This window comes from Arvicanthis niloticus, unplaced genomic scaffold (assembly GCF_011762505.2).
Source record: "Arvicanthis niloticus isolate mArvNil1 unplaced genomic scaffold, mArvNil1.pat.X pat_scaffold_480_arrow_ctg1, whole genome shotgun sequence".
NCBI lineage: Eukaryota > Metazoa > Chordata > Mammalia > Rodentia > Muridae > Arvicanthis > Arvicanthis niloticus.
Window position 1 is genome coordinate 1 of NW_023046114.1, and position 68,661 is coordinate 68,661.

Sequence of the window (68,661 nt, forward strand, 5' to 3'; positions counted from 1 at the left end):
CCCTCCTTGTCCGAGCTCACTGTTATGGACTCCTGGGTCACAAGAAGACGGCCATGTTCGATTTCACTCCATACTTCGGGAGGAACCGGGAATGTGAGAGCTCTGTGTGGGCGAGCTCTCGTGCACCTGGCCCTGGACCAGCTGCAGGTGACAGCCCATCCTCCCCACCTGGGGCTGAGCAAGCAGGAGTGAGGGAGACCATGTGCTGCTTTCCTCCTCCCCTGAAGGAGGGTGAGCGAGATCAGGCCTTCCAGCCCTCGGGTGCACATCGGAACTCCATATTCTCCTCCCCACAAGCACTAGCGGGGATGGAGAGCCACATTCCCACAGATCCACCTTTCAGTAATCCTCTTTCATGCTTTGACACCTCAGTCTGCGTGGATAGGTATGCAAGCCCTAGGGCCACTAGTGGATCTTAAATGATTTCACAGTGAATGCGGGTGGTAGGTAGGCCATGGATAGTCGGAGCCGGGAAGGTAGAAAGCTGGATGGGACAGACCTTCTGAGTCTCCAGGGAGAGAAAATGGAGACATGGGAATGATCCCTCCCACCCTGACACTCATGGGCTCTCCTTCCTTGCAGGAAGCTGTGGATGACATGGTCTCCGCCCTGAAGCTTGACCCAGGCACTGTTATCCTGAGATCCTCTCCCTGAAGACAGAAGTTCAGTTGCTCCTTACCCGGGCCTGTATACCCGCTGCCGGGTCCTCCTGAACCAGTGTCTGGACACTGGGGTGCCCCTTAGGGAAGAGGACACCCAAGGCCTCCTTGCCATGGGGGAGGCACTGGTTAGAATCAATGCTGCACAGCCCAGTTGGCACCTGCTTCTCACAGACATCCTCACAGGGCTGGGTATGTGTAAGAGCAGGGGACATGGGCCTCTGTCCCACATTCCCTGTCCTCTGTGTTATTCTCTGTGGGAGAAAGCCCTGGCTTCTCAGGCTCCAAATCCTGTGACCTCCGACCACTGAGGGGCCTGTAGAGTGCAATTTCTGGATTTTTGTTTGGTTGGTTGGTTTGGGTTTTTGAGACAAGGTTTCTCTGTGTAGCTTTGGCTAGCTAACCTAAAACTTGTCCTGTAGAGAAGTCTGACCTCAAACTTAGAAATTCACCTGTTCCTTCCTCCTGAGTGCTGGGATTAAAGGTGTGTCCCACCACCACCTGGCTTTACCCTCTGGTTCTCCAACTCACATACTTCTGCTGGCAGAGGGAAGACCCCAAGAAGGATTTGTACACCCACATGCGCCATATGGGTCTCTGTCACCCTTATTTGAAGGGAAGCTCTCTGTAACCTGCTTTTGCCCTCCAAAGACTTCAGGGGGCTGCCCCACAGCTATGCTCTTACCGGGGCTAAGTCTGCACTCATCAACTGGACTCCACCCAAGACAGAGTAGAGGACATCAAAGTAGTTCCCTAGGGCTAGATGCCCGGCTTCCTGGGCATGCCTCCATCCAAGCCATACCACATTCACTGAACATCTTTCCCTTATCCCCACAGGCAATTATCAGGAGGCTGGCACCCACTTGCAAGAAGCGCTGCACCTCACCCCATCATCAGAGGCCGCCCAGGCCCGGAGAGGCTTGCTCCAGCTTAAAGGGGGAGATGTGTCAGCTGCTGCCCGTGACTTGCAGTACCTGGCAGAGACAGATACTCAGGACCTCGGCTTCCTGTTACGTCTCCTTGAATCCCCAGAGCGGCAGAGTCTCACGAAGGTATGTAGCACCTCATAAACCCTGTGCTGACCTTGTCCCAGGACCACGAGCTTCAGAACTCCATACTCACCCCAGCCAGCCCTTCCCTTCTTGCTGCTAGCTGCCTTCCTTGGGTTTGGGGTGAGGTGGAATAAGAAGCCCCAGAAACTGGCCAGGGAAGATCTCTGGAAATACAAACTCTGTTTCTTTGCTTGTACATGCAAGCCATGGGTAACTGGGGCTAAGAAACCTCGTCCTGGTACAAGGACCACTCCAGGACCCAGTGCAGGGCATACAGATCCTGTTGTGTTTTATAAAAAGAAAGAAAGAACCGGGATATGTTTGGTAGAGGTGCAGTATGGTGAGAGGTGGAAGGGGGTGCCTCTGTGGACCCATGCTGAGACATCCCTTCCCCCTGAGGTACCAGCCATAGATGGACATAGTATAGAATAGAGTTTATTTAGAGCATGGGGAGGGGAGTTGAGGAGGGAGCAGAGACAGAGAAAGGCGAGGGTGGGACAAGAGAGTAGTAGAGGCTGGCCATAAAGACATGGAGAGAGAGGGGGAGGGGAATAGAGAGAAAAGGGACAGAGGGGGAAGAGAGTAAGAGAGTGAGGAGGGGGCAAACAGCCTCTTTTATACTGAGTCAGGCATTCCTGTATGTTGCCAGGTGTCTTAGTTAGGGCTTTACTGCTGTGAACAGACACCACGACCAAGGCAACTCTGTCTTAGTTAGGGTTTACTGCTATGAACAGACACCATGACCAAGGCAAACTCTTACAAGGACAACATTTAATGGGGCTGGCTTACAGGTTCAGAGGTTCAGTTCATTATCATCAAGGTGGGAGCATGGCAGCATCCAGGCAGGCATGGTGCAGGAGGAGCTGAGTTCTACATCTTCATCTGAAGGCTGCTAGCAGAAGACTGGTTTCCAGGCAGCTAGGATGAGGGTCTTAAAGCCCATACCCACAGTGACACACCTACTCCGACACACACCTTCTAATAGTGCCACTCCCTGGGCTGAGCATATACAAACTATCACAGCCTAGAAGGAAAGCTAACAGGTCCAGGCTTTAGGCCTTGGGGTCAGAGGGACCCAGGTCAAGAGTTGACATGGGGCAAGACAAGTGTCCTTCCGAATGCCTCCCTCTGTCAGTTGCTCTGAATTCTGCCAGTCAGGTGACATGGAAAAGGGCCTATCAGAGAGTGGCTGAAACAGGAGAGTTGGCTGAGCCCTGATGAAGGCTTCCTAAAGCAAAGGACCTGCTGCCTGAGAAAGGGGGCCAGGGCTGTGATGGTGCTGGTTGGAGTTGAACTGAGAGGAACGTCTAGGCTGAAGTTTATAGACTCTATAGCAGTGTATACAGTTCTAAGAGATTAAAGCCTCTGAGCATGGAGGGCCAAGGATATGACTTGTGAACTAAGAAAAAGGGGTAAGATAAAGTGTCTGAGCATTCAAGGAAGGTGGGCAAGAGTCCCTAAGCTTACAGGCTCAGGGCCTGGGGAGTCCTGAGTAGAACCAGAGATGTTTCTGAGGTTCTGGTGCCAGAGAGGAATTCCAGAACTGGAGCAGGTTGGGTACTGGGTTCCTGAAAGTCTTAAAAGAGTCGAGAGGGGAATCCTGATCCCCAAGCTCTAGGACTGGAGAAGCTCCTTGGGTGGGGGAGGGGGCGGTCCTGGAGCTAAAGCAGGGAATGGGGACTTGGGGTGGAGGGCTGAGGAGGTTCCTGAGCTTCAAGGGGAAAATCGGGAAAACACTGCCGAAATTCCAAGGTCTAGGGATCTTAGACTCCAGGGTCTAGGTTTAGTAAGGCAGCTTTCTGTTGCCTAGCAACAGGGGCCAACCCGGAAGTGGCCTTTCTGGCTTCCTGCCTTGTGTCAGTCTCGCTACCCCCCAAAGCGTGGTCCTTATGGACTGCGCCTGCGCTTGCGCCTGCACGGCTGTTGCCCCTCCCAGAGCTGGGCGGAGCGGGGCGCAGAGCTTGTGAGGCTGTCTGTATTTAAGCTTTTTTGAATGCCTTCTATCTGTACCCGGCAGCCGCGTGGACCATGCAGCCGGGAGGGCGAGAGGCTCTTGCAGTCACACTGCAGGGAACAAGAAAAGCGGGTGCCCTTGTGCCTCAGCGCCAAGTCCTTCCCGGGAGCCTTCAATCTAGTGCTGGGAGATGGCACTGCACCCCATGCTGGAAAGCAGGTCCTCGGGTCCCTATAGGCCCCCGGAAACCTTCAGCCCCTAGCAAAAACATCTGGCCTAACCAACTGGTGGTGTTTGCCCCCTGTAGGAGTGACTGCTCAGCCCGGGATGCTCTGAGCTTTACCCCCAACGGAAGGATTTAGAGTTTAGGGTGTTGTATGCTGTGAGGCAGGATGCATTTAAAAGGGGGAGGGAGGGACCCCAGTGGCCCATCTTAGGTTCTGTGGAACCGTTGTAGGTTATTAAGCAAGGGAGGAATCGTGTGAGTTTAAGGAAGAAGTTGCCTGCCTTCGCAGTGGCCTAGAGAAACAGGATCCGGGAAGAGGAGATAAAGACGCTTAGCAGCTTCAGGTGCAGACCTGCCTCTGCTCAGGAAACAATGTTGCCTAAGAACTAAGGGGGAGGCAGACATACTGAGCCGGCCGAAGCCATCAGTCAAAGGAGGGAACCCTCACCCCTACCCATGACCAGACCTCCAGAAGTGTGGCTACCTTCTGCACAGCGAGGAGACCAGACACCAGCAGAGGCTGTCTGTGCCCAGACACTAACTCTGAGCTCTTGCCCTGTGCCCCCTTTGCAGGCCGCTGCCAAGGAAGCAAGCAACCTCTTGGATTTAGGGAATCCGAGGCAGGCACTAAGCTACTGTTCTTTGGCCATCCTGGCCGGAGACAGCAATCCTTACCATCTGCGTCTCCGAGTGGCCTGCTTGACTCAGCTGCAGGAGTATGACCGGGCGCTCAGGGACCTGGACCGGGTGCTGCAGCCGCCTGTAGAGCACAGTGACCTGCCAAGGAGGACAGAAGATTTCTGCACCCGGGGTCGCCTGCTTCTGAGTCTGGGGGATAAGGATGGAGCCGCAGAGGCCTTTACCCAGGCTTTGGCCCTGGCACCAGCCCAGGCTCAAAGCAGCCTGCTGGAGCAACCAGGCCAGGCCACAACAGCCAGTGTGTTTCTGATCCGTGGGCAGCGCTGTCTAGAGGAACAACACCTGGAGGAGGCCTGGACAGCGGTCCAGAATGGACTCCTGGTGGACCCCAGCCACAGTGGGCTAAAGAAGCTGAAACTGAGGACTCGCAAGGTGGCTGCCTCTGGCTGCAGGCTGCACTAACCAGTAGCTAACCTGCCTGACTCCTCCATCAGCACCTAACTTCTCATCTAGGGTGTACCTGGCTCCCCAGATCCAAGAGTGGCACTCTCCGCTGGCCACCTTTGCCTGTCCTTTGCTGTGGGATTAGAGGACAAAGTTCCTGCTTATGCAGAGCAGCTGGCCTGGGTAGCTCACAGCCCCACTGCAGCAGGCAGCCTCAGCACTCTGCTCACACCTGGGAAATGAGCAAGATCAGGGTTAGCACCTCAGGGCCTATCAGGAGAGTTGCTGGCCCAGGAAGCCCTCCCTGGGGAGGAGGCTGCTTAGAACAGGCTCCCGCATTAATCAAGGTCCAGATTCCTGGCTGCCTCTGTGCATCGACTGACCTCGGGAGCCCGTTCTCCAGGGACTCGGTGTCCATGCCAGCAGGCACGGCCCAGGCAATCCCTTCCCTCCACAGAACCCTGAATCCTCGTAAGGTTGAGAGACCCCAGGCTTCCACTTGGCCTGAGCCTGACCAAGGTGTCAGCCTGTGATTTGGTACATCTGAGCTGAGACAGTTACGTGGGCAACCGTGCCATCCAGTCTCGATCCCTGCCAGTGGGGCTCCAGTCTGTCACCTTCACTACCACCATCACCAAAGCTGTCACGGCCTGGGCTGGAGTACTTCATGCACCCACCGCATTGGACAGGACTGCTTGAAGTGACATGACAAACCCCTTCCTGGCTTCTCCTGTGAGGGTGAGGGCAGGGTCTGAATTCTAAGACTTCCCTTTGCCCTGGGCTACCTTCTCCTGCAGTTCTTTTAGCAACGTGGAAACCTACTGTCTCACCTCCTACACAGACCAACCCCCAGGCTCAGATACAGGATTCCTGATCCTGCCCATCCCCAGGGCAGGGATGAAGTAACTGGGTAGGATTAGCAGTGTCCTTCCTATGAAGCCTTTTTATCTGCCTGACAACATCCCTCTGTGGTGTGGGAGCCCTCCTCCCTGCTGCTATAATACCTGAGACCTGCCAAGCTAAGCCTCCGTGTATTCCACAAGATGACCAGGAAGAACAGAGAGCCCAGAAATGCTCTTCTGTGAGGCATACCCTGGTTCCTGCTGTCCTTCCCAACCATGATCTCTAGGATAGCCTGGTGCACATCTCCACCAGGTTACCCTTTCACCCATCTCACATCTGTCTCTCCACCTGTGCATGCCTTGGCACCACAGACATTTGCCGACACCCAGCAGCACCATGGTCAAGCAGTTGTCACCTGGTGTGCCCTCTGTGCCTTTGCTGCCTTTCAGCCTAAGGTGTCCTGTCATGCTCATCCACTCCAGGATAGTTCAGCCCTTGTCATTCTAAACATGAAGGCACTCAAATCTGGCAGAGCTCCTCCTGGCCACCAGGGGCATCACCCAGCACCTTGAGGTTCATCTCTCAAGGACTTAGCACAGGCTCGTTCTCTCTCTCTCTCTCTCTCTCTCTCTCTCTCTCTCTCTCTCTCTCTCTCTGCTCATCTGTCACTTTGCTGTGGTCTAAATGTGTTCCCAGAAATCCGTGCGATGAGATCCCACTACCAATGGGATGTTGCCAGAATGTGTGGGTCTTGTGGGTGGGAAGGAGTTAGGCTGTACTGATGCTGATGCAGCCCTAAAGAACGGTGTCCGTGGCTTTGAAGGCACTTCAGCCCACCCACATATGAGAATGGAGTGGGGAGGTACCACCTACAAACCAGGATGCAGGCCTGTCCCCACATACCTACCAGGGCTCCACCTTGGACTTCTACCTCCACAGCCATGAGAAAGAAATCTCACTTGATAAGGTTCCCAGCCTGCTGGATTTTGTCTCAGTGAACTGAAGTGCAGTGTCTCCTTACCACCACCTCTGCCCTGACCACAGACCTCTGGTCCCTGAAGATGGAGGTGTGTCTTAGCTAGCCAAGCCCCTCAGCCTACACACTGTCTCATGGAAGAGTCCCAGGCTAGACCAGGCACCCCAGCAGCCTGGAGATTGTGGTGGAGGGTTCTAGAGGCTGTGCATTCACCCTAGCTAGGGTATAGGCTTACAGGACAAGTCTAGGGTTGCTGGCCTCACCATTCTAGAGCTCACACTCTGAAGATCCACCTACCTCCTCGCAGTCCCCAAAAGCCTACCCACAGCTTCCCAGCTCCTTCCATGTTTGGCTGGAGTGGAAAGAACCCAACCAGGTGTCCAGCCCTTGCATGATTTCAGTGTCTATTGTGGACCATGGAGTCCAACTTTCACCAAGCAAATCATGGGTCACTTCCAGCAGAGTGTGATCAGATACAGCAGAGTCCTCATCGGGGGATCTGTGTGCCCAGTTGGCTATGACCCTAGTCTCTGCCCCCACCTTCCTTCCCAGAACTCCTCGAGGTGTCACAGTGTGTAATCCACAGCCTCAAGGGCCCAACTTGATCTTCGTTCACACTCAGGGGTCCTCAAAACCTGACCTACTAGGGGCCTAAAAGCCAGGTCTTTTAGCACTGACAGACCACGGTGTTTTCAAGTGAGAAAGGCTAGTGTCCCTAAATGTTTCTGGTGGAGGGGCCCTTGAAGGACTAGGGGCCCCTTACCTCAGCACCACGGCCAGATGCGCCCATTCCAAATTTCAGAATCCAGATCTTGTTCAGTGCCCTAGTTTCCCTTATAAGAACTCAGAAAGGGGGCGGGGAGTGGGCAACACCTCAGTCAGTAAAGTGCTTCTTGTACAAGCACAGGACCTGTGCTTAATCCTTGAACTGGAATGCAAAGCAAAACAAAACAAACACCAAACCAGAGTATCCCACACCTACAATCTCCATGCTGAGGAAGCCAGGGACAAGAGCATCCCTGAGGCTAACTGACCTGCCAGCCTTCCTACTCATGTGGGCAGGAAGAGACTTCCACCAAGGTGACAGTGGAAGCCATACCATAGCATCAGTTCAAACAGAGAGCTATTGACTGTTAGGGGTTAGTGTGACTGCCGCAGTGCTAACTCATACATCACAGACTGCAAAGTTCTGAGACGTCCATCAGTCAGCTGCCCCTCTCTGCACAGGAGACTAGCTCCCTACTCAGTCTGCCCAGCCCCTCTCAGGTGAAGCTTAACCACCCCTCATGCCTGGCATTGGGCTAGCAGAGTTTTCATGACAAATCCCTCTGTTGGTTAATAGGTATCAACTTGCCTGGATTTGGAATCACCCTGGACGGAGATATATCTCTGGGTGTGTTGGTAAGAGTATTTCCAGAAAGGTTCAACTAAAGAGGGAGAAAAACACCCTGGACATGGGTGACACCATCCCATGGGCTGGTGTCGTAGACTGAATAAAAAGGAGCAAGGGAACTGGGCATCAGCGTCCGTCATTCTGACTGCAGATGTAGTGAGGTCACATGCCAGCCGCCCCGCCTTCCCCACTGTGATGCACCCAACCTTCAAACTCAATTAAATTCTTCATTAAATTGATTTTGTTAGGCATTCGGTCATACCTAAAGAAAAGTAACTCCTAATACTACTCCAAACCCCAGGTAATAGGCCTAAGGTCTGAACCCAACTCTGAGCTGCAACTGGAGACTGCCCTTCTCCAGGACCATGGGCCACCCTCAGAAGCCATCAGAGCATGGTCTCAATGTTTCTAACAGCCCCATTTGGAGATCGTTCTCATGGGATCCAGGCTTTGTGCTCCAGCCCTTCCTGCTTCCCCTGGAGGCCAGGAGAGCTGTTCAAAGCTCACCGGGGCCTAATGCGCTCTTGCTTAGAGCCCTATTACTTTCTCTGAGCATATCCCCGGCTCACATTTGAAAATCTGGAATACAGCCCCTGAGCCCAAAGCGCCTAGCCAGCTCCCTAGCCAGGCTCCAGCTCCCTAGCCCCTGGCTCTAGAGGCTTCCTGGTTACGTTCAGAACTGGCAAGCAGTCCAATATCCCACCATCAGCCCCAGTGAGGACCATTTCTACTGATGTGCCTGTCCATCACGATGTGCAGATCATCTTTTACACTGGCAAGCCCCATAACCACCCTTACCCCACCCAGAGACTGCAGGGAAGAACACCCAGGGAGAGGCCACTCATATCAGCTCATAGCAGAAAACCTACCAGGGTCACACCGGCAAACCCTAGGTCCCCTTGGGCTAGAGTCAAGAGACAGAAATGAGTCAGAGATGGGGTTTGGGGGGTCAGAACACCCAGACAGCAGGGTCCCTATACTAGAAAGCACACCTGCCCCTCCCCCACACGAAAGCCCATAGAGTGCCCCGGTATGTCATCATCTCCAAGGAGTTCATATCATCACAAAGGTGGGCTGGAAGCCAGCACCATGTGACCTCACAGCCAGCTCGGCCTGACCACTGCTCTACTCCACCCAGAGCCCACCTTGGCCAGCTCACCCTAGCTCTGAGACGTCCCAACCTAGCCTTTAAGGACTTGCCTTGTGGCGGCTGACAGCACTAGGTAAGGTTCACTGAGAGGGACCTGCCCGGCCGCTTCACAGGGTGGTATTTTGGTTTTTTTGTTTTTGTTTTTTTTTTATGTTGCTTTGTTTTGTTTGAGACAGTCTCACTCTGTAATCCACACGTTGGCCTTGAGTTCACAGCAATCCTCCTGCTTCAGCCTCCCAAATGCTGGTTCCAGGCATGTGCCATCATACTTGACACCTAAGCTTTGTCATGACCCCTCTAAGATCCAAGCATTTCACTCAGAGCCTATGGAGCATTTCAGCATTTCATCACCTACCCCTTGTTGGGTAGCCCCTTTGATACAACTTACTGCCTGGAATGCCCCTGCCTCATCCTCATGACAACCCAGAGAGTCCCTTCTCTAGAGAGATGAAGACCTACCTGGGGGTTGTGTGTGTCACACTGACTCCTTTCCTCCTTACCCAGCACAATCACCCCACACCTGTCCCAGGTAACTTAGCTGTGGGGTGTGTGTGTGTGTGTGTGTGTGTGTGTGAGAGAGAGAGAGAGAGAGAGAGAGAGAGAGAGAGAGAGAGAGAGAGAGACTTGTCAGCCGGAAGTGAAGTTTTCAGGCCAGGATGTGAACCAGCAAATTGCAGAAGAGAATTAGCTAATGCATTCAGAGTCAGAACATGCTGGAACTTGAGTTGCAAAGGCCAAGCCAGGCCCAGGCTTGTCCTGCAAGGCTGACATACACACGCACTCACCCACTCAACTGATGTTGTGGGAGCCCCAGCCCTGGGGGAGCTGATATTCTCCTAGGGATGACATAAATACAAACACTCAGGGTTACAGAACTCTATGTTAGGGTAACACAGACCAGGAGCAGACTAAGGCTTGCTCAGTTGAACTTGAAAGCCAGGTAGGGGAAGGACCCTGAAAAATGGAGCCTTCTTCGTTTTCTCCTTAGTTAGGGACCTGGAAAATGGGTCTCCTGACAAAGGGGCTTGAGGAATCAGGGAAATATAAGGAAGGCTAGAGAGAGACATCTTTGACTCTCCGCTGAGGGATCCTCTCTGGATGGAAAAGAAGACACATCTTCAGGTCTGGCTGCAACTCAAGGTGATGGTAGCCTGGAGTAAACAGGGTGTGGGAAGGAGGCAAGGTCAGACTCCAGCAGAACTCAAAGTGTGATTCCAAAGCTTGGCTTTAGTAACTCGAGAATGGGACTGTCTGGAGGAAAGCAGAGGCCCTGTGAGGATGCAAAAGACCAGACAGTCACCGTCTGACATCCAGAGGAAGTGCTGGGCGTGTGAACACCAAGAGACAGGCAACAGCTGACTGACAGGGAGAGAGGGCCAGGGCCCCACCTACTCTGCACCTTAACAGAAACAGCCATGCCAACTTGATGAGGATTGAGTCAGGAGCATCTAAACCCATCCCCAGGCTGGGCCATTTGGAAGATGATGTACAGACAGTAACACCTAAGCCTGATGGATCATGGGGCCCTGCTTTAAGCTGCTAACCCTAACCCTCTCGTTCTGTATGGTTTCCACACACATTATCCTTCTAACCCCCACCATCCCCTGAAACTCCTGGATTCCCACAAGAACAGAGACAGGACAAGCAAGAAGCTCAGAGCTTGAGTAACCTCCCCAACAGAATTCCTGATCCAGTTTCCAAGCCCAAAACTCCAGGAGCCTCCAGGCAAGGCAACCCAAGCAGGCTCCACCGTAGAGGACAGTGGACACCTAGGCTGAGCTTCCTGCATTTACTGGGGAAGATAACCTCAGCCCTAGCTAGTCCCTGCCATGCCAGACAATGGAACAAGACAGAAACTGACTTTGAGAACAATGGACACCAGGACTAGTTGGCCAGGTTTCCCTTCTACACAGGGTCCCCTGGGCACTCTGGGTACAGCTTACTGCGCCGAGAGCAGAGACCAGGACAGAGCATCCCCAAAGCACCAGCTCCCGTGTGTTTTAGGCATCCAGGCTCCAGCTGCATCTCCTGGCCCTGGCCTGGGGTGCTTAGCTGTGTGCCTTCCACCCAGAACCGGCTGATAGGGAAGTCGGAGAGCCCAGTGGGGATGGTGGAGAGAGCGTACCAGTGTAGGAAGAAGCACTCAAGCTTCCTGGAGTATGGACTGCTGGTGCTGCTGATACTGATGTTGCTGGGAGCCATAGTGACTCTGGGTGTCTTCTACAGCATAGGTGAGCAAGGATACCCTGCCCCCTTACCTCCCCCCAACCCATTCCTGCCCAGGGCTTCCCATGTCCCTGAGAGAAGCCAGCCTTGTAGAGTGGGTCAAAGGGTGGGGGTCTGCCAGGGCTCCCCGCCCCCGCCTGCTCCTAGGGCCATGCTGCTGACTCCAGAGGTGCCAAGAAGGGACACTGACCTGTACGGGGCCCAGCGACCCCATCCAGAAAAGCTCTGTCTGTCCGGGCTTGCTGGCGCAGCAGCTTCTGCAGGCTCTGCCTCCGCCCCCTCTGCCTCAGCAGGACTCTGGGATGCTGCTGACAGCGGCACGGTCCGGACAGCGGCACGGTCCCCCGCCCCACCGATCCAGCCCCCTTCTAGTCCGCAGCCCAGCCCAGCAGAGTGGCTGCTGCAGTTCCCAGGTGGCCCAGCAGCAGGAGCCCAAAGCCCCTGAGCTAAGGGGGTTCTGCCAGCTGTCTTACCTGGCGCTAGTCAGGATGACTGGTGGCTTCTGAGACAGGCTCTTGCTTAATGCAAGTTGGAAGGAAGGGGCTAGCCTGAGGACCCATGAAAGTGGAGGTGTGGCTAAGACTGCCCTTTGGGTAGATCTCAGGTATCTTAGAAACTGCTTCACACACTGACCCCTTCCTAAAGGACCACATGTAGGACTAGGGTGCTCCCCTTTGCGTGGGGCTCCCAGCAGCCCTGCACCCTACACCTTCCGATCCCCTCATCCCCTTTGAGCCAGAAGTGGGAAGAAAGGGAGGAGGAACAGAAGAAGATCCACATACAGTATATAGACAGTCTACTACACCACGCTACTCCTGCCGTGTCTCTTCAGTGATGGGCTAACCTGGCTCTGGCTCTCACACCAGGGCACCAGAGCCTGGAAGTTCTCTCGGGGAACTATGGATGAGGGACAGCTAGAAAACACAAGTGGGTTCTGCCTAAGGAGGAGGTGGGTATCCCCTACCCAGGGCTGCCTTCAAGGGCCCATGTAGTGTGGCTTCTGCCCAGTGGCCACTGTGGTCTCTGTCCACGTGGTTTGCAGGCAAGTGTTGACAGGTGCAACCAACCCCATGGGAGAAACAGAAATGACAGGGTCCACTCCCCTAGTGGAGCCTAGGGTTCCACGGACCTTTGTTTGAAGGCCACTGGTCTCAAAACATTTGGTTTTGAGGCCTCCGGAGACCAGACCTGGTAGCCCCACAGTCACCTACGAGATACATGACTGGGGAATGGGAATGGGGTTCTCCTGTTCTGTCCCCCTGTCTGTCTTCTCCATGCCTGTCTCTCCCTTTATCCTTTGAGCAGTATGACCTCAGGCACACCCAGGATCTCCTTGACTCTGCCAGGGCCCCACAATCTCTGCTTCCTCCTCCTCCTCCTCCTCCAGGGCTCCTGGGACTCTGGAATGACCCTACATTTAACTTCAGCTTCAGTCCATGACTTCAGTCAGGACTGAAAAGATGGGAAATTTTGTATTACCCATAAGTACTTTCTCCTTTCTGTTCTGATGCTTTCTTATTGTTTCTGATTTGTGAGCTATCGTTTACTTTTTAGTTTCTGGGTCGTGCGGTTAGTTTCTGGGTTATGCCACCGTTTTAAATTTTACTGACTTCTGGGTCAGCTGTACCATCGTCAGAAGCTCAGTTGGAGCTGGTCGGTGAGCCCTCTGGTGCTTGACTGAGGTTAACCTTGGGTGCATTCCTGTTGCTGTGATAAAAACACCCTGACATGGCAACTTAAGAGAGAAAGCATTTTTCAGAAGTCAAGACAGCAGGGACTTGTAGCCATTGGGAGAGCAATGGACTCTGTCTATGTTCAGCTCTGTACAATCCTGGGATCCCTCGAACAGTAGGCAGCTCTCACACTCAGTTCAGTCAGGGTGACTCCCCTCTTGCATGCACGAGAGGCCTTTGTCCCGGGTGACTCTATCTAGTTAATAATGCTGTCCATCTCACTAGCCTAGGCCAAGTAAGTCTTAGTCAATTAAAAAAAAAAAAAAAAAAGTGTAAAATAGGCCAGACGTACTTGTGGGCCATGCCAGACCCAACCTGCTGAGAGTCTATAGGTTCCTGTGAACTCAAAGTTAGGCCCAGGTTCTGCCTCTCAGCCCCAGGCTCCCAGAAATAAGACCCAGACTCAAATTATTTTTACAAATACCTTGGCCATAGAGCTAGGCTCTACTCTGACTAGATCATAGCTAGAGATAACCCGTTTATTTTAACCTACATTTTGTCACGTGGCTAGCTACCTGTGCTCAGGTACCATGTGTCCCTCTCCTTACATCTTTTTGGGCTCCTCTCCCTGCTTCCTCTCTCCCGGAATTTTTTCTCTTCCCAATGTCCCACCTCTATTTCCCGCCTAAGCCATAGGCCATACTTTGTAATTGACAGGTGATGCATCATACAATACACAAGATGATCTCTCCACAATTCCCCTTTTCAGTCCAATAAGAGGCTTTTTTAAAAAAAAAAATAAGTCGAATGCAATTATAATAATTATAAAAACTATAAGGTAGGATTATACATTTATAATGTACAATCCACTGATATTTGGCAACTCAGATAAAGTATTTTTTAAAGAAAGCTGACTCTCTCTCTCTCTCTCTCCTAAATATTTATTTATTCTTTTTTTTTTTTAAATGTATTTGAGTACATTGTCACCGTCTTCAGACACACCAGAAGAGGGCCTTGGATCCCATTACAGATGGTTGTGAGCCACCATGTGGCTGCTGGGAATTGAACTCATGGCTCAGTGCTCCTAACGGCTGAGCCATCTCTCCAGCCCCAGATTTTACCACTTGGTTTTCCAGTTGTTCAAAGGAGTGTCTCTGGAAACCTTGCAGCAGAGATTTGTCAGTTTCCTGGAGTGGGATCAAGAACTAATTTGTCAACAGTTTTAAGACTAGTGAATGAACGTAAATTCAGCCATAAGGGGTTGGAGAGGTGACTCAGTAGTTAAGAGCACTGGCTGCTCTTCCAGAAGACCTAGGTTTGATTCCCAGCACCCACATAGCAGCTCACAACTGTGTGCAAGTCTGATTCTAGGGGATCTGAAACCCTCTTTTGGCCTACATCCACAGGCCAGAAGTGCAAATGATGCACAGATAAACACAACTACAACACACGTGCACACACACACACACACACACACACACACACACGAGCATGTCATGACAGACAGACACACACACACACATGAAGGTCAGAGGACAATTTGTAGGGTCAGTTTTTTCTGCTACCACATGAGGCCAGAGAATTGTTGTTGTTGTTATTGTGTTTATTGTTTTTGGTTTGGTTTGACTTGGTTTTTCGAGACAGGGTTTCTCTGTATACCCCTGGCTGTCCTGGAACTCTGTAGACCAGGCTGGCCTCTAACTCAGAGATCTACCTGCCTCTGCCTACTAAGTGCTGGGATTAAAGGCGTGTGCACTACCCTCTGCCCGGGTCCAGAGAATTAAATATGAGTACTTCAGCTCTTTTATCTGAAGTGGTCTGTGTACTGCTCCAACGTTTCTCCTGCAGCCATGCAAGGCTGGGATTTGAGTTTGTCTCTTACTGGGAGGAATTTCTTTATTTTGCATTCCCTGGATCTCCAGAATCTGCCTTTTGTCTACCATAATTGTCTCTGATGCATCTTCAGTCTTTTCTTGCCTTTGTTCAATCTGAGCTATTTCCCCCCTCAATTTGCTTGAAATTTGTTCTTTATCCTTTTGGTAGTTGCTGATTTTTTCTTTTAATTATTTGCTAGGTTAGAATTATAAGCAAATTGTACCCCCCCCCCAAATCCTATTTTATTTTGTGTGCTTTGTGGTATGGTATGCAGTGGCATGATATGGAGGTCAGAGACTACCTTTTGGAGTTGCTTGAATCCTTCCACCTTTATGAGGATTCTGAGGATCAGTCTCTGTTGAAGGAGATATTTTTAAAACGGCCACTGGTCAAGCCGACTATCTAAGCTGTGGCAGTCTGCCTAGCTCAGCTGCCATGTTCCATGGCCAAAGGCCACGTGCGCGTGCTGCAGCTAGAAACAGCCAGCCAGAAACACCAGCTCTTCCACCTAAGAGATGCCAGCATGGGAAATGGCTCTGCCAATCTTCCACGCTGTCTCTGCAAGGCTTGGCATTGCCCAGACCATCCTGCCATCCATGTGGGCCTGGTAGGAAAATGAGACTCTAATGCTTAAAGATTAATCAAAGGCTTTATATATTAGTAATGCTCAATAACAATATGCCCATACAATTAGAGTTGTTTCTTAGTTATCTAACCTAAATATAAGTTGCTACCCGCGACTGCTCTCCATACCTGCATGGTTCTCCATCCTCCTACATCTCTGCCCTCTCTCACTCCTCCTCTTCCTTTTCCTCTTCCTCCCCTTACTCCTCCCACCTTAGCTCCTCCTAAAAGTCTCAGATCCCAGTCTTTCTGAGCAAGTGTCTTTGTCCTTGAGCCATCTGGCAGGCTCTGAACATCAAGTATTTTCATAAATAGCTGGATACTGTGCCTACACTCATGGTCATCCGGAATTTTGTTCACAAGCAACCATATTCATTGTCCAGGTTGGCTGACCACAGCCTCTGCTTGTTTTTGTAAATAAAGTTTTAGTGGCACGCTGCCTCGCCCAGCTGTTTGTCCCTATGCTTCTTTCCTGGCCAGGCAGCAAAGCTGTGTAGGTGAGGTTGAGCGTGCCAGCAGCCCTCTTTGCAGGAAGATGTCACCAGCCTGGGCCTGAGCTGTGTCATTGAAGTCTGCAGCTCATCTCTGGACTTTTCGCCCTGTTACTCAGTGAGGACAGGAAGGGCCTGAGGTGGTATGTACACCAGTGCCCAGCTATTCCAGCTCCTGTCTCTGCTGTGTGACCTCCGACAACCTCCATGATATCTCTGTGCTTCAGTTTCCTGGCCTGCAAAACAGAATTGACAGGAGTGCATGCATTAGAGGCTTGCACGAGGGTTTGAAAACTTAATGCAACAGGAATGCTTAGAAAAATGGACACCGCGCTGGTCGTTATCACATTTAGTAACAAGAAGTCAGTCTTGCCACTGGCCCTGATCGTTGGCATTCCGTCCTGTATGAAGGTAAAGTGCTTTGTGAGACACCAAGCTTACACATCCCAATACAGATGTCTCCAAAGCTTTTGCTTACACCCACCCTTGTCGTTTATATATTTTATGCTGTATTTAAAAATACTTAGAGGATCTCATGTAGCCCAGGCTAGCCTCCAACTTACTATATAGTCAAGGATGACCCTGAACTTCTGATCTTTTTGTCCCTACCTAGCACTGCACATATATAGAGGGATGTGTGTGCATGTGAGTGTAAGTACCCTCAGGGGTCAACTCTGGAAACTAGAGTTGCAAGTGACTGAACAGTCATGTGGGTGCTGGGACCTGGACTCAGGTCCTCTGCAAAAGCAGAGAGTGCTTTCAGCCATTGAGCCATCTCTCCAGCCCCTGGTCTCTCCATTTTTTTTAAAAAAAAACTCCTGAATTATGAAAAGCTCCGAGTTAGATTTTCTTTCTTTGCTATTGTCTGGATTTCATCATTTCATAACGCGCTTGACAGGTCCTTTTTCTGTCTAGTGATTGTTATGCAAAGCTCGTCTTTAGCATTTTTAAAAAGCAGTCTATGCCTTTTGTGTATTTGATGTGTGTGCCCGTGCCTCGCGCCTACACATGACGTGTGTGTGTGTGTGTGTGACAGAGAGAGAGAGAGAGAGAGAGAGAGAGAGAGAGAGAGAGAGAGAGAGAGAGAGAGAGAAAGGAGGGAGGATCTCATGTAGCCCAGGCTAGCCTCCAACTTACTGTATAGTCAAGGATGACCCTGAACTTCTGATCTTTTTGTCCCTACCTAACAAGCGCCGGGATTACAGGGGTACGCCTCCACATCAGTTTTCAACCAGTACCTCTAAAACAGTTTATTAGTTATGGGGCAGCTTGAATATCAGGTTGGTCATTGTGGGGCTTTCTTTGAACATAAAATGCCTGGTGTGGGATCCCGTGTTCGATCACTTGGTCTCCGCCTGGTGGCGCTGTTGAAAAGGTTATGGAATCTGTAGGAGGTGGAGCCTTGCTGACGGAAGCACGTCACTGGGGGGTGGGCTTTATAGCTCGGCTCCACTTCCGGCTCTCTTTCCATGCTAGGTGCAGATGAAGTGTGATCAAGCTGCTTCCCGAGTGGCAGGTCAGCGTTTTACACACACACACACACACTCACACACACACACACACACACACACACACAGATCCTGTTCACACAGTATTGCTGTCATGTATTTGGTTTCTACCGCGTTTCTTTTAATTATACCATGTTATAATAACTTCCTCACCTTATAACAACTCTAACACACACTCGCGCGCGCACACACACACAAACGCACACATGCACACACAAACATGCTGGGGGTTAGCGCTTCAGCACTTAAACAGGGTCGGTAGGGCTAGGGAATCTTCCAGAACAGGAATTCCAAATCTACAGTGCTACAAGCACTTCAGGCCTTTCTGGTGATCAGACACCTCTCAGTGCCCACCCAGAAGCAATCTGTTGTAAATCGCCAGCATGTGCGGATGTGAAAATAACTTTACTGCTTGTATTGAATCACACACATGCACACATACATACACACACAGAATTCTGCTAACAGGGCTGTGGAGAGAGCTCAGTCAGTAAAGTGTTTGCTGTGCAAGCAAAGGCCTGAGTTCACTCCCCAGAATCCATAGAGGAAAGCCAGGCATGGCGGTGCATTCATTAAAAAGCCCAGCATTAAGGAGGGAGAGGGGTCCCTGTAGCCAGCCTAACATATCTGCTGAGCAGCCTGCCAGTGAGAAATCCCATCTCAAAAGATAAGGTGGGAGCCGGGCAGTGGTGGCACACACCTTGAATCCCAGCACTTGGGAGGCAGAGGCAGGTGGATTTCTGAGTTCGAGGCCAGCCTGGTCTACAGAGTGAGTTCCAGGACAGCCAGGGCTACACAGAGAAACCCTGTCTCGAAAAACCAAAAAAAAAAAAAAAAAAAAAAAAGATAAGGTAGATCGTGCCTGAGAAGGCTGACCTCTGACCTCCACATGCTGAGAAGCAATACCAAGAACCAAGACTGACCTCAGTCCGACCCCCACACACATGTGCATGTATCGGTTCCCCATACACAAACAAGAAATATATACATTAGTGAAAGAAAATTCTAGTTGCTTATACACTCACCTTTTCTCTGTCTTGCCCTTTCTGGTGTTCATTTTTTCTGTGATCGTTTCTGTCCCTGGCTTTGGCCTGCGTTCCTGGTAAATTCCCATAGAGTATCATTCTAGCACTAAGTCTGTCTTCAGACGCCTCGCTGATGCCCACCTGGAATTGATCTGCTGTAAATCCTTAGTTGACTCCATCCATTCTGGGTCTACAATTGTTTATAAAGTTCAACAACTACATGCTTTTCTTAAAAAAAAAAATGTCTGAGTGCACTTGTTATTTGTATGTGGGTGAAAATGTATGGGTGTGTGTGTGCGAAAGAGAGAGACAGGGAGATAGAGGGAGACAGAGACAGAGGGAGAAAGACAGAGAGAGAGAGGGGAAAAAGACAGAGACAGGGGGAGAAAGAAAGAGACAGAAACAGAGGGAGACAGAGAGATGGAGGCACAGAGAGGGAAACAGAGAGAGGGAGACAGAGAGGAGATAGACAGACAGGGACAGAGAGAGACAGGCATATGTGAGTGCAGTTATACACCCACCTAGTGCAAGAACAACTTTTGGGAGTCAATTCTTTTCACAAAAGGTTGCCAGGCTTGCATAGCAAGCCCATTGGACACCTCATGTCCCATATGGTCTCATTTTTAGCATTTACAGCTGATTCTTTTTCAAATTGAGTTTTAACTTGTCACTTTTAGCTATTTCACTTCTTTAAGTAATTCAAATAGTATATTATGTTCTGTGTCATGTAGATACCTATAAAAGAGCCAAGCCGGGCAGTGGTGGCGCACGCCTTTAATCCCAGCACTTGGGAGGCAGAGGCAGGCGGATTTCTGAGTTCGAGGCCAGCCTGGTCTACAGAGTTAGTTCCAGGATAGCCAGGGCTACACAGAGAAACCCTGTCTCGAAAAACCAAACCAAACAAACAAACAAAAAACAAAAAAACAAAAGACCCAAGTGCTCAAAACAACAGTTACCTACTGTCTGTCCTTGGCTGAGGTCAAGCTGATCTGAGCCAGACTCAGGTTGAGCATCTCTGTGTCAGGGGACCCTCATCCAGGCGCAGAGACCTAGCTGGCCATGTTCCTCTCCTGGAGGGAAGAGACACATGAAAGTACTCAGGTACCATGGTGCATAAACATAAATTTGCATCCCCGTGGCCTTTGTCTTTGGCCTCCTGAATGATGTAAGTGGGGAAGGTTTCCCTCTGAGAATGTGTTTGTTTCCATCCGGGGGAGTCTCACAGTCTCCAGATGTGACCATTTGGGAGAGCTTCCTGTTGACTGTCAGGATCCATTCCCTTGGCCACACCACAGCCACTGCCACATCTGCCTCCCAGCCCCGCCCAGGTTACTCAGCCTCAGGGGAGTGTGGGTTATCCCCATCACTGAGCTCTCTCTCTCTGTCTCTCTCTTTCTCATGTATGATGTGTGTGTGTGATGTGTGAGTGTGTGATTTGTATGTGGTATGTGTATAATGCACGCCTGTGTGTTTGTGTGAGATGTGTGTCTGTGTGTGATGTGTATGTGATGTCTGTTGTGTCTGTGTGTGAGATGTCTGTTGTGTGTCTGTGTGATGTGTGTGATGTCTGTTGTGTCTGTGTGTGAAATGTCTGTTGTGTGTCTGTGTGATGTCTGTGTGTGAAATGTCTATTGTGTGTCTGTGTGATGTCTGTGTGTGTGATGTCTGTTGTGTGTCTGTGTCTGTGTGTAATGTGTGTGATGTCTGTTGTGTCTGTATGTGAGATGTCTGTTGTGTGTCTGTGTGAAATGTGTGTGTCTGTGTGATATCTGTGTTTGATGTCTGTTGTGTCTGTATGTGTTACGTGTGTTTGATGTGTGTCTGTGATGTGTGTGTGATATGTATGTGTGTGATGTGTCTGTATGTGTGTGATGTGTGTCTGTGTGATGTGTAATGTGTATGTTATATGTGTCTGTGTGTGATGTGTGTGATGTATATCTGTGTGTGTGTGTGTGATGTGTGTGTGTGATATGTGTTTGATGTGTATGTGATGTGTGTCTGTATGTTGTGTGTGTCATATATGTCTGTGATGTGTGTCTGTGTGGCGTGTGTGAGCTGTGTATGTGATGTTTGTGTGTGATGTGAGTGTGTGATATGTGTCTGTATGGCCTGTGTGAGCTGTGTATGTGATGTTTGTGTGTGATGTGAGTGTGTGATATGTGTCTGTATGGCCTGTGTGAGCTGTGTATGTGATGTTTGTGTGTGATGTGAGTGTGTGATATGTGTCTGTATGGCCTGTGTGAGCTGTGTATGTGATGTTTGTGTGTGATGTGAGTGTGTGATGTGTGTCTGTGTGTGATGTGTGTCTGTGATGTGTGTCTGTGTGTGATGTATGTGATGTCTGTTGTGTGTCTGTGATGTGTGTCTGTGTGTGATGTGTGTCTGTGTGTGATGTGTGTGTGATATGTATCTGTGAGATGTATATTTGTGTGTGGTGTGTCTGTGGTATATGTGTGTATGTGTGTGTGCACACATGCACTGTGTATGCAGGTGTGGAGGCTAGAGATCAATGTGACAGTGTCCTCTATCACTCTCCACTTTGTCTTGTAAAGATGTATTACACATGTTCTTTGCACACACATATGTTTGTGTAGAGACAGACATGTGCACACAGTGCATTTTCCGTCTGAGGCAAGAAAAGAGCATCAAGAATCCCAGAGTTGGGAACTGGACTTTGATCTGCTGTAAGAGCAGTACCTGCTTTTAACCCCCGAGCCATCTCTCTCTCCTGTCACTCCACATTATTTTATGAAAAAGGGTTTGTCACTGAAGCTGGAGTGCACTTGTTCACCAAGGAGCTCTCTGACTGGGCGGTCTTCACAGACTCTCTGTAGTGTTTTTCCTCAGAGAGAGGCTGAGAAAGGAAGACCTTAAGTCATTTAAGTTAAGGTATTATTGGGGGCTGGAGAAGATAGTTCAGTGGTTTAGGGGCACTTGGTCACTCTTCCAGAGGAACCAGGTTCAAACCCCAGCAACTACATAGCAGCTCACAGCTAAATAAATTTTATAAAATTAAGATATTGTCGAGTTGAGGAGTTTTGAATGTTTTGAAGAACAAAATTTTAAGAAAACAAACTTTCAGAGGGATTGCAAAGACTATTATGTGTGTGTGTGTGGCACACGTGTGCATACACACAGATATATATGTTTGCATATGTGTAGGTACACATGTGTACAGGTGTGTATATTGTGTGTGACAGAGAGAGTGTGTGTGTCTGAGAGAGGGAGAGAGTGTGTGTGTGTGAGTGTGTGTGTGAGTGTGTGTGTGTATGTGTGTGTGTGTGAGAGAGAGGGAGAGAGTGTGTGTGTGTGTGTGTGTGTGAGTGTGTGTGTATGTGTGTGTGAGAGAGAGAAAGTGTGTGTGTGTGTGTGTGTGTGTGTGTGTGTGTGTGTGTGTATGTAGGCCCGAGATTGGCACTGAGTGTCTTCGATAATTCTCTATGTTGTGGGTGAGGCAGTCTCTCACTTGAACCCAGAGCTTACCGATTCAGTTAGTCTAAGTGGCCAGCTTGCTCCAGAGACTCCATGTCTCCACTTACAAAGCACTGGGTTTATAGGTGGAGGCCACCATGCCTACTGGCCTTTACTTGGGTACTGGGGATCCAAACTCAGGTCCCCACATTTGCATGGCACATGCTTGACCACTGAGCCTCCTAACCCTCGGGGCTATTTTTGGGAGTTGACGTACTATAGAAGTTATCTGAACAAGCACCAGAGGGTGCCAAAGGAACTTGGCCCTTCCAGGAATCACATCCACTGTAGTCATTCATGTCCTGTGGTTTTAGCTCCAGGGCTGCTTCTTGTCTTGTTTCTTCCTGAGCTCAGGTCTCTCTCGCTGGCCCAGGCCACCCCTGGGCTTCAGTCTTCCATCTTTGCTTCCTGAACACTCGGACCACCATGCTTGGCTCAGTGGCTCAGCGGCTGTTCCCTCTCTTCATTTTCTTCCTTTCCCTTCATATTTTGTAGAGTTTGGAGAGTCTTGCTAACTGGCTTCACTAACTGGTGCTTCTTTTGTGAGGTTCAGTGGCTGCTGTGCCTTTATGTCACAGGTCACACGGCTTCCTCAATTTTTTTTTTTTTTTTTTTTTGAGATGGTGTCTCGTGTATCCTTAAACTGGCTATGTAGAAAAGGCTGACCTTGAACTTCTGATCCTCCCATGTCTATCTCCTGGCCAGTCCTGGGTATCTCTAATGACCTCACTTCCCGTATTTCATCTGCATCCAAGTCTTTCCTGTGGCTTCCACTTGTCCAGTGAAGTCCATGGCATATCTGTGACCTTTCCACCTCTTCTGGAAAACTCTTTAACTTAGTGACCTCAGACGTTACACAGTGCTAGTACTGGACTCACCCCAGTCCACTCCTCTTGACCATTTGGGGTTCCCTCTTGATTTGCTTAAATAAGCAATCAAGATAAAAAAAAATCAATTTGTCTTGGTTAGGGTTTGATAGTTTGATGTTTTGTTGTTTGTTTGTTTATATATGTTTGGTTTGTTTGTTTTTAGATGAGGCCCCACTATGTAGCTCTGGTTGGCCTGAAACTTATAGATCCACCTGCCTCTGCCTCCCAAGTGCTAGAATTAGGGGTATATGTTGCCATTCCTAGCAAGGTTTGGGGTGGGGGGAGTTGAGACACGGTTTCATGTAGCCCAGGTATCTTGCCTCAAATTCACTATATAGCTAAGGGTGGCCTTAAATTCCTAATTCTCCTGCCTCTACATCCTCTGTGCCAGATATGGTTTATGTGATGCTGGGAATGAAACCCAGGGCTTAGTGCACACACTAGGCGAGCAGTCTACCAACCGAGGTACAACCTGACCCCTGAGGTTCTTTCCTGATTGTCAACAATATTTATCCACTTCACGGGGGGTCTAGGAAGGGGGTGCTAGAAGTAGGAGGCTCTCTGTTCTCCTGCTCTCCTGTACCTGTGAGCATCACCACAAACTCCCTGAAGGCTATGTGAGTGAGCATCACAGGACAGAGCATGCGTCCTCTGCATCAGGCTCCCCGGGACCCCGATTCTTCACATGTGCACCCAGAACACTGCAGGTGGAAACATACATGTGACCTGCCTTGCAGCACGGCCTCCCTTCCTGTGCTCTGTCCTGGCTAGTCTTCTGTGGAAAGAGGAGGGTTCTTTTGTGCTTCTGTGTCTACACCTTCTTTGTGTTCTAATCTCTCCAGAGGTAGCTTCAGAGGTCTGTGCACCCTGTTGAGGTGTGGGTGCTGAGTCTGCAGATACTTTTTTCTCCTGGTCACAAATTCTCTCCCTGTGACCGACTCTGTGAGGTCTAAGGTCCAGTGTCTCACCCTCAGGATCTGTTCTTGAAATGGCCACACCCATATAGAGCAACAGGAGCCCAAGGATCCTACCCACCCCCTCTTCCCCCTTGACCCCCCTCCACTTTCACTGCAGATCTAAAGGGTCAACTTTCTTGTCCCTGGAGCTCAGATTTCCCCCTGAAATATTTCCCTCAGTAGCCCCACAAAACTGGAGTGAAGGGGTAGGCTGCTCAAGGGCAGAGTCCACATTGTTATCGTAGCTGAGTCAGGTCTGGTTTGTAACATCCTTGTGTGTGGAGCGAATGGCCTTCCACATTGCCTAGCCCTAAGGAGCAGCCACTGTTGGCAGCACTGTCTACCCTAACTGTACCAGGAGCCCCCCATATTCAACTGTATTCCCTCCTCCCCACAGGTCTGTGTGTCTGACTGTGGGGAATTTCAGTACCACACACCAGGTCTGAAGATGTCCAGGCTCGACTTGCTGTCTTGTGTCACATCCAGCTTAAAGCTGGGAAGGAGAGACAGAGTCCGGATACTTTGATCTCAAGGTTTACTCATTACAGATAAGCAGCAGTTCACAACACACGCATGGGGTACCTAACTCAGAAGCAAATACCAGAGGGGCTCACAGACAAGGCTCCTTCCTCTGGATCCTTTTATCTCAATGCAGCCAGGGCAGCAGTCGGTTGTCCTCTGGTTGGAGAGCCAGACAGCACATTGGTCTTCACTGTCCCAGCATCAAGGTCTCTGCTTGTCTGCTGTGAGCCTCTGCTTTTATTAGCTACGAGGGGGGGAGTCTAGCATTACGTCACTGCCTATTACTTCATTCTTATCTGCTACACACAGAGCTGACATGAGCTGGTGGGAGCTGGCTGCTCCTCCAACTCTCACCTACTCCAGGCAGCTGACATGAGCTGGCTACTCCTTGATGTAACATCCAGCTCAGTCTTGTTCTCATTTCTTATTAGCATGCTTTCTACTCTCGCTCTCTCCCAAACCCCCTTCCAGGTCCTGAAGACTCCCATGCTAATCAGTGTCTCTCCTTACATGTAGTGGCAGGACAGGGTCAGGGGGGGGGGGGTTGGTTAGCCTTGAACCTTCAGCAGGCAGTGAGAATACAGAAGTTAGGGGGTTGCCACTAGGGAAGCCCCCTGCCTGCAAGGACCCAATTTTCCTAAATTAACCTACTTATTCCTGTGGTAGGGCTGCAAGAGCAGCCTTCTGTAGGCACATCCCAGGAAGACAGACAGAGCCTGGGTACTTCAGGAAGGACAGGAAAGTAGGAATGGCAAGCTAGGGGGAACTGTCCCCTCTCCCACTCAAGCCTAGCAGGAAGTGTGAGGAGGGGGAGGACTAGGAGGAAGAGAAGAGGATGAGTAGACACAGTCCCCCTGCCTCTGTTCCCTCCTGTGTGGTGAACACCATAGCCCTGAGCGCTGACATGCAATGATTCCCGAGGCTCTGAGGTGGACTGAGGGGCTGAGCACTGTGTTTCTCCCCAGGGAAACAGCTGCCCTTCTTAACTAACCTGCTGCACTTCTCCCGGAATGACAGGACGTTTGTAAAACGAGGTAGCCTTTACCTTCCCTGCCAGGCAGCCCTGAGGAGGTGGGCTTAGCATCTGGACCTGCCATGGGTGGGTTCATGTGGATGGGCAGGGAGCACAGGAAGGATGGGGAAGAGAGGATACTGACACCAGTCGCCAGTGGTTGCTGTATGTAGGATGTCTGGACAGCTGGGTACCACCCATGAGGCTGGCTTGATACCACCTATGGATGTACTAACCACAGGGTAAGAATAGGATGGGATGGTATAGCACCTTAGAGCTGGTGGGACAGCAAGGTAGCAGGGCAAGAGCAGCCTCAAGCCCTGAGGGTCCTGGGCCACGGTAGGGGTCCACGGAGGCAGAGAATTTAAAGGGGATCCCCGGTCGCGGCAGCAAGGCCATGCTTCAAACCTATCCTGGAGGTGTCGAAGGAGGGTGGGGACAAATAGAGGCCCGCCCCTGCTATACCCTGCCACGCCCACCCAGCGTGTGCCTCACCCAGGCCTGTGCCACGCCCACCCAAGCCTATGTACTTACGTACCCTCCGACTCTGCATACCTCATGCTTCTTCTGTTCCTGCAGCCCTCAGAGAGTCATCACAGAAAAGTGACATCTGCACCACCCCAGGCTGCGTGATAGCAGGTGAGCTCCTTCCCTGGGGTGGCCACAAGGCTATTCAGGGTCTGCCTGAAGCCAAGCTGAGATTTTTTTGTCTTAAAATTGGATGCTATGGACAGCCCTCTGCAGGAGGCAGAAACAGACAAGATTTTGTGGGGAGGTGAAACGGGAAAAAAGCCTACAGAGACAAACAGAATTTGGTTTTATCTGGGTTGGATCCTGGAGTCCCACAGTGACGCTTTCTATGAAATCTCCAGCTGCATGAGGCCGAGATAAACAGCTGGGCAGGATTCTAGGGGTCCCCAGGCAAAGTGCTGTTCACATAAGCGCAGGCCCCTGTCACCAACAGACACCAGATTCTGGGAAACGGCTATCCCATCTGATAAGTAAAAATTCTCAAGGACATGGAATGAGAAGCCACTGAGACTACAAGAGGCAGAAGGGCTATGGAGACATCTGGGAGCCTGGTACCAGTTTAGAGGGCAAGGTCACCAGCTGAGGCCTTTTTTCAAAGCAAGAACCATATTCCAATATCAGGTCCTCAGGTGGGAGACGACAGGAGGGGTCAAGGTCCTGTGGTTTATTAGTGGCAGCCCTGGCCCTTGAAGCCACTTGGGCAGTTCCTCCCATGTTTCTAGACTCCCTGTGGCTCGGGGAAAGTGACTAACTTACTCGAGAGCAGATCAGTAGCTGCCAGTAAACTGATTGCTGGTATAAATCTCAAACAAACCATCCCCAAAGGGGTGCCACTGTCTCTCAGACTCAAAGACAGTGTTGAGGTGTCCACAATTCAGTCTCCCCTCCCCCCACCACCCCCTTGGAATAAACAGCTGCCAGAATCCTCCAGAACATGGACCAATCGAGAAACCCCTGCGAAAACTTCTACCAGTATGCTTGCGGAGGCTGGCTTCGACACCACGTGATCCCCGAGACCAACTCCCGATACAGCGTCTTTGACATCCTTCGGGATGAGCTGGAGGTCATCCTCAAAGGTGAAGAGTGGCCACCACCAGAGGGCAGGGAGGTGGCATTGAGCCTTGGGTGGGTTCCTGCAAAACATCTTGGTTAGCAGGACCAGTGGAGAAATCACTGCTTAGGAGTTGAACTGAGTTGTCACAGTAGTGTCTCTGCTCAGCCTGATGAAGCCCCTTGCCTGTCAGCGGGGACCCTGGGATGCTTACCTAGGGCCAGAAGAGACCAAGGGTTACAGGAGACATGAGTTGTTGACCTGGGCCCTCAACAGTCACCTCAACCTCTGTTCAGCTTTCTCCTCTGCCCACAGGGGTACTGGAGGATTCCAGTGTCCAGCACCGCCCAGCTGTGGAGAAGGCCAAGACACTGTACCGCTCCTGCATGAACCAGAGTGAGTAGAGTCATCCCCCGCCAGGGCCCAGTCAGCTCCAGAATCACAGCATACACTGAACACCATGAGGAGGGAGTGGGCACCATGCAGGGTACACTGTGCCTCGCCCGGCCTGGCTCATTAGGCTTGGAAGCCCCAGCCTGTGCTTACACTGCCCAAGGTCATCATTTCTGAACAGTGGGGTTGGGCCCAGCTGTTTCCCCTGGGCATCTCCTAGAGGTTTGAGGTTGAGTCCAGTGTACTGCCAATGGGAGTCAGTGGGGCCATGATTTTATGAAGTCACCTATATTGAAACCCTTACCTGGGCCTGTCCAGGGCTATCTTATCTTGTCGGGGGCTCCCCAAATTATGTGACCAATACATACCAGACACAGAAAAATCCCTCTGGATTCTTACCTTTACTGGATTTCCAGCTCAAGAGTCTGGGTTCCCAAAGCAGATGGCGGGACCCTGAGCCCGCTCCTCTGCTTCTAGCCCACTAACCGCAGTACTGGTCCATCAGCTACAGAACCCTGCTCCGTTTGGCCAAAGCAGCCAGGACTACCCGTTTCTCTAATTTTGTCCCTACTTCCAAATTAAGCTGAAACAGAAAGCCAGATATGCCATCACCCAGCCCCCGTGGGAGGCCTCACCTCTTGTCTCCCACCCACGGCATCTTGAGGCTAGTACCCTCCATCGGGAGAGCCATGTGGCTCCTCCTTTTCTGTCAAACCTTTGTCCCAACCCTGAGTCCCCTCAGCCTCTGCCACATGCCTTGACATGGACATTAGCCCCTTCTTATTGCCAGCTCTGAAGTGTGGCTTCTGTCATCTGAGAGTCCTCCTCTGCATCTGTGGTGACTTCTGGATGCACCCTATCGGCTTAGTCTTTGCCTGGAGTTCTCCCAAGTTTACTGTCAGAAAAGCACTTCCTTACAGGGACCCTCCTTTAGCCCAAGTCTCTAGACTGCCATTGTGCTTCAGTGGCCCTGTGTAACCTTTTGCCCCTGGGCCTCCCTCCTAGCCACAGCTGGTTTCCTAGCCTTGCTCACCAGCTGCCAGCTACCAAGTACCCAACCTCCTTGACCCCAGGGAAGTGTGTACTTCACCAGCAACATTGGGGTTAAAGCTGAGCCTACAGAGAGGGCATGCTCTTGGCTTGTGTCTGCCTGAGCCAGCAGAGTCTGAGTAAGCACACATGCCTCCCCTTCCCAGGTGTGATAGAGAAGAGAGACTCCGAGCCCCTGCTGAACGTCTTAAACATAGTAGGAGGTTGGCCTGTGGCCATGGACAAGTGGAACGAGACTGTGGGTAAGCAGAGGCCTGTGTGCAGACTTCAGGGAAAGGTCCACTCAACCCCAAGCTACCCACAAGCTAACCACGGGCCCATTTCTTCCAGAGCCAATTTAGGGTCCCAAAAGCTGGCTTAGGATCCACACTGGGGGAAGTGGGGAGGGCAGCTGAGACAGGTGCTTACTGCCGCTGGTTCCCTGAAGCTCTGCAGAGGGGCATCCCTCCTGGTGTTCTAGACACCTGTCTTCATATCCCTCCGTTCATCCCTTAGACGGCATCTCCCACCCGCACATGGTGATTCCCTCAGAACCTATTTCCCTAAGGACCACTTGGAGAACATTCCCTCAGTCCCCAAAGTCCCACAGTGAGTTTAGTATCTGAGCCAGGCAGGGTTCCCTAAACCCCCAGAATGCTTTGTGCTTAGGCGGCAGTTCCCTGTCTGGAGATGGGCCAGCTGGTCTCCAGCATGGGTGCTAACTCCTCAGGCCCCAAGTGGGAGCTGGAGCGGCAGTTGGCTGTGTTGAACTCGCAGTTCAACAAACGGGTCCTCATTGACCTCTTCATCTGGAATGACGACCAGAACTCCAGCCAGCACGTCATCTACGTATGCAGTTCCCTCGGGGAGTCAGGGTGGGGAACAGGGTCAGCAGGCAGGGAGAGACACCAGGATGGTGGCTGGGGAGATAGATCTGTGAGCTCAGTGCATGTGTTCCCTGCCCACAGCCTAGTCTGCAATGTGAGTTGTGCAAGCAGAGACTGGCCCTGTGCTTAGCCATTTGGCCTGTCTCTTACCCATTGTGAGGGTTTTGGCACCTGGGCAGGAAGCCTGCAGGAGCCGTAGAAGGAAGGTCAGAGAAGCATACTTTAGGTAGGCTGAGTGATGTGAGTCCTCCTTGTGGGGGACCTATGCCCCATTCAGCCCCTCTCTGACCTCCTTGCAAGTCCCAACCTTGCAACCCACCTTTCTGTGTGTGAGGGAAAGGCTTGGGTTTGGAAGCATCTGCCTTCCACAGGGAGCCTGTGTTCTACCAGGCACAGTCTTGGGGGTGAAGACTTCTGCCCACCTCAGCCAGGCTGCGGGGATCCCCCCACACTGCCAGGAGTCACACCCTCTGTGTGTTTCCAGATAGACCAGCCCACCTTGGGCATGCCATCTCGGGAGTACTATTTCAAGGAGGACAGCCACAAGGTAAGCAGGGAGCCTTGAGGACTCAGATACAGGTATGCACGTGTCACATGGCTTGGGCCTACCAGGGCTCAGCACTCCCGTTTGTCCACTAGCCTTGCTTCCCAAGCTAGCCTCTGTAAACACTTGTGGGCATGTGGCCAGGCACTGAGTGCTGGGGACAAAAACATGGACACCCAATTTCCACACTTATGTCAGTCCTGAGGTGAGTGAGCTTGTCCAGACAGGCAATCCATTTTTTAAAAGATTTATTTACTTACTACTTATTTATTTATGTGCACATACTGTAGCTGTCTTCAGACACACCAGAAGAGGGCATTGGATCCCATTACAGATGGTTGTGAGCCACCACGTGGTTGCTGGGAATTGAAGTCAGGACCTCTGAAAGAGCAGTCAGTGCTCTTAACCGCTGAGCCATCTCTCAAGCCACGGGCAACCCATTTAACTCGACCCTCCCATGCAGAATGACGTCCAGTGTCTGGGAGGCCCAGAACTCAGCCTAGGGTGGCAGAGGCCACGAGCCTGCTATGTGGAGTCAGCCCCTGCATCTGTGGAGAGAAGTCAACTATTAAGTAGACCATGGTGGAAGAAAGAACTTGGAGGGACAGAAAGAAGGCAGGGACAGCAAGGATATCTGTCCAGGAACACAGCAGGGATGGACAGGAGGCAGGAGTGACCCACACTGCAGGGCTGAAGTGCTGGTGGGCGTCAAGCCACCGGGACCTGACAGGTGGTTGGGACCAAGAGGAAGTGTGGTGTGGTCAAAGAAGGGGGCTGGGAGAAGGTCGCAGGATACAGACAATTGGGACCTGGAACATCTCAAAGGCTTGAGTGTGTGGCCACCAACCTAGCAGCTGGCAGAGCTAAGCCCTAGTGGAGGGGTGGTCTGCAGCTTCAGCTAGAGTGAAGGAAGCCCCTGCAAGAGTGGGCGTGAATGAAGAAGGATGCAGACAACCATCTTAAAGAGGCAGTACCCCCACCCATGGCCGAACCATGACTGGGGCAGCCTCAGAACTCACTGAGCTTCAGCAGAGGCCAGTCTGGCACTGTGCATCTCTGAAAAACTGTCCTCACCCACAGAGGCCTGGGCATGGGTCATCTGGTGAAAATGAACAGGGACCACAGTTTTGATCCTGAGCTGGCTGGCTGGCATAGCCAGGGCATGTGGCTCCATACCAAGTTTGGGAAGTAGGCCCAGACCACAGAACACAAAGGCTATCATGCAGGCTTGTCCCTCGAGGGGGATCAGGTGTGGACAGTCCCCATGCTCCCTTCTGTGCTATCTGTGCTGGAGCCTGTTGGGGAAGCCACAAGAACAAGCTTCCAGGGGCTGCTCCATGTGTCACACCCCGCCCACACCCACACCCCACAGAGTGCTCCATGGTGGCCCAGGTGGCTAAAGCCACCCAGCTGCATCCACTGTCCTTTTTATCCCAGGTACGGGAAGCCTACCTGCAGTTCATGACGTCAGTGGCCACTATGTTACGGAAAGACCTGAACCTGCCCAAGGAGAATGCCATGGTGCGGGAAGAGATGGCACAGGTGCTGAACCTGGAGACACATCTGGCCAACGTGAGGCAGGGCCGTGCTGGGGGGGGGGGGGTCAGGCTAGGTGCTGAGCACCACACTGTGTGACCCCTGATCCCTACACAGGCCACAGTCCCCCAGGAGAAAAGGCATGATGTCACCGCCCTGTACCACCGAATGGATCTGATGGAGCTGCAGGACAGGTTTGGTCTGAAGGTGAGACCCAGGCACCCACTCACTGGCCCAGCCCCACCCATCTGGGTACTCACTCCCTGGAAAGCTGCTCCTGGCTCTAATGGGGTATTATGGCTGGCGCTCAGGTAGAAAGTACCTTTAAATGAGCACAGTGAAAAAAAAAAAAAAATCCCAGTAGGGGGCTGGAGAGATGACTCAGTGGATAAGAGCACTGACTGCTCTTCCAAAGGTCCTGAGTTCAATTCCCAGCAACCACATGGTGGCTCCAGCTCCAGGGATCCAATGTTCTCTTCTTATTTCCACAGACACCCACAGACACTTACAGATACGCAACCACACTATACACACATAGGAAAAATCAAATAAATCTTCAGTTAAGCAATAAATTCAAGCCAGGCATAGTGGTGCAGGCCTTTAATCCCAGCACTCAGGAGGGAAAAGCAGGTGGAGCTCTGAGTTCCAGGACAGCCAGGGACACACAGGAAGTCCTGTCTTGAAAAAACAAACAAACAAACAAACAAACAAACAAACGCACACAGTAAGTTCTCAAGAACAGTTCTAGACCAGCCTGACTAGAGAACATGTCTCAAAACATTTTTTCCAAAGTAGTTAAAGCTACACCATTAAGCTCAGCACTGTGGAATATTTACTAAGAGTAATGGTGACCACAGGACTGGGGGAGTTCAGTAATGGAGCCCTGCCCTCCTGGGTTCAGTTCTCAGCATGAGCACTTAAAAAAATGTTTAAACAAAGATAAATATCCTGCTTACATAGTGTATATGTAAGACTATCATATTTTTACTTGGGTCGTTTTTGCTAAGTCACTCTTGCTCGGCATTTCCCCACCAACTACACTTAACTTTTCAAATTTTTCAAATATTATGCATAGACTCTTGACAGTTTCACAGCCTCTGGAGAAATGTCAGTCACCCTTGGTCCTGATTCCTACTGACAGTCCTTTCTCCCGTTTCCCAGACGTTCTTCAGTGGGACCTGGGTCTCCTAGATGCATGGGCCGCCCGCCCCTTTCTTCCTCCCCTACCTCTCCACAGGGGTTCAACTGGACTCTCTTCATACAAAACGTGCTGTCTTCTGTCCAAGTCGAGCTGCTCCCGGATGAGGAGGTGGTGGTCTATGGCATCCCCTACCTGGAGAATCTTGAGGAGATCATTGATATCTACTCAGCACAGTGAGCGCAGGGGAAGTTCCACAGGGCCCCAGCATCTTTGTCCCTGGCCCACAACACACACACACATACACATACATACACACACATACATACACACGCATACATACACACACTCATGCACACACATGCACATACATACACGCACGCACACATACACACATACATATGTGCACACGCGTGCGCACACACACACATATACGCACACATGCACACATGCACATACATACATACACATACACGTACACACATGCGGACACACACATACACACGCACACATACATGCGTGCACACACACACACATGCACACAAGCACACGCATGCGCGCACACACAAATACACACATACACATACATATATACACATGCACACAAGCACGCACACACACATACAGTTCCTGCTTCCGGGAGAAGAACCCAGACATCAGGCACTTTTCCTCCGGCAGGAGGAACACAGAGGTTCAATTTTGGTGACCACAGTGCCTCACCCTGCTAATGAGTGTTCTGTAAAGCATGAGGGATAAGCAAGTTAACTCTTGGAGAATGGAGAACCATGCGTGGTGTGGAACCTGCTGGCTAACCCATGTCCCCTCCCTCCCTTGGCAGACAGCCATTCACCTATCTTATTTAACCTGGGCTTCCTCTAGGACCATGCAGAACTACCTGGTGTGGCGTCTGATACTAGATCGCATCGGCAGCCTGAGCCAGAGATTCAAAGAAGCCCGGGTGGACTACCGCAAGGTGAGGGCATCCTAGAGATGAAGCTCCTGCCCAGGCAAGCCCTCTAGGGTCCATTTCAGCCCATGAAGCTGAGGGTCATGCACTGTCATCCCTTGGGTCTGAGACAGAAACCTGGTAGACAAGGACCCTGCCCTACTGGGGCAGTCGACGGCCAGCAGCCAACAAAGCAGAAGCCTGGGCTGTCAAAAGCAAGCGTGGCCAGAAGAGGGACCGGGAAGTCTAGGGAGTTGCTCTGTAGAAGTCATGAAGAGATTAGGTCAGGAAATCCAAGAGTAAACAGCCAGAAGAGAGACTAGAAAGGCAAGAGGCTGGAGAAGAGAAACAGCCACAGGCCTCCTTATGGGCAGGACACCCACAATTCAAGAAGGAGATGCAGGATGCAGAGTTCTCTATGGCCTGACTTGAGCTCAGGGACCAAGTCTGAAGGGAACACACCTTATGCTTCAGCATCTCTGGGGACAGAGAGGAAGGGAATCCTTCAGCCACTACAACGGGGGGTGGGGTGGGGAACCAGAATCTAGAGAGCTGGTAGCCAAAGCTGTGCATGTTTCCAAGTGTTTGCTCCAGGGTCAATGCTAGCCCTAAGCTTTGGAAAAAGTCCACGCATACCACGGTGTCCAGGAGGTGAGAGCAGAGTCCGAGTGGGGCCCTGGCCCTTCCAGAGTAAAGACAAGTCCTTTCGAAATAGCACTATGGCCTTCTCATGTCCAGGGTCAGCATCTGGTCTTGGTCATCCCATGTCCTGCTCTGGGTTCCCTGAAGCCCATGCCTCATCAGCTCAGGGTCCCATACCTGACCTGGGAAAGTTAGATATTAGCATATGGGAAAGGGTGAGTGGTTGAACGAGTGAGTGAATAAAGAAACACACACAGGCGCTGTACGGCACAACCGTGGAGGAGGTGCGCTGGCGGGAGTGTGTCAGCTATGTCAACAGCAACATGGAGAGTGCCGTGGGCTCCCTCTACATCAAGCGGGCCTTCTCCAAGGACAGCAAGAGCACGGTGCGTATCCAAACGGACAGCTCTCAGGCTTACCCTGGGTCAGCCACCTGGCAGGAATACCAGTTCCCATCATCTCCACCCCACCCGGTGACTCCTATGCACGGCCGGTTCAACCCCTATTCTCTCCCTGAAGTCGATGACTCATGTGTTAATGCCACTGCCCACAAAGATCAGAGGAAGACCAAGGGAAACAAATCCCACCCCAAGTGCTTCTGGCCCTGAGCTCCAGCTCTGGACCCTGCGAGGCCCCTGGGAAAGGCACAGGCTGTATGGATTTTGAGCCTAGTATAAGCAAGCTTCCAAAAAGCTGGTGAGGCTACAACCCTGAGCCAGAATGGTCACCCACATTAATGTCACACTCCCCCAGGAGGTCAGGGCCAGGGCGGCACTGGCCTCCTCCTAAAAGGTGTCGTAGACAAAGCCTGGAGCACGAATCATGCCCTGTAGGACATGAGGATACACATTCCCCCAGGTCAGAGAGCTGATTGAGAAGGTAAGGTCCGTGTTTGTGGATAACCTGGATGAGCTGAACTGGATGGATGAGGAATCCAAGAAGAAGGCCCAGGAAAAGGTAGGCAAGCCACAGTCAGAGTGATGTCCCCGGGGAGAGCTCCTGCAGTCAAGACCCCTTGCTGAAGGACCAACCCTAGTGGGAGGGAAGCTGGGATAGGTGCCACGCTTGGGTAATCCCCAGGAAACAGAAGGGGGCTCTGTGGTCTGAGGCTAGGACCTATCCAAGTTCCTCTGGGGCCAGTGGTAAACCAGTCACTAGACTCCTAAGCATGGAGGGGCATGGAGAAGTATTTACTGGTTTGGCTCTGCAAGCTGGTGGAGGGGAGCTTGCCTGTTATCCCCAGGGAACAGAGGCAGCACGTGGGGCTGGGGGACTCCCGTGGTGGGTGACTGAAGTCCTTCCTCTGCTCAGGCCATGAATATCCGGGAACAGATCGGCTACCCTGACTACATTTTGGAAGATAACAATAGACACCTGGATGAGGAATACTCCAGTGTGCGTACCTTCTTTGGGAGCATTCCCCGCCCACTCCCCTGGGGTCCCCTGTTCTGACCACCCTCCTGGGGATTGGGGACTTCATGTAAGGTATCCTTCTGCTCTCTTAGTTCATTCAGTTACATTCCTACACTCTGGAGTGGCTCTAACCTCACCCTGTTTACAGATGGGGAAACTGAGGCCCAGAGAAACTGAGCTTTCTGAAAGTCACATAAATGCTCAGAGTCAGGGTACCCTCCCCACGTATCTCCTCCAGGAGTCTGAGGGCCACTTGCCCTGCTGACCTATGTTTCTTGAGACCCTTCCCCAACCCTCAGTCCCTCCTCTAACACTCTCAGGGACTCAGCCTGAGTGCCAGCCACGTGAGACACTTTTCTTCTCATAGTTGACTTTCTCAGAGGACCTGTATTTTGAGAACGGGCTTCAGAACCTAAAAAATAATGCCCAGAGGAGCCTCAAGAAGCTTCGTGAAAAGGTGGACCAGAACCTGTGAGTAGAGTGGCTACGCGGGCTAGCCTGGTACGCAAGACTCAATCTACTGGCTAAGGGTGGCTACATGAATCTATCCTGATGCCAGCCAAAGAGGACACTAGACCTAAGTCCTCCTTCTCCCCAGCATCCTCTGCTTTGGGGGGCTCAGAGAGGAACCAGATTGGCTTGGGATTGGCTTAGGATGCCACAGTAGTAGCTGGCCACTCTGCCACAGACCTCTTCAGGGCAGGATCTGGTCAGCCAGGGCAGAGGGACCATAGGGAGCATCCTGGAAGATGTGGACTCCAAATGACCAGTGTATTTACCACAGCTGGATCATCGGGGCTGCAGTGGTCAATGCATTCTACTCTCCAAACAGAAACCAGATCGGTAAGCCCACCTTGCCTCTCCCGTTCAGCCCCTCACCCTTGCCCAGGAAACTCTGTCTACTCTCAGAAAGGGGAGTGGGGTCCAGGTGATGTCATGTTGCCCTATGGTCCACCTCAAGGGTTGTAGGTCTGGAGGGACACAGTGGAAATGTCAGGGAGCACTTTTCAGAAGGCAGCAGTAGGCAGGAAGAAGTCGGGCATAGATCCTCAAACCAGATTCCTGTTCTGGTATCTGAGTGTTCCCTTGTGTGTACATTGGGCGGGCATCCTAGCTTCAGGTGACAGGGCCCAGTGGAGGCATTCACTCCCAGCTCATTTTTTCCACCCTGCGGGGACAGTCTTTCCAGCAGGGATCCTCCAGCCACCCTTCTTCAGCAAGGACCAACCGCAGTCCTTGAATTTTGGGGGCATTGGGATGGTGATCGGGCACGAGATCACACACGGCTTTGATGATAACGGTAAAGGAACCCTACGACGGCAATGCCCCAACCCACTTAGCAGGTCGGGGGTCCTCCACCCAGTTTCTTAACGGATGAGTTGGTCAGAGGCCTCACCTAGTCTCCATCCCCGAAGGGGCTGCCCCGTTTGACTCCTAGGGCCTGACAACAACGATGTCTTAGCTGTTTCTCCAACATGGTTTAACCAGAGGGATCATAGGAGGATAGCCATGGGATCCTCCAATGGGTTTGGATTAGCTGAATCTGAGACTCCTGGTCCTAACTTCAGGGGCAAGGATGGCGTGGCGTGGAAGCTGTCCTGAGCAGCACCCCAACATGGCTCTATGTGCTTGGAACCCCTAAACCCTGGCTGCTGGACTAAGTTCATAACCAAGCACTGAGCTAGCTGGCCTTGCTAGAGGGTGCAGAGAGGCAGTGAAAACAGGGGCCTTGGGGACAGTGTGCATGTCCTCTGCTCCTGCACAGGTCGTAACTTTGACAAGAACGGCAACATGTTGGACTGGTGGAGTAACTTCTCAGCCCGGCACTTCCAGCAGCAATCGCAGTGCATGATCTACCAGTACGGCAACTTCTCTTGGGACCTAGCAAACAACCAGAATGTAAGCGTGTCACCAGCACTGTGGTGGCTCTGCAACCGTATCCAGCCCTGGCCCCACGGGACAAGAGGGGCCCCGGGCCAGCTGGCCTCCATCCAGTCTTTTTTATGCAGGTGAACGGATTCAGCACCCTCGGGGAGAACATTGCCGACAACGGTGGTGTGCGACAGGCATACAAGGTGGGCCCTAGGGGGCCCTTGGAGGAACTGGTATTAGTCCTAACAAGGCAGGGACATGCCTAACCTGGGGCGGTGTCCTAAAAACCCTCCATTTGAATTGGGGAAGAAGCTGTATCTGATGGTCATATACCTGGAGTCTTCCACATTTCCACATGTGGGCTGCTACAGGAACCATTTTTGTCTCCTAACGAGTATACACAGTAGAGATGACATGACCGTGGGCCTCAGCAGTCCACATCTACTCTACAGCCTCGGGATAGAAAGCCCTGGGGCTGAAGAGACGGCTCAGTGGTTAAGAACACTGACTGCTCTTCCAGAGGCCTTGAGTTCAATTCCCAGCAACCACATGGTGGCTCACAGCCATCTGTAATGGATCTGATGCCCTCTTCTGGTGTGTCTGAAGACAGAGACAGCATACTCACATAAAATAAATAAATAAATCTAGAAAGAAAGAGAGAAAGAGAGAAAGAGAGAAAGAGAGAAAGAGAGAGAGAAAGAGAGAAGAGAGAAAGAGAAGAAAGAAAGAAAGAAAGAAAGAAAGAAAGAAAGAAAGAAAGAAAGAAAGAAAGAAAACAAACACTGGGTACCAGGATCCCATGTGGGTGGATTCCAAGGGCCAGCTCTCTGGCTGAGGGTCTCACAGAGCCCTGTTGGATAGGCCTTTAGAGGGCTGCAGAGGAAACTACTGGCTTATACACATTTTATTCTAAGCCCTGAAGGTAGGGATCCCACCCAGGGCAGGTCCTGGAACCAGATCATTCTGCATGTGGCTCTCTGGAAGCCTGGCTAGACCCAGCCCCACTTTGGTGTTTGCAGGCTTACCTACAATGGCTGGCTGAAGGCGGCAAAGATCAAAGACTGCCAGGACTGAACCTGACCTATGCCCAGCTTTTCTTCATCAACTATGCCCAGGTGACCCCCCAGTAGCGACCTAGTCTCTGGTCCCCACTCTCACAGCTTTGGAGGGTCCGCTATAGAGTACCTCCAAGGGTAGCATGGGCTTGCCACATCCCCGGCTGGGGAGAAGGCAGCAGAGGTGGAGGGAGGGAAGAGATCTGTTGGCCTCCTGTCCATACCCTATAAACAGCAGTTTAGGGAGGTAAGGACTTCCTGGTGCAAAAGGGTGCTGCTTCGGCCCTCAGACCAGTAACCAGACCACCCGTGAACCTCCAGGTGTGGTGTGGGTCCTACAGGCCAGAGTTTGCCATCCAGTCCATCAAGACAGACGTCCACAGTCCTCTCAAGTACAGGCAAGTGCGCAGTCCCCAAGCTAGCATGTTACCCCACCTCTGCCCTGGGCCCCTCCCCACATCTCAGACCTCCTTTTCTGGTCCACAGGGTGTTGGGCTCACTACAGAACCTGCCAGGCTTCTCTGAGGCATACCACTGTCCACGAGGCAGCCCCATGCATCCCATGAAACGATGTCGCATCTGGTAGCCAAGGCTGAGCTATGCCGCGGCCCACGCCCTGCCACCCAGAGGCTTCCTGAACGGTGTAGCGGGCATAGATATGCAGGTCTTTGCCTGAAGGCCACCGGAGCCACCTGCCAGCCCTCCACGCCCAGCCTAGAGTGCAGCCGCCCGCCGGCACCCGGGATGAGTGGTGTCCGGTCTTGCGCCCCTTCAGGCCAGTGAGGGTCAGCAGCCCAGTAGGAGCGGTCAGCTGTCTTCCACCCTCTCCATAATGTGTGGCTAAATGTCCTGGAGCTTCAGACTTGAGCTAAGTAAACGCTTCAAAGAAGACTTTGCTTTGTACATGTTGGAGTCAGGTGGCTGGGTGGGTGGAAAGCCTGGGTAAGCTGTGGCCAGGGGGAGAATTACAGTTGCTGGGAGAAAGGGTTCAAGACCAGCCTCTGAGAATCCTGGTGCTGGGAACCCTGAAGAGACCAGGATGTCCCTAGAGGCCACCCTCCAGGACCACACTTCAGTGCATTGGTCTTCCAGGGCTGGACTGGATCTACATTCTGGTGACTCATGTCAGTACCTGGCAGGGGCACCTGGAGACCTGGGGAGCAAGGGGTGGAATCTGGAAGCCAGAGATAGTCTAGATTGTAAAGGGGACATCACCGGCTGTTTACAGATGGTGGCTTGATACAAGGAGGACATCGAGGAGGACCCTGTAGTCACCCTGGCTTAGATTTAGAAAGTGCTAATCTGGCCATTACGGCCCACCTCAAGGGAAGATCCCTTGACAAGGGGAGGTCTGAAATGGTAGGGTGTCTGGAGCTCTGCTTGGACCTTAGGACCCTGGAGACAGGCATGCTCAGCCTGACCCAGGCTACTCCCAGGACACACCAGCCATTCAGATCAGGGAAGGGTTCCTCAGTCTTCATCTGCCATCTCTGAACCCAATTAGCCTCCTGCCTTCCACCATAGACATGGGCAGACGCCTGCCTACCCAGTCCCCACAATTGGGCTCCACTGGAGGCTGGGGCCAGAGTCCTACCAAACTCTTACCTCCATATCCTCAGCCTGACTCTATGTCCTCAAACAAAGTGGGCTACAGCGTTAGGTCACCTTGGAAGGAAATGACATGGATATCTCCAGGATCCCATAACCAAGGCCTGAAGTCTGTCCTCTAGGAAGATGACACTATGACACCCCTCCTGCCTATAGGGAGCAGCGATGCTGTCGAACGGCAGGGACGCACTGTGGAAGCATCGAGAGGCTCACTGCCCAGGGCCTGCACTTTAATGGCTCGTTGGTGTTCAAAGATGAACAAGGTCCAACATCCTGGCCAATGGCTCCACGAGGATTCTTTGTATTCCAAATACATTCAAGGTTGCCAATTCCTCCAAGTCCTCCGAGGACACGTGTCACCTCCCACACACCTCTTCATCACACTGTGGGGACAACAGGGGCCGTCAGCCTGATCACACTCCTCAAAGGCCAGTAGTGCCCACCACCCAGAAAGAGAAGGAAGCATGCTGGACATGGGAAGCAGCCTAACCCACGCATTACCCCCTTCCGATGGAGAATGGGGGGCAGGACATCAGGGCCACACTAAGGCCTGACAGACACATCTAGGACATAGCCTAGCCTTTCTCAACCCACAGTGTGGCCCTGCTTTGCCTACCCACTGGCCTCTCTGCTGCTCAGCCTCTATAAGCAGAATCACAGAGACACATCTACCTCCCAAGGCTGCCAACACAGAGAAAATGATGTAAATCCTTAGAGAGTATATAACTCATCTCCTGGCCATGCCAAGCACTGTCCCAGAGTGAGTTATATATATTTAAGGGTTGGTAACAAACAGTGTTCCCCAAGGCCTCTACTCACCTGGGGTGGCTTGCTGGAACAAACCTCTGCAGAGATACCCAAGGCCTGCAGGATGTTCTCCTGGGGAACATAGTCACCTGGGGACTTCTGGATGAAGTGCAGCAGTACCTTGTCACCACCTGTAACCACAGGCAGGGAGTCAGTTGCATGCATCTTGCATCTATGTGCCGGGAAGTGAGAATAATCCACTGACCAAGCCAAGCAGCCCATTCCCTCACCCAAGACCAGAGTGGGAGCGTGAAGACATAGACCCCCAAGATGGGCAAGATGGGGCTCTATGTCTTGCTCTGACCCACCCTTGCTGACCACCAACAGCCCTCCACTTTGCAGCAGGTCACCTGACAGGTTCCCCTGGATGCCAGCAGCCTTAGCCTGGAAAGACAGAAAAAGGACCCAGGTCAGTCTCTGTTGGAGTCAGGTGGGTGGGCGGGTGGAAGGCCTGGGTAAGTTGTGGCCAGGGGGAGAATTACAGTTGCTGGGAGAAAGGGTTCAAGACCAGCCTCTGAGAATCCTGGTGCTGGGAACCCTGAAGAGACCAGGATGTCCCTAGAGGCCACCCTCCAGGACCACACTTCAGTGCATTGGTCTTCCAGGGCTGGACTGGATCTACATTCTGGTGACTCATGTCAGTACCTGGCAGGGGCACCTGGAGACCTGGGGAGCAAGGGGTGGAATCTGGAAGCCAGAGATGGTCTAGATTGTAAAGGGGACATCACCGGCTGTTTACAGATGGTCGCTGGATAGAAGGAGGACATCAAGGAGGGAATGCCCCAGGGATTCCCACCAATGCTCTCAAACCACAAACCTTGGAGGCTACATCACGAACAGGTTTTCCCAGGGCGGCTGGCAGGATGCTTAAACTGTTGTACCTACAAAGACATACGGTGTCCAGACTCTGGTGGAGCACGAGTATCCACACCTGTTCCCAGTGTCCCGCCCCCACCCACGTATCTAACCCGAGGCTCAGTCAGATCAGCAACTAGTCTAATCGGAAGGATCTCCAGAAGCCCTGAGAGCCCCCAGGCTGAATACAGCTGGCCTGGAGACCCTGGAGAGGTGGTATGGAGTATGGGGAATGAGCTCCAAGCTGGGTATGCCCAGGGATCTCGCCTAGCCGGCACTGCCTATCATGATGGGCAGTCTGTGGCAACAGAGGACTGCAATGAGCCATGGCTAAGGCACTGGGCTCCATGGTCCCTCCTGCTTATGAGATAGCACATTGCTGAGAACAGGCCTGGCTTGGAACAACATCCATAGGAAATCCCAAAGAAGGGCTGGCTTAAGCACCAGAGTCAGTTTCCATGAGACAAACCAGACAGCAGAGCAGATGGTGGTAGCAAGAAGATGCATGAGAGAGCAGTAGCCACTCTGTCCTCCTGTCCCTGGCTGGACTCATGCTCCTTAACAATCACACTTACCTCTTGAAGCCCAGCTCCTTATAGATTTGCTTGCTCTCATCAAGGTAGAGTTCTAGAAAGAAAAGACACAGCTGTGTGCCCCAGGCTTCAAACATTCTACCCTCTGTCCCCTCTACTTATTGTATCCAGCTCCGCCTACCCAAGCCAGGAGGAGCAGGATTGAATGTCACCACTGCTTAATCGGGAAGGGCAAGAGTCACTGGGACTTTGCCACTAGGTCTGGGTGCCAGCCAGAGCACAGGCTGAAGGCAGGGCAGGGAAGAGCTTCAGATGCTGACACATGAATATGTTCTTGTTGGACCTGGAAAGGGAGAGCCCAGGCTCTGAGTCTGGGAAGAGTCGCACCTCCTGAGAAGTAACCACCATCCAGAAACTCCTGCAGGCCCAGAGCCTCAGGCCCCACGCCCACTAGGCGCACATCGTGTTGGTCCAGGATGCTCCGGAGGTTGCTGAGGTCCTGGGCGATCCAGCGGCACACCATGCAGCCGAAGCGTCGCAGACCGGCCACCACACAAGCTTTCTCCTGCCATAGGCTCCGCAGCTCCACGGCCTACAGATGGATCAGTGGGGGAACATGGGCTCACCAACCCTCTATGCCCGGCTGCCTCACATGTCCCGCAGCATGCTGCTCCATGCTTCGCAGCGACTGGTCCTCCTGATGGTCCCTCTGTGGGCCATCTGCTGCACCCACGCCCAGTACGCGAATTTATAGGGCCCCTCAGGACCTAGGACACCAGGACACCAGCAGTGTCCAGCCCGTGTGAGCTGCCAGGGCTCTGAGTCAGGTGCTAGGAGGCGTTCTCCGCCCTGCGCCAGCCAGGCCTCACCTCACCAGTCACTGCATGCTTCAAGACACACGCTCCTACGCGACCAAGGTCCACCGCATTCATGGCCTCCTCCGTCCCTTTCTGCTCCGGGATCCCTGCTCAGGCTCTTCAGCCAGCCTATGCCCCGCCCATAATCCCCGCTCCAGTCCTGGGTTGCACCACCTCCAGGGGTTCGGGTTGCAGAGCTACGCGTTTGTCCCGCCCCTGACTCCGCCACACACACCCTCCAAAAGGACAATCACTGCAGATCCCTCCGCCTCCGCCTCCGCCTCCGCCTCCGCCTCCGCCTCCGCCTCCGCCTCCGCCTCCGCCTCCGCCTCCGCCTCCGCCTCCGCCTCCGCGGTTGTTTATTTGCATATGCATAAGCCTATTGGCCAATGGCGCAGCAGAACTTACCGCAAGCGATGCACCTGTGCAGAATGCATTTGCGCGGCTCCAAGCGAACGTTTCTGTGGCTCTCTGCTAGTGTCTGGTGGTCGTTAGTAGTGTTGCAGGGTGGTAGAATTACAGCCAAGAAGTTGAAGCGGCGAATCGAATTCACGAGTCCCTAGTGTGAGACACAGAAGGGTAGCGGCACTTAGAGTAGTGAAAGGACCAGCCTTTCCAAGACTAGGTTCCCGCTTTGAAAATTCCCGTAGTGCTTCATTTTCGCGAAATTCTATTAACTTCCGTCATAAAGTATCATTTCCTGCCACGTTGAAGTCAGCTTTTAAACCACTGGCTCCCGAGTAAAACAACCCAAAGGTGATCAGCTCGCAGCGGTGTGTCCCTAGGAAGAGTAGAGGACTCAGGAATCCGCTTCTCCTGACCTTTTCTCACTAAGCTAGGGCCAAGTTCAAGCATCTGACGGATGGAGAGGCTGGGAGAGAGAGCCACCACAAGATACTCAGCTGAGGCTGAACGGCCAGGCAGGAAGTTAGGATCCATACCACATGTCAGCAGAAGTTAGTGGCTAGAGAGATGGCTCAGTGGTTAAGAGCACTAGCTCCAGAAGGCGTCCCCACAGGTGCCTCACAACCCTCTGCAACTCCAGCTCCAAGGCGTCTGATGCTCCCTTATGGCTTCTTGAGGCACCAGGCATGTACATTGTGTCCAAACATATATGCAGGCAAGAGTAGGGTTGGGGAACTGGCTCAGTAAAGTGGTAGATACCTGTGATCTCAGGGCTGGAGAAGCAAAGACGTGAGAATCCTTGGGGTTCACTCCTCGGTCGGTGTAGCTGAATCAGTGAGTTCCATGTTCAGCGATAGACCCTGTCTCAAGAAATAAGACTGAGAGGCACTGAGTAAAATACTCAACCGCTGGACTCCACCGCCACACACAGGTGCACACAGGTGCACAAACATACATACAGAAAGGAAAGAAAATTGCAGAGCCAAGGGGAGCTGGTCTGTAGAGTCACTGGTTCCAGGGGCATCACCAGAAGAAAGCCAGAGATGGGGCTCCTCACCTCCTGTTAAGTGTTGAGGAGTACAGTGCAGAGGATCCCAGGAACATGGGAAGATGTCTGCAGAAAGTGCTCCATGCTTGTTGCTGCTCTTCAAAAATAGATTCAATAATCTACCCTTTTATCCTATTATTCCTATATCCCCCCTTTTTCTCTTCATCCCTCTCTGCCCTTTCCCCTAACATTTGAGAAGGAACGATTTGAGAGGAAAAAGCAAGAGATGAATTCCTGAATCTAACCTACTATACTTTGTTTCTCCTCTAATCAAGACATTAACAAATTGTAACCAATGCCTCTTAAAGGAGGAAAAACATCCATCACTCATCAAATGACCAAAATCCACCCACCCTGTCTCTTGGGAATGAGGCATCAGTCTCTTAAAATTGTTCCCTGCTGTGTTGAAGTGATGTTCCCTTTGGGGGGCCCTAAGGAAACTGGGATATTGTTCAAGTCCTAAGAAATCTCACCGCAACATTTGCTCCAGCCTCTGTGTGATGTAACCAGGCAAGACTTAACTGAAGTCCTGGTTATAACAGTCTGAGAGGCTGAACCATCCTAGCTAGGTGTTTTCAAGTTGTTCTGGATGCAGATTTTGGGGGAAACAGCATTTGAGGCAGTCAGTGAAGCTGGATTGCCTGGGCTTTTGTCACGTCTGTTTTGGTGTCTGGTCCTTTTGCTCCGTAGATTTATAAACTTTCAAAGATGATATACATTTGTGCACTAACACATGTATGGGATGTGCAGTGTTCACCATTCAGCTAAGGATGCTCTGGTCCCTGTTTGAACAGGTAAGGCATCTGTCCTTTCTTATAAGTTGGTTTGGATTGTATACCCAAACTGTAATATAAATTTCATCTATGCTATTTGAAAGGATGGCATAAGACATGAGGACTCTGTAGCCAACAGGATTTGTTGGCTTTGCTTAGCTGAAGTCCTGCTGGAGACATTTCCCTGTCCCAGCTGGTCTCAGAGCTGTTCCCACACAGAGGAATTCATGTACCTGTTTTGTTTGTTCTTGGATTTTTCCCCTTCATGTCTGCAGCCAAGATTTTCAGGAGGTCTCCCCTGAAAATCTAATCTATATTAATTTTGATGGAATCCATAGCTTTTCTTCTCCCATTGAAACAAAGACAAAACCTCTTCTCCAGTTCAATCTATTTCCTTCCTTCCATTCTGAAATTAACACATATATGGGCTGATTAAAGTCATCAGTCCTTTCTAAACTCCAGGGCTTTCTGTGTTACCTGTCTCCTTGACATTTAAAATTTTTAAATCAAATAAACCATTATTTAATCTATCTCTGGGAGATCCCATATCCCCTTTCTGTTTCATGAGTATTTTCTTTAAAGTGTAGTTAAAACTTCTTACAATTGCCTGACCTGTAGGATTCAAGATACATTTGTAACATAGTTTATGCCATAATGTCTAAAAAAATGTTGTATCCTAGTGGATACAATGTCAGAGCATCACCAGCTCCAATCTGCAAAGGCATTTTCAACATAGCCATTACCTTTAATAAATGGGCAATCTCAGAATCATCCTCTTCAGAACTTAAGGCAGAAGCCATTTGGAATTCTGAACATGTATCAATAGTATAATGAATCAACATGTTTTAAATTTTCAAATCTACAAAAAAAAACCATGTAAGTTATGGTATGACATTGCTCTAGGATGGCTTTGTATCTCAGAATCTGTATTTTTAGTTTAGTATATTGTATCTCTATGGCTTTCCATTCTAATTTCTCAAGTCTTTATGGATTTTTCTTATCTGGAACTACCTCTTTGTTTTTGCTGTCCTTGTAGGTTCCAGATTAGATTCTTTTGAAGATTCTTTATCCTGATTGAAAAACTCCTCTGATCTGTGTTCTATGACGTCTGTTACAACATCTAATTCTTTAGTCTCCTCTTTTTCTAATTCTTTAGCATCTGTGTGTGTACCTTTTAAAACATTTCTGTTTCTTTTTCTCTCCTTTAAGGGCTTTATTTTTTATGTGTATTCATTTACTTACTGTTTTCTAAACTCAATTATCCTTTTTGTATTTAATTTTTTCTAAACTCTTTCCAGCCTTACACTTTATTAATTTCAAAGTATGTATCTCTGCCTATGATATTTTATAACCAGCCTCCTTTTTTCTCTGGCGTTTAGACATAATTCCAAGCATTTTACCTGATCAGAAGTTCACCTGTGCTCCCTCTGTCTCCCTCTGCTGTTCAGTTCACCACCTAGCTGTGGCTAGCCCCACCCTAGCCCTTCAGCTCACAGAAAAGAGGCGGTTCCGCCCTGCTGCAAGCTATTTGCTGGCTGGGGTCTGTGCTTCCGGGCTACAGGCAAAAGCAAAAGCCCCGCCCCCCATGGCACTGTGGGTCTAGCATGTAGCTGCTTGCTCGTGAGAGACCGTAGAAGCATGCATGCTAAGTAAGCGCCCACACCCACACAGCCTGGCACCCATGTGTCCCCTGGCCACCTAGCTCTCACTAGCACGTGCTCCGACTCTTCTCCAGAACCATGTAGAGCTTGGGAGAAGCTGCCCCTTCTGATCCCTGTTCACGCCAAGCCTCACCTTAGGGCATTGGTTGTTTCCTTGGCCCCTGTGGCCATCCAGACTTGGACTTCGGCTGCTTCACTCACAGAGCACAGACCACCACAGTGTCTGCCTTCCACCCGGAGCATTTCAGGCTCTAAGCCTGGTTCTTTGTAAGTTTGAATTTCTTTTTAAGTTTGGATTCTGTGCCTAGCATGTTGGATACCAATGTAAAAGTACTGGGCTTTTCTATGCCCACCCTAGCTCTGAAATAATGGCAGGGAGACCTGGTATATTTATTAAAAAGCTTCTTGCACTTTTGCTGGGCAGGGTTCTCATCTATGCTAACCCGACCGTAGTAGCCTGATTACTTACCAGCAAATTTCCAGCCACATAGGTTAGCTGCCATCTTAGTCTCTCTCCGGCGGCTCCTGCTCCATCTGTCCTTTCCTCATGGAGACTTCTTCTCTCCTCCTGCCTCCAAGACACCCACACTTTTTAATTACCTTTAACATTTTACAATAATTTAGTGGCTTTTATAAGACTGGGACTTGGCATTCCATCCCTGCTAGGTTTAACCTTAATGATTTTAAACTGAAGCTCTTCTAGTATAAAATTTTAATCCATAAATACAGTTCAAAAAAGAAACTGGGAACTTTCTTGTTCCTTATATGGTGCATCATAGAACACAAGTTTCCTGTATGACTCAATTTACAAAAAAAAAAAAAATGCTAGCAAAAGTAAGGTTAGATATATATCCTTAACAGACTCTGTTAACCTGAAGAGACCTCAGGTAAAGAGAGACATAATTTTTAGCCAGTGATTTTTCACCCTTTTTAATGCTGTAAACCACCAAAAGTTTCTGGAAAAAGTTTAAAATCTCTCAATTGTGTTTTTGACAATGTCAAAATAAAGAAACATTTCTAAGAGCAAAAACACAGCGCATAATAATAATTTTCAGAAGCCAAAACCAACTTCTGACAGCATAAATAATTTAGTGTCTCTAAAATTAATACCAAGTGGGTTACTTTTATGTTGCAAAGTTTTGCTGTGATCCAGGTACACTCTTGTACACGAATGCATGAAAGTATGGCTTTAATATCTCATTAAACAAACATCTTTCATAAACTTGGTTTTTAGGACAGGACAATCAATATAAACCATGTGATTGCCCTTAGTCAAAATGGTGGTAAGCCATATGCTTTTTTGCCTCTTCCAACCCACAGCAGAGATGGCTGCCAGCCACATGGCTGCCCTTAGTCAAGATGGCAGTGAAACCATGACTCCATCTTCTTTAGCCCAAAGCCAAGATGGTGACCAGTCATGTGTGATTTATGTCTCATGACAAAATTATGCTGTAATTGCCAACTGTAAATTACGAGTTTTAAGTTAGCCCTTTGTCATAGATATTATAGATTTTTTAACCATATCAAATAACTTAGAAACCAATAATCCCTTTAATTCCTAACCCCAGACATAGACTTTAAAACCATGCCTGTGTCTGAAAAAGGGTGAGCCATAACCCAATTTTAGAGCCAGCAATAAAGCAGCACAGCATAAAATAACTTCAATATCATCCATACCCAAATGACATTTCAATTCCTACTATATTAGATCCAGTGGCCAGAAAGCTCAGAGTTCAATTCTGAGCCCAGACACCTGTCAGCAGGAGAAAGAAATGTCATAGTAAGCTCACATAGTCAAGACCAGTCAGAAATAAGCACACAGTGTGGCCACATCCATTGACACACACAAAATAGCAAAACTTACAGGCACATAAGTCACAGATTCTTCCATTTGTTGGAGCTGCAGATGTACAGCAGTACTGTCAGAGGTCAGAGGTCAACACAGATCCCCTGGCTCAGCCTTACCACCAGCTAGACCTGGGCAGGAAGCAGGGTGGCACAGGCAGCATCTGTCTTACAGGGACCATGTGTGTGATGGTGTGATACAGCCCCAAGTCAGAACATGCATAAATATAGACCAGATACATAAGACAAGACATAAAGCCAAAAACAGAAAAGCAAGACAATAACATTTATCAACTGGAATTCTTTGCTTTAGAAGTCTGCCAGTCCTTTTCGTCGATGGGCAAAGTGCTTGGCATCTCAGAGAGTGAAACTTTTGAAAAACATTTGTAACTTCATAATTCAGCTCCTGGTCCCACCACGGGATCCACAGGACTCCAAACTCAATTAACCAGAAATAAAAAATAGCCAGAAATAACTAGGGGGCTGTGGGATGCCTCCCTGTGCCCAAATGGGGGTGACAGGTCCTTCCCCACTCATTAGATATGACTATGTAACTATTGACATCTTTCTGTAACTCCCCCTTTGTGTAATATTTAATCTATGAGATAATTTTCTAAAGAATCTTTGTCTAAGAAAATATAAGAGAAGCTAAGCAAAGGAATAAAGTGTGTGGCATTTGGGGCTCAGCCCCATCCACCAAATGTACGTATGTATATGTCTGTCTATCTATCTGTATGTGCATACATGTGTGTGTAGATATATGTATGTAAATATGCATGAACACTTGTGGATTTGTTGAGATAGGTGGTCGGTGGTCAGGCCTGGCCAAAGTGTGTGTGTGTCTGTGTGTGTCTCTGTGTGTGTGTATGTGTGTGTGTTTGTATGTGTATGTCTGTGTGTATCTGTGTGTGTCTGTGTGTGTTTGTATGTGTGAGTCTGTGTGTGTCTATGTGTCTGTGTATATGTCTGTGTTTGTGTGTGTGTGTGTCTGTGTGTCTCTATGTGTGCTTAATCTCTTTCTTCCTTTTCTCTTCTCTCTGGCTCATGAAAAGTTAACAAACTCCAAGTCCTGCCTCTCCCCAGCAGGGGCCCTTGATCCAGAGAGAAACTACTACAACTTTTTTCTTTAAATCTCCTACTGTATCAGCATGTAGTCAAATTAGCAGAAGTCAGAGGCTTTTGGCCACAGAATAGCAAAGAGTTAAAGACAGAAAACTGCCACAAAAAAAAAAAAAGAAAAGAAAAAGAAAAAAAAGAAAGAAAGAAAGAAAGAAAAGAAGAGAAAAGAAAAGAAAGTAGCTTTTGGCCATGCAGTCGCTGACAGAAGAATTGCCAAAGGTAAAGCAGCTTTGGCCCCAATTGATCGATTGATCGATCCATACCCCTTCACTGTCTCAGTGAACCGGGTGCCTGGATCAATCAGCCTTGGGCAGTCCTGTTAATCTGATGACCACAGAGCCATTCTCCAAGAGTTTGGACGTGATGGAGTGTTCCAAGGGAGTGTATATGTACAGCAGTAAACAGAGTTCAAGGCAGCTGAGGCCAGGGAGGTTCTCAAAGATAAAGTGAGCACCATGTGAAATCATAATTTTTGCCCACAACGATTACTAATGAGGGGGACACCAGCCTGAGGCTGAACACACAGCTCTGGGCGGGCTTCCCACAGCAGTGTTTTCCATACAAGGCTGTGTGGTTCTGGCCAAGCACTTGTGGTAGTTGCTGAGTGAGGGGTGAGCCACTCCTTCTTAACCTCCTATTGACACTGCTGACTCTGGATTCTGACAACTTCCACACTCAAGAGACTCCCTAAGAAACGGGAAGCAAAGACTGGCAGCTATCAGACACAAGGGTGGCAGAGTTCTTCCTCCACTGGAAGTCCAGGTGACAGGCTGCAGCCCTCTCTCTGTCCCCATGCCTCCCAGCCTCCACATCAAACTTCTCCCTTGTCTGGCTTCCAAATCATGGAGTAAAAGCCTAGGCACTGCTATCTAGAGCTTTCCCGGGCCTTCCTGTACTGCCCTGTCCCTGAAGGAGAAGGGTTTGGAGAAGCCAGCCCCACCCTACCGAGAAGGCCCCGGCAGTAGCCTTCATTCAGAAGCAGTGGTGGTAGCACCATGATGGTTGCAGCTTCTGGCAGGACAAGGGATTGAGCACCTGCACTCCTCTCTGCTGATAAGACTGTTTGTACAGTAGAGATGGAGTTGGGGTGTGGCTGGGTGTGGCTGGGGACAGTAGTATCAATAGTGCAAGCCAGAGTGACATTTCCGTCTGCTGAGGTAGGACCGTCCAGGTGCTGGGTCTCCTTTCAGGGGTACTCTGCCCCCTCTTCCCATGATGCCTTTCACCCTCGCTGCTTAGCTGGTTCCTCTTCTTGTTCTTGCAGATGACCCCTGGCTGTAACCACCCAACTTGGAGCCTCTGAAACTCCCCATAAGCTTCCATGGGAGATGATCAGAATCTACGTGAAGGTCAACCCTGGTGATATCCCCGCAATACTATAGCATGTCAGGAACACTGCAGCAGTCTCCTTGGGCTCCATACCCTGCTCCTGAGACTTCCAGCCATTCCAGAACAGGCCCGGACAACCCCGGCCCTCTGTCCATCCTAGGTCCTAACATGCTTTGGCCTTCTCATCTGCCAGGCAGGTCTGTGCGCCCTGCCTCACAGAACCAGGCCTGTCTGACTGGATGTGAATGTGGTGCTGGAAGATTGGCTTAGCTATTATTTTTGCCTTTTCTTGGTCTTTTTCCCTATTTAAAAAATTTTAATATGTGCATGTGAGCATGTGTGCCTGTGTGCATGTGAGCATGTGTATCTGTGTACATGTGAGCATGTGTCTGTGTGCAAGTGAGCATGTGTGCCCGTGTGCATGTGAGCATGTGTGTCTTTGTGCATGTGAGCATGTGTGTCTGTGTGCAAGTGAGCATGTGTGCCCGTGTGCATGTGAGCATGTGTGTCTGTGTGCATGTGAGCATGTGTGTCTGTGTGCATGTGAGCATGTGTGTCTGTGTGCATGTGAGCATGCGTGCCCGTGTGCATGTGAGCATGTGTGTCTGTGTACATGTTAGCATGTGTGTCTGTGTGCATGTGAGCATGTGTGCCTGTGTGCGTGTGAGCATGTGTGCATGTGTGCATGTGAGCATGCGTGCCTGTGTGCATGTGAGCATGTGTGCCTGTGTGCATGTGAGCATGTGTGCCTGTGTGCATGTGAGCATGTGTGTCTGTGTGCATGTGAGCATGTGTGTCTGTGTGCATGTGAGCATGTGTGCCTGTGTGCATGTGAGCATGTGTGCCTGTGTGCATGTGAGCATGTGTGTCTGTGTGCATGTGAGCATGTGTGCCTGTGTGCATGTGAGCATGTGTGTCTGTGTGCATGTGAGCATGTGTGCCTGTGTGCAAGTGAGCATGTGTGTCTGTGTGCATGTGAACATGCGTGCCCATGTGCATGTGAGCATGTGTGCCTGTGTGCATGTGAGCATGTGTGTCTGTGTGCATGTGAGCATGTGTGCCTGTGTGCATGTGAGCATGTGTGCCTGTGTGCATGTGATCATGTGTGCCTGTGTGCATGTGAGCATGTGTGTCTGTGAGCATGTGTGTCTGTGTACATGTGAGCATGTGTGTCTGTGAGCATGTGTCTTTGCATGTGAGCATGTGTGCCTGTGTGCATGTGAGCATGTGTGTCTGTGTACATGTTAGCATGTGTGCCTGTGTACATGTGAGCATGTGTGTGCCTGTGTGCAAGTGAGCATGTGTGTCTGTGTGCATGTGAGCATGTGTGTCTGTGTGCATGTGAGCATGTGTGTCTGTGTGCGTGTGAGCATGCGTGCCCGTGTGCATGTGAGCATGTGTGCCCGTGTGCATGTGAGCATGTGTGTCTGTGTACATGTGAGCATGTGTGTCTGTGTGCGTGTGAGCATGTGTGTCTGTGTGCATGTGAGCATGTGTGTCTGTGTGCATGTGATCATGTGTGTCTGTGTGCATGTGAGCATGGGTCACAGACAGCACATATGCAGAGATCACAGGACAACTTGCAGGAGTTGGTTTTTGCCTTACATTGTGTGGGTTCCGGGGATTAAACTCAGGCAGCCGGGCAGTGGTGGCGCACGCCTTTAATCCCGGCATTTGGGAGGCAGAGGCAGGCGGATTTCTGAGTTTGAGGCCAGCCTGGTCTACAGAGTGAGTTCCAGGACAGCCAGGGCTATACAGAGAAACCCTGTTTCAAACAAACAAACAAACAAACCCTCAGGCCACCAACTTGGCAGCAAGAGTCTTTTCTTCACTGAACCAGGTCACCAGCCCCACCCCTTTTCCCTGTGTTTATGTTAAAATGACACCTCAGGCTGGAAACATCTTCCTTCTCACCTACTTTTACCCTTGTGGTTGTCCAGGTTCTGATTTCTTTATGCCTGGGGAGGAGTAGCAAAGATTCTGGCCTCCTTTTTAGTGAAGCCAGCCATCCACTGCAGCAAAGCACTTTTCTCCCAGTTCCTCGTGCACTGCCTGGGGCTTCTCATTGTACTCAAGTGCTCCGATCCTGGCTGTTATTTATTTATGTCCTGTTGTCTCTGGTTTGTCCAGTGTGAACCGTGTGTGTGTGTGTGTGTGTGTGTGTACACTAGAAGCCCTGCTTCTTGTGCACAGTCTCTCCAGACACCTGACAGGATACCCAAGTCTCATTAACCTACACATTTATCCTATGTAGGTAGGATCTGTCCTCACAGAGGAGGGTGAGGCTGCTTATGGAGGAATTCCAAGGGAAACTCTGGAATGGGATGGGGATCCTGAAACCCACAGCACCACCCCGGGTGTCTCCCCTGCAACCATGGGTACCCCTCCATTTCCACTTTGCTTTATAGGCCCCTAAGCTCTCACGGCTTGTGTTGAGCTACCTCTGCCACAGTAGTTACCATTGGCAGACTGGGCTGAGGTGCTGACTAAACAGCTGAGTTGCTGGGACACAGAGGCTAGGAACAAAACAAGAGTCGGCCCCTTGCACAGGCCCAGTCTCTGGAGCTGATACCCTAGGCCTGGGCCATGGCACTCTGCAGACTCCACTCACTCTGGTGAGTCTTGCCCTTACCCCTTCCCGGGTCTCAGGTGAGCTCCCCACTTTCTTCCCTCCTGCCCCCCTAACCCCATTCCTACCAGCTTCTGTGGACCACACCACACCTCTGAAACGTTTATTTACAAGGCAGCTTTTCAGAGGCCCCACCACAGGAGGACCTGCAGGGCACAGGAAGCAGGGGCTACCTGGAGAGGAAACCTGTTACAGGAGACTTCAGGCTGGCCCCAACTGCTTCATAAACAGCCCTGAGATCCAGGGCCAGAGATCTTGGCAGCTGAGAGCAGGGACTTTCATCTGGTTCTCTAAGCTACGCCTAGGTAGTATCTTTTTTTTTTTTTTTTTTTTTTTTTTTTTTTTTTTTTTTTTTTGGTTTGTCTTCAGTGCCCTATCTAGGGTAACTAGACACTCATGTTTTCTAAGCAAAAATCATACAATATGTGAGGAAAAGAAGCTGGGCTGAAGACCCAGTCCTATGGCCTAAGGTTGCTCTGTCTCTCTAGCCATCCACTGTGGCCAAAACAGCATAGTCTTGTCCTATGGCCTGTCTCACAGTGCAGGTATTATCATGGTACAGTCTGGCAAGGCTGCAGATCAGGGGAAACCACCACGGAGAATCAGGCTTGTTACAGCCCTTCCTCCCCCCCCCCCCCCCGTGTCACCAAAGCCACCTGGGGAAGCCCCAGGGATGATCAGCAAGAGAGGAAGCAAGGTCCCTACAGGTGAGAGCCTTTATGTAGTTTCCATGGGAAAGGCCAGACAAGGTCATTGAGCAGACATAGGCTGGGTTTGTACAGATGATGAAGAGGCCAGCTTGGGAACTTTGGAACACTTGTCCCTCCAGAAGGGACAGGCTAATCAACATTTCTCAGACAATGGGTGGGGCTGAAACACATTCCACAGGATGGATAGCTGGCCATCCACAGACAAGGGAAGTCCTTGCCACCTCATTCCCTAAAGACCTATCAGTTTAAAAGTCACACTGTTCTACCAATCATATTGTACCTAGCTGCTGTTTCTCTGTGCTACCCCTGGAAACTGTATAAAGGTCCAGAGAACGAGCTGCCTGGGGTTGCCACCTCTCCTTTGGGTGCAGGATGACCCCCAACATGTTGGAACAATAAACCTCTTGCTTTTTGCATCAATTCTCGGCTCTGCATGGTTCACTCAGGGGGTCCCTGGTAGGCTAAGGCTTGTCAGAGACTTACAATAGTTTTCCAGACTCTGAGGTACAGGAACCAATCATGGTTGACCATCATGAACTCTGGGGTCACAAGCTGAAGACATGGTGTGGGTTGGTTGATGTAGGTAATTTTATAGACTCTGCCCTGTAGAAGCCAATTTTAGCTCTGGGGTTCTAGGGACCATTGGTCCAGGGTATAAAGGCCTCAGAGGACACTTCTAGGTGGTGTGACCATAGCTAGCAGAAAAGAAGATATTCAAAAGACTCATTTTTTCCTCTCATTGACTCTCAGACTATTGAAGCAGTGGACCCCAGGGGACTGATATTACCTCAGAGTTCTCAGCCCTTGAGAGAAGAAAGCCTAAAGCATAGACCAGCAAGAAGAGAAGCTGTTCTCCTGAAAAGAGACTTCCAATTTGTCAGGCCACTTCACAGGAGAGGTGGTGATGGGTGGGACCACACCTTACCCAGGACTGCTGAAATATGCATACCCCTGCCTCTGCTTAACTTCACCGTCAGGTCAGGACTAGAAAGATGGACTTGCTGGATATCTGCCCCCTTTCCCAGTGTGGCCATTTGCAGACTCCATTCTAGTGAGTCCAGCCCTCAACACTTCCTAGGCTTCAGATGAACCTTGGCACTTTCCTTCCTACCTGCCACACCGCTTGGCCTATCCCTGCAGCTTCTGTTGACACACCTTATTCCCCCGGACACTTCTGAGGCAGCGCCTCAAAGGCCTCAGGGGTGGGACCTGCAGGGCAAAGGTCTCGGCACCCAATCTGGGGTAATTAGACATTTACTCGCATCTCTCAGGGAAAGTCATATAGTACATAAAACTGGGCTAGAAACCAAGCACGGTGGCCTAATGTTGCCTGGTGGCTCTAGCTATCCACCTGAAGAGACAATGCAGCCTTGTCCTGTGGCTCACAGTGCAAATACTACCCTGATGCAGGCTGGCAATTGAGCTTTTCAAAGATTAAAAATTAAAAAAAAAAAAAAAAAAGTTAAATTGCTTCCTCTGGGGCTGGAGTCCAGACTGAGTTTGTTGGGCACAGGCTCCAACTCTGAGTCCAACAGTGCAATGGTTAACACTGATTATTAACTTGACGGGATTTCGAATCGCCATGGAAATGGACTGGGTTGAGGTGGGTAGACCCAGCCTAAAGTTAGGGAGCATCATCCCACGGCCAGTGGTCTCAGACTGACTACATAAAGCTCAGAAAGGAAGCTGAGCGTCAAGCATCCATTGCTGACACAGGGTGACCGGCCACTTCCTCACTGCAGACACAGGGTGACCGACCAACTCATGCATCTGTCTTTCCCACCGTGATGGACGGTACACTGAAACCAGGAGCGAAAATAACCCCTTCTTCCTTACATGGTTTCCTGTCAGGTGTTTGAGCCGAGCACTGAGAAAAGTAACTGGTGAGCTTCAGATTGGCCAATCTGAATGTAAATTGCAAACTCCCAGGTCACCGGTTCCTGAATTTAGGAGTTGGCTCCTCCTGGAAGGATAAGGGAGGCTTCAGATACCAAATTATCAGAATGAAATCATGCTCAGGACAGATGTGGCAAGATTTCCCCTGTCTAATCTATTTAAATATTAGTGCAGCAGGAAGCCTGTGATTGGACAGGAAAAAGGGAGGCGGAGCTAAGAGTTGCCAAGAGAGGGAGGGCCGCAGGGAGAGAGGAGAGAAAAGAATCTAGATGGAAGACAAACAGAATAATTCAGAACCAGCGTGGCTTTAAGTAGCCACAGGTAGTTATGAGTATCTTAGGGTTAGAATAATTGGGATAATTTGTCTAAATTGTGTGGGCATCCTGTGTATTAAGATTTTATTAATATATAAATCTGATTGGTTAACTATAAGCTTTAAAAGTTTTGATTTTACCGGGTTATTGGGTATTGTAATATCTAACCGAGAGGTTGACAGTCTTGCATGGGGCTAGCCCTAGAGCCGTGGATGCAGCTACCACGCTGACATCTCAGGAGCCCCTGGGCCGCAGGGTCTGCAAAATGGAAACACCTGGCTGGGGCCATGTGGCCCACTGGTGTTGGGCTTAGCGCCAAAGTGAACCAGAGCTGGGAACACAGCAATCTAGTGTTGTGTGGGCTAGCTAAAAAAAGTAGCCTGGTAGAGCCACCACACCTGGGCTGAGAGAGTTGACAGCAGTAGTGCAAAAACTAGCTGCACAATTTTTAATATTTCCCGCCACAGACAGACTTCTATTGTGGGCTGCTGGCTACGAAGAACAGGATACCTTCAGGGTCCCACTGCACTTCTCATGTGACTTGAGTAAGTGTGGCTTGAAGGGGAAATTAGTGCTGATCCAGACGGGGCAACCCCAGGGTCCTCTATATCTCGATAGCCAGCTCAGGGAACACAGGGAACACGGGGCCATACAGCTGGCCCCAGGCATCCATTCATTCAGGTGGATGTGAACTCGGCCTGTGCCTGGTTGAGCCTGCATGCCCTGTGCTACTGTAGAACAGAACAAAGAGGATTCTGCAGTCACTGAGAAGGTGGCAGTGTCTCAGGCTCTGCTTGTGTCTCTGCTCCTGAATGTCCACCCACTCTGTCAGCACCAAGAAGAGCTGCTCTCAGGCCCACAGTGCCCAAATCTCATTTAATAACCACTCTGCCACCTCCCAGTAATTCCAGTGTCTAATTGTAAAATCACAGCTCCATTATTTGGTGCTATTCCAGGGCAGCCTGGGCCTTGTGTTTGGGGACCAGGCCCTAGATGTAGTCAGAGCAGAGCCAGAGGCCAACAGATCTAGAACAACACAACGGGCATTTTACTGGGGACACAGGCAAAGTAAGTATGGGCCTAGGTGGCAGAAAACTGACCCCTGAAATTTAGGTCAGAATGAAGGGTTTAGAAAGTGACCAGGAAAAAAAGCAATGTCAGTTAAGACTGGTCTACCTGATTTATCCCAAGGTGACACAGTTCTTGGGAGAAGAACTGAGGCCAGGACGAGGGCAGGGGGACTGGAACACAGCACTCGGCTTGACAGGCAGTCACTCCCATGAAGTGATGGGAGATGTTCAAAGAATCCTATTGGAAAAGATGCCCACAGAAACATGGGGCCCAGAAAATATGGCAGTGATGAAATCAATCACTGAACAGGATGAACAGAAACATCAGCAAGAGTGACCGCATCTCCTGCCAGTGAAGGCCCCTCTCCAAGTGACTATGTGACATGGGAACATAGTCACCTTGGAATAGCCATCATTGTTCTCACAGGACAGATGTTTGGTGAGATACAAGATAGAGACAAGGCATGTAACAAAAATATTTATTCCCTATGACAAGCAGAAAATAACTTAGAAATTTATTCTGAAGCCAGGGGAGTGGTTCTGTCACCATAGTGCATGCTTTATAGCATAAGGACCTACGTTCTTGAAACTGAGTTCATCCCCAGAATCTGCTTTAAAAGTTTGACTTAGTGCTACCCAGAACCTAGTCCCAACACTGAGAAGACAGAGCCAAGGGGGTATCTGGGGCTCAGGGCACAGTGGTAGACCAAGCTAACTGAATTGGTGAGCTCCAGGCTAGCTCGAGATGGTTAGCTACTATGGAACAAGTGCCGAAGACCAGCTTCGACAGGTCAGGTACACTGAGGAGAGCTGTGGAGTTGGGGATTAATCAATCCCGCAGCAGAGTTTTATCTGAAGGAGTAAAGCTTAAGTTCTCTGGAGCCTGCAGAAAACTTTCTGGGGCCGGCGAAACAGCGAAAGAGCAAAACCTGATTTTCTGGGGCCAGCAGAAAAAGAAGATAAAGCATGAGTATGTGTGTTTGTATGTGTGTGTACACACACACATACACACACACATACACACACACAGATACACATATACACACACATACACACATACACGCACATACACACACATACACACACACAGATACACACACACAGATACACACATACACACACATACACACATACACGCACATACACGCACATACACATACACACATACATGCACATACATGCACATACACACATACACGCACATACATGCACATACACACATACACGCACATACACGCACATACACACACAGATACACACGTACACACACATACACACATACACACACACATACACACACACATACACACACAGATACACACATACACACATACACACACATACACACATACACATACATACACACACATACACGCACATACACGCACATACACACACACACACAGAGGAGAAGAATAGAGAGTATTGGCCCACCCAGTCTGGAGGACCACGCAGGTAATCACAGTGCTATTTGGGAAGCGGAAATAGAAGGGCCAAGTTTAAGGCTTTCCCAAGATACAGAAGGAGTCCAAAGTTGACCCAGACAATTTCGTATGATTTTGCCTCAAAGTAAAAACAGAGTCTTGAGAACATAACTCAGGAATAAAGCACTTGCCTGGTATGGGCTAGATTTCAGCCCCAGAAACTTCAAAATAAAACCCACTAATGTCATATTCCTGTCTCATCACATGCACCCTGGCCCCAGGAGGCAGTGTTCTCCAGCCCTCTGGATAAGCAGGCCTAGGCTTAACATTTCCAGGACAGAGGCCTAAGGTTTAGATAGAGCTACTATGGGCTGACTGGAAAAGCCGGGAAGTAAGACATAGGGGCAGTGGTAGCTGTCATTGATTCAGACTTTGGATCACCACCTCTTAGTGTTGGGATGGAAGCAGATGACCCCATTTAACACTAAGAATGGCAAAGCAACTCCTAGACCCTGAGCCATGAGCACATCTCCACTGCTGTGTGACGCTGAAGCAGCCCAGGGCATCTGCCATGCCTGACATATGGAAGCTTCCCACCTAGGTCTCCTAGGTGTCTTGTCACCCAGGATTCGTGCAGTTGGAGGCTGTCTCGTCCTCGGTCACAGCAAGCCCAACTTCGGTGACTGGAAACCTGATAGTGTTCTCCTGTTGCTCCTGCTGCCAAAGAAACCCAAGGTGAATTCCTGACTCTCAGGCACCAAGCTGGGGACTGCATGGTTCTCGGGGACATGTAAAGCTTAGCTGTAGACAATGGAGTTGGCTCCTTCAACCAGTTGGAACCTCCTCCCCGATCCAAACACCCCTAGCAATGATACCTGGAAAGGCTCCAGCTCCCTGGCCACTGGGCCTGTAACAGAAGGACACTGAGTCATGGGAGAGGCTGAAGCAAGAGGGGAGACAATCACACAGCAATAAAAAAACCCACATTCTGGGCTTCCAGCTGTGTGATCTACCTCTAGAGTCTGACCCTCACTACCAGAAGAAGAAGTAAGCTTTGGACATGTGTCAAGACCCACAGGAGGCCCACCAGGTAAAAAAAAAAAAGTAGATCCCTGCCCACCTTCCTGAAGGCCAAAGTCAACCACTCACCTGCTTTGCAGTGTTGGGGAACCTGGAACCTGCTCACTCCTATGAGTGGGGACTTAACTTGGGAAGAAAGGGGAATAGGCTACCTGGCCCATCTGCAGAGCCTAGGGAAGAGGCCTCCTACATGAGGAGCACCCAGGGATGAGCACACAGAGGTATGCTTCCTCACTGACAAGAGAGTGGCCTTCCTGGCCATTGTTTTTTTGTTTTTTTTTTTTTTCTCTGAAGCATGACCCAGAGCTTCCCAGGCCTGATTTGGTCTGCAAGCTGGTCTCTAGAGCCCAACTCAGCCAGACACAGCTGAGACTGAACAACGAAAGGAAGGAAAGAAATAAGGAAAAGAAGGAGGAGGGAAGAGGGAAGAATGGAGGGTCCTAGAGAGGCCACCTGACAGCTAGGCTCTGAGGAAGGGCTCTACCACTAGCCACTATAGATCCAGACTTTACAAAGACCCTGGGACCACTCCTGGAGCCCTGAGCCCTGGAAGGATGGGTTGTTGCTCACTGGAATGCAGGTGTCTTCGCTTGTAAATGAGAAATGCAGCTATCCCAATTCCCACTATCACAAGTCCCAGAAGGATGGACAAGAAGACCCAGGAGGAGCAGGTGGTGTCTGTGCTGCTGGTCCCACGTGTTACTTCCTGTTGAAGTGCACTGCACCTAGGAGAGAGCAGCCATGGGACATGTTGGAAAACCTAAGCCGTGGGGACAGGTCAGCAGACTGGGCAATGTCGGGGAGCGAGATGGGGTCTATGCAATTCAGAACCTATCAGCTGGTATAACAGCTCTGAGATAGGACTTAGGTCGGTTACAGTTTTAAAGCCCTTCATGGGGAAACAGAGAAGAGGAGGGAATGGAGGAGCAGGGTAGAAATGGAAGCAAAAAAAGAGAGGAAGAGGAGGAGGAGGAAGAGGGAAGGAAGGAGGGAGAAAGAGAGGGGTGCTAGGGTCAAAGTTGGAGACTGAACTGACCTCAGTAAAGAGAGGATGAGTTGATGCCCTTCCCTAGGGATCACCCAAGGAAGCCTAGCTATCCTCAGAGATCCTGAGTTCTCAGGTTAGCTCTGGAGTCTGAGACCCACACTGAAGGGATCCTGACTCAGGTGGAGAAGGGGCCTCACCTGAGAACATTGTGGTGGTGCTTTGAATGAAAATGACCCCCATAGGCTCATAGGGAGGGGCACTATTAGGAACACCTCCTCGTTGGAGTAGGTGTGAGCTTTTGGAGGAAGTGTGTCACTGGGGGGTGGGCTTTGGGGTTTCAGATGCTCAAGCCAGGCCCAGTGTCAGTCTCTCCTCCTGCTGCCGATCCAGATGTATCCAGATATAGAACTCCCAGCTACAACTCTAGAACCATGTCAGCCTGCATACTGCCATGCTTCCCACATGACATGGGCTAAACCTCTGAATTGTAAGCCAGCCTCAATCACGTGTTTTCCTCTATAAGAGTTGCTGTGGTCACGGTGTCTCTTCACAGTCATAGAAACACTGACTAAATCTTACAATCAGCACACCCCCTCACCCCCAACTACAGAAGTACAGAGAATTTCCATATCTTTGACTTCTTGGTCCTAAGATCATACAGTGGGAACTGGCCACAGCCTGTGGAGTCCTTGCTAAGACTCCATATTGCTCTGCCTACCCAGGATGCAGCTCAGCTGGGTGTGGCTACTCATCTCCCAGGGGAACAGAGTAGTTCCTTCCCCAGGGTGCTAGTCACCTACTTGGTCCAGGGCAGGCATTCCTCCTGAGTCCCTCCAAGTGAGAAGGTCCCTGTTAGGCAGTCAGCACACACAGTGTCCTGTCTGTAAGTACCTGGGAAGTGAAGAGGGGCAAGCAGAGGAGCTGGGTTCAGGGTTGCAGGGACCTGGGCTTCCCTGGGGTGGGGCCTGGGAGCTGTCTATTCTGGAACCTTCCAATACATAATACTCTGTGGCTGGTAGAGGGAGCTGTGTTAGTAGATCGCACCGTGAGACTAAGTGAGAAGGGGCTGGGTAGTTTTAGGACATCCTAGACATGGAAAATCCTGCTATAATAACCCAGGGGGGCGTGGCCAGATGCCAGACAGAAGGCAAAGCCAGCCCTCACATCTAGGTGAGTAGTGGGGTTGGGGACAGTTTATGAGTCAGGCTTCCCACAAAGCATCTGAGCTGAGGCAGGATAGCTGAGGTTAGACCCGAGGCTGGATAGATGAGGTTAGACCAGAAGTGGAAGCCAATGGTGCTGCTCCAGCTCTCCTTCCCTCCTCCTCTGCCCTCTGTCCTACTCCTGACTCTCACCAGAAAGCTTTTTTCTTTCTGAATCTTCCAGATTCTGAGTTTGAGTTCGGCCTTTTCCTGTCCCCCTGTGCTCCCCTCTCCTCTCCTTAATCTTCTGCTGTCTCGCCCTCCTCCTGAGAACCTTAAGCACTCTCTCCTCTCTTGCCACCAGGACTGGTTTAGGGTGGGTGTGTGGGTGCCCTAGGGTTGGACAAGATTTCTGTTCTGTTCCTTCTGAAATCCTTAACCTAGAGGTTTTCTAGACCCCAGGCAGCAGGTGCACTGGAACAAGGGTGGCCTCCAAAAAAAACTTTCAGTAGGCCAGCTCACCTCTCTTCTGTACCCTCTGTCCTGGAAGGCAGGCCGTGTGTGGCAAGCATGTGGAACAGTGCTCCCCATTCTGCGTCTCACAGAAGTGGCCTGGGATGCATCTGCACACAGTGTCGTTCCTGCTGGAGCACTCTTGCCAGGTCAGCAGGCCCATGTCTGCCGTCAGAGACAAGGCCATGGGAGCACCAGCAAGGGATTTGGGGGAGCACCCATCCTCCAGCCGCCCCAATGTACCCGGGTCAGATTCTGCACAGCTTCACCTGCCAGAGGCTACCCACCACCTGCCCACTCACAGGAGGCTCAAGGCTGACCACATGTGATACCAGGTTTGTCCTACAGGGGGAGCCAGATAGCACAGTGTCTCTGAGCAGTGTCATAGAGCAGGTATAGGACTGATAGGGTCACAGAGTGGTTCAAGCCCCGGGACCTGGGTTTTGACCAAGTCTGAATCGTCCTTGCCTCTGTTTTCTCCTACTCCAGAAAGCAGGACTCCCAATCTATGTACCCACAGCCATGGAAGTGGATTTGGTAGGCTCTGCCATCCAGTAGGGATGGAATCTCAGTATCTTCTTCAATGGGAATGGCAGCCTTCTGCCTCTAGGTCTGAGCCGACTGTTTATGGGAACTGTGCTAATAGGTACAGAATCTCTCGGTAGGAGTGAGGCTGACCCCATGAGGGCACTGTGTGTGAGCATAGGGGTTCCCCTTCTGTAAGGTTGAGGTCATCTCCGTTTGCACACTGTGATAGGTACGGGGTCATCCTCAGTAGGGGGTGAGGACAACCCTCTGCACACACTATGAGTAAGCACAGGGTCATCCTTGTGGGGAGCGTGATGCCAACAGCATATGGGCACTGCAATAAATCCAGAGTCAACAAAAGCTAGTGTCTGGAGAGTGTGGGGCTGTGGTGGGAGCAGTAGTGCTGGCTACCTTACAGTTTCGAACATTCTAGGACCTGTGTCCTCATCTAAGTCTGCCCAGGCCCAGGCAGCCACCAGTCTGCGAGTGAGCCTTTCCTGGGTTCCTTCATATGAAGAAAATGTGTGTGTGTGTGTGTGTGTGTGTGTGTGTGTGTGTGTGTGTGTGACATTAATCCCCACCCCATGTAAAAGCCCCTTCACAGGCAGGGAAACTAAGGCAGGAAAGAGCCTCTCATCACCCACATGAACCAGATAGAAGGGGAGAAAAAGAAGCAGGACAGTGGGATCTCAGTGGCCAGAGGGGGCAGACAAACTGAGAACCTGCTCACAAGAGCAGGGAAGATCAGGAGCCAATGCCTGAGCTCAAGTGCTCCAGCACACCACACCTCCTCAGGAGCTCCTACCTGGATCACAGACTCCACAGGGCAGACAGTTGCTCAGGCCATTTGGATGGGCGGTATATGTCTGTGGAGGACAGGGGGCACACACTGTGCCTGTGTCCTCACTGCAGGCCTGCTTCACGTGGTAACCTGCGGCCAGGACCCACAGTTCCTCAGCAGGGGTGAGAGGTAACCTACAGAAGCCTTCCCTGTACCCTCATGTGGGTCCAGCAAGTACGGCACCAATGACAACTAAGGCCCCACAGGACTTGCTGGCCCATCCGCCTTCTGTGTGCTCTCTGTGAGCAATTCAGAAGCTCGGAGTGGGGCCTCCAACCACTCAGAACTGGCTCTGACTCCAACCCACTTTCAGTCTCTGCCTCTGGTTATGCTGACACAGAGCCTGCCCTATCCCCCAGGCCCACCCCAGGCAGTGCAGCTTCAAAGGTCCCAGACACTGAGGACTACAGGCTGCTGGGGACTATCCCTGAATTGAACACGGCAGCCATCGGACTGAAGACCCAGAGGCCCAGAGGCTCAAGACAGGAGTTCTTCCCTGGGCCAACACTGCCTCCTGGGAGCTCCTACCTGGGTTGCACATGGGGCAGCACTCATCCCCCACAGAGAACTCCTTCTGTCTGCACAAGGGCTGGGTGGAGATGCGCTGCAGCAAGTTCAAAAGGAAGACACACAGCACCTGGGAATGGGGTGAGTGTTGGAGGGAAAGATTCTTTCCATCCTTATGGCTCCCTCCCCAAGGCTGGCCCAGGCCTCAGTTCATGCTCTCCTTGCAGTAAGAAAGCAGCAGCACAACCACAGTGTCTCTGTAAGAAGGGGTTCTAGTCCAGCCTGCTTAACTTGCCTTCTGACTACATTGCCTGAGATATAGGACCTGAGAGGCAGCAGGGTCAGCTGGGGCTGGGAATAGGCTTTTCAGAATTCCGAGCCCCCGGGTGGGGGTAGTGGGGCTGACTGATAGTGTATCCTACTTGAGCAAACAGAACAGACACTCTGGCTCCTGCTAGTCTACCCTGATCTCTGTCTCCACTATATGAAGGTGCTTATCCTCAGGAACAGAGCTGCATGTGGTTGGCCTCTTGCTACAGGGGCTGTCCAGGGACAGCCAAGAGTCTGCCGAGGGCTACTATGCCCATGGCACCATCTCTGGCTCTTGAAAGAGAGCCACAGCAGGTGTCTGTGAGTGGAGGCCGGAGGTGGAGGGGCAGAGGCCTGGCCTGCCTGTAGCTCCCCCTCTCCCCCCAGCCTGAATTGTTCTCAATTATCTCCAGGGATTTGGAAAGCCAGCAACAAGAACTAACTGTCCAGACAGAGTCAAGAGACAGGAAATGTCTGCGGTGATCTGTGGCTGGAGCTTGGAGGCTGTAAAGGGCTCAAGAACTCACCAGCCTGAAGATGTTGTCTGTAGGGGCCTGGCTCCAGGGTGACGACCCCCATCCTGGGAGAGGTTCCATTTTCTTGATCAAGACACTGCAGGACAGGAGCCCCATGGGCTCTGGACCTCCTCACACACTCTCATGAGCCTCGGCAAAAAAAAAGTGAAAATGAAAGAGAAACGTAGTGTTTCTGACTGAGCTCTGTTAGAGGCAGATGGGGCGTACTAAGTACACCGGGGCGTGGTTCTAGAAGGGCCCCAAAGTCCAAACAAAGCCTCTGCTTTAGACACAGTACAGGGACACTAGCAAGTTCTTCCAGCCCGCATATATACCCTCTGGAAGTATGTCTTTCTCCCAGGTCACTGCAAACACCTTGAATTTTCTGACAGACTGAAATAGGAACCTCTCAGCCTCAGGGAACTGGGAACTTGATCTTCTGACCCACCTCCCAACACACCCCTCTGGCACGACCAGGACCCTCCCCTAGAAGCCTCTAGTCACTTCCCAGACACCGCCTCAGGGATATCCCCATTACCAGTGGCTCACTGCCCGGTTCTTCAGCCTATACGCTTCTGAGCATATACGGCCCTAGCAACAGGAGCCAACCTTTTATCTTCTAAGAACATAGCAGGACTTCTTATCATCCTTGAGCAGGCTCTGGGCATCTCTAACTGTCCCCTGAGAGGAACCAGGCAGAGCAGACTAATTTTCCTTTGGAGATGAGAATGAAGACTTCAAGTAGGACAACAGGGTATAGTATGCTGGGATTCTCTGAGCTCATGGGCCTCAGTGAGCCTGGAGGCGGGGCCTACTGTAGACCTAGGCTGTTGAGAGCTTTTGATACTGCTTCTAGGAATTTGGGATTTGTCACTGGGCTCAGACAGGAAGTCAGCTCAGATAAGAATATCAGAAACAGTGACCATGGGGTTTCTTTTACTACTGTGCTGAGTTACCACCATATGTGATCTCTTTGCTTACAACTTTACTTAATTACTACCTTGTGTGACCCTCTTGGTTACTACTTTACTTAATCACTCTCCTGTGTGATCTCCTTGTTTACTACTTCGCTTGATGACTTTGTCTTTGATCTAAGAACTAACCATGTTGGTTTTTCTTTTTTCTTTTTTCTTTTTTTCTTTCTTTTTTTTTTTTTTGGATATACCTAGAATGATATAAAAGCAGAAAGAACTAAGGCTGCTTCAGCCTCAGTACAGGCTCGAGTCGTGTTATAATTTTGTCTAATTGTTTTTCTTTTTCAAACCCCACTCCCTCCCTTGAGACCCTGTTGGCATTGAGCTGGCTTGATCTCTAGGCTCCAGAGAGGACTAAGGAACTCCAGAGGAACACAAGAAATCAAACTCCTCAAGATTCTTTGAACTGTGCTACTGCCTCTCTCCCCTCTACTGACAAAACTAACCACATATAATTGCTCCATCCAGCTGAATTGGTCACCACACTCTTAGGTTTGGCTGGCACCCCAGCCCTGGACTGGTTTTCCTCATAATCTAGTCCTGCCCACACCTAGATCACACCCTGTTCCAGTGAACCCTGGGAGCCAGGCTAGAGGACACCTGGCCCTGGCCGCCAACAGCTCTCTTGGATCTTGACTCAAGTTTTAATTACTATTGCAGTGATGAAACACCATGACCAAAAGCAACTTGAGGAGGCGAGGGTTGGTTGGGTTACACTTCCATATTGTAGTCCTTTACCAGAGGAAGTCAGGACAGGAACTCAAGAAGGGCTGGTGCCTAGAGAAAGGAGCTGATGCAGAGGCTATGGAGGGTGCTGCTTACTGACTTGTTATCTATGGCTTGTTCAGCCTGCTTTCTTATAAAATTTAGGACCACCAGCCCAGGGATGGCACTGCCCACAATGAGCTGGGCCCTCTCCCATCAGTCACTAATAAGGAAAATGCCTTACAGCCTGATCTTATGAAGGCATTTTCACAATGGAGATTGCCTCCTTTCAGGTGAGTCTAGCTTGTGTCAAGTTGACATGAAACTAGCCAGTGTTCTAGTCCACAGTCCTCCAGAAACCCACCCCAAAGGGACACGAAAGAATCCACTGTATGTTACAGAGGCTGTCCCACACAGCCATCTGTGTGCCTCTGTAGTAGACAATGCAGAGTGGACAGCCTCTGACAGTCCAACACAGTGATGTGGGGGTCTCTAGTGAAGAGGCAGATCTTGTACCCCATCCTACAGGTAAACACTGGGAATTGGCCAAAGCCCTACAGCTCACAGGTACCTCAGAACACACAGAAGGCTCTGGGCTGCAAGCATGTTTCCATGTCTGTGGGATCTTTGAGACATGCCCCAGGGTGGGAAGCCAGAGGATCCAGATGAACCCGGTACAGCCCCACAAGACCTCCACTGGGCTCCCAAGCCACCATTCCCAGTGATGCACAATCCAAGATCATCATTCCCTTGGGAAAACAGAAGCAAGATACACAGGGCTTATGGGCACCATGTAGTGTCTGGCCGAGTGGGGAATGCGCGGTTGTCCATCCCTCCACCACCGGACACCAGCATAAAAGCCTTGGGTCTGAGAAAGCCGGTCAGTGTCCCCTAGATGTTATCCGTGGTGAATATGGACGGACCTAAACAGCATGTCTTCACTGAGGTCTTCTCTGAGGCGCATTTCTACTCTTTAATCTCTGAAGGATTACTGTGTAGGACTACCTCATCACCTCCTGAATAAAAACTAAGGGTGACCTACTTGTTCAAC

General features: G+C 50.7%; 4 protein-coding genes and 2 long non-coding RNA genes across 12 annotated transcripts; 3 read left to right on the forward strand and 3 right to left on the reverse strand.

The window, feature by feature from the left end:
* The first annotated feature begins 53 nt into the window (after positions 1-53).
* LOC117702117 (tetratricopeptide repeat protein 34-like) lies at positions 54-6,787 on the forward strand. Its single transcript, XM_076706384.1, is given in 5 exon segments — positions 54-188; positions 657-678; positions 681-851; positions 1,497-1,711; positions 4,465-6,787. Coding segments are annotated over 5 exon segments (1,071 nt in total). The 3' UTR covers positions 4,993-6,787.
* Positions 6,788-9,256: 2,469 nt separating this feature from the next.
* Positions 9,257-39,508, forward strand: LOC117702118 (membrane metallo-endopeptidase-like 1). 4 transcript variants are annotated; one of them, XM_076706382.1, is made up of 24 exons: positions 9,257-9,409; positions 11,408-11,567; positions 25,542-25,610; positions 26,168-26,227; positions 27,034-27,195; positions 27,486-27,566; positions 28,760-28,855; positions 29,323-29,441; positions 29,964-30,026; positions 31,461-31,595; positions 31,677-31,766; positions 32,797-32,933; positions 33,577-33,670; positions 34,543-34,671; positions 35,144-35,242; positions 35,597-35,680; positions 36,066-36,169; positions 36,483-36,541; positions 36,879-36,998; positions 37,464-37,597; positions 37,708-37,773; positions 38,590-38,685; positions 38,947-39,023; positions 39,112-39,508. In XM_076706382.1, exons 2-24 carry the CDS (start codon positions 11,444-11,446, stop codon positions 39,209-39,211), a joined length of 2,298 nt encoding a protein of 765 aa, XP_076562497.1. In that variant the 5' UTR covers positions 9,257-9,409; positions 11,408-11,443; the 3' UTR covers positions 39,212-39,508. The 4 variants fall into 4 exon arrangements, with proteins under 4 accessions (XP_076562497.1, XP_076562498.1, XP_076784300.1 ...); XM_076706383.1 differs by lacking the exon at positions 11,408-11,567 and having other exon boundaries at positions 9,260-9,409; XM_076928185.1 differs by lacking the exon at positions 9,257-9,409 and having other exon boundaries at positions 11,271-11,567.
* On the reverse strand, positions 14,818-20,038 carry LOC143433762 (uncharacterized). The gene is made up of 2 exons (XR_013070329.1): positions 19,715-20,038; positions 14,818-16,461 (listed from the first exon to the last, which is right to left on the reverse strand). It is a non-coding gene; the product is annotated as an uncharacterized LOC143433762 (long non-coding RNA).
* Positions 39,509-40,446: 938 nt separating the features above from the next.
* Positions 40,447-43,458, reverse strand: LOC117702120 (prostamide/prostaglandin F synthase). The gene is made up of 7 exons (XM_034493425.2): positions 43,298-43,458; positions 42,816-43,020; positions 42,471-42,522; positions 41,858-41,921; positions 41,349-41,424; positions 41,053-41,171; positions 40,447-40,616 (listed from the first exon to the last, which is right to left on the reverse strand). Exons 1-7 carry the CDS (start codon positions 43,358-43,360, stop codon positions 40,590-40,592), a joined length of 606 nt encoding a protein of 201 aa, XP_034349316.1. The 5' UTR covers positions 43,361-43,458; the 3' UTR covers positions 40,447-40,589.
* Positions 41,307-49,730, forward strand: LOC143433781 (uncharacterized). The gene is made up of 2 exons (XR_013070330.1): positions 41,307-41,449; positions 41,782-49,730. It is a non-coding gene; the product is annotated as an uncharacterized LOC143433781 (long non-coding RNA).
* An 8,819-nt stretch (positions 49,731-58,549) lies between these two features.
* Positions 58,550-66,614, reverse strand: LOC117702121 (tumor necrosis factor receptor superfamily member 14-like). 4 transcript variants are annotated; one of them, XM_076706381.1, is made up of 9 exons: positions 66,470-66,614; positions 65,944-66,081; positions 65,129-65,237; positions 64,565-64,690; positions 63,241-63,396; positions 62,377-62,467; positions 61,159-61,313; positions 60,384-60,415; positions 58,550-60,225 (listed from the first exon to the last, which is right to left on the reverse strand). In XM_076706381.1, the coding sequence occupies exons 2-9, from the start codon at positions 66,046-66,048 to the stop codon at positions 60,127-60,129; spliced, it is 873 nt and encodes a 290-aa protein (XP_076562496.1). In that variant the 5' UTR covers positions 66,049-66,081; positions 66,470-66,614; the 3' UTR covers positions 58,550-60,126. The 4 variants fall into 4 exon arrangements, 3 of the variants coding, with proteins under 3 accessions (XP_076562496.1, XP_034349319.2, XP_034349317.2); XM_034493428.2 differs by lacking the exon at positions 66,470-66,614 and having other exon boundaries at positions 58,550-60,222; positions 65,944-66,444; XM_034493426.2 differs by lacking the exon at positions 66,470-66,614 and having other exon boundaries at positions 65,944-66,442.
* Between the last annotated feature and the right edge of the window lie 2,047 nt (positions 66,615-68,661).

What these genes read in the sequence shown, in the direction of transcription:
- LOC117702120 (XM_034493425.2), bottom strand. Translation starts at nt 43,360, where the DNA reads ATGAATGCGGTGGACCTTGGTCGCGTAGGAGCGTGTGTCTTGAAGCAT. An exon ending in AAGGAGCTGGGCTTCAAGAG is followed by an intron (nt 41,922 to 42,470) that starts GTAAGTGTGATT and finishes ATGTCTTTGTAG; the next exon opens with GTACAACAGTTTAAGCATCC. An exon ending in TTCGTGATGTAGCCTCCAAG is followed by an intron (nt 41,425 to 41,857) that starts GTTTGTGGTTTG and finishes CTGTCTTTCCAG; the next exon opens with GCTAAGGCTGCTGGCATCCA.
- LOC117702118 (XM_076706382.1), top strand. Translation starts at nt 11,444, where the DNA reads ATGGTGGAGAGAGCGTACCAGTGTAGGAAGAAGCACTCAAGCTTCCTG. An exon ending in CCCAGGCTGCGTGATAGCAG is followed by an intron (nt 26,228 to 27,033) that starts GTGAGCTCCTTC and finishes TGGAATAAACAG; the next exon opens with CTGCCAGAATCCTCCAGAAC. An exon ending in TCTTCATCAACTATGCCCAG is followed by an intron (nt 38,686 to 38,946) that starts GTGACCCCCCAG and finishes GTGAACCTCCAG; the next exon opens with GTGTGGTGTGGGTCCTACAG.
- LOC117702121 (XM_076706381.1), bottom strand. Translation starts at nt 66,048, where the DNA reads ATGGGGCTCCTGTCCTGCAGTGTCTTGATCAAGAAAATGGAACCTCTC. An exon ending in CAGACAACATCTTCAGGCTG is followed by an intron (nt 65,238 to 65,943) that starts GTGAGTTCTTGA and finishes CCCCATTCCCAG; the next exon opens with GTGCTGTGTGTCTTCCTTTT. An exon ending in GCGAAGACACCTGCATTCCA is followed by an intron (nt 60,416 to 61,158) that starts GTGAGCAACAAC and finishes CTTCTGTTACAG; the next exon opens with GCCCAGTGGCCAGGGAGCTG.